The sequence below is a fragment of the Argopecten irradians genome, chromosome 2 (genome assembly GCF_041381155.1).
Source record: "Argopecten irradians isolate NY chromosome 2, Ai_NY, whole genome shotgun sequence".
Lineage (NCBI taxonomy): Eukaryota > Metazoa > Mollusca > Bivalvia > Pectinida > Pectinidae > Argopecten > Argopecten irradians.
In genome coordinates, this window is record NC_091135.1 from 24794207 (window position 1) to 24861812 (window position 67606).

Below are 67606 nucleotides of genomic sequence, written 5' to 3' on the forward strand. Positions count from 1 at the left end.
TAAGATATGTTAGCGCATTCACCCCTGAAATATCATAATAAACTGGTCTAGTATGTTGTTTAGAAGAGTCTAGACGTGTCTGCAAGGGGAATGAGGTAAGTTATATGTAACAATTTGTTTTAAATATTATACATGTATCTTTAAAATTACCTCAGTATTATATTGACTAGAGATTAACCTTGATGCTTTTAATAACACTAGGATATAAATGTATCATCTAATGTTATGCTTAAATAATGTATACGTCTCTTTTACATACGATTCCATTGCTCAATGCAAATCTTAAATAAATAAAAATCAAATCCACTTTAAATGTTTCGTTCATGACAAGTAATCAATTAAATTTATGTACCGACAAATGCGGTGTCGGCTTGACAGAACAGTGTAAGGGAAATTACATGCTAATAAATTCTCGTAATGAATTCGGTGGTGGATAGCTTACATAGACAATACATGTGGGAACCACGTTACATGTCATCTGCGTTATTAGTAGTACATACATGAGTTCCTCTGGTCTAAGTTACGGTCAATATTTCTCCGTGAAATTCGTCTGTAGTAAGGGATAGCAGCCTTTATCACGCTCCGTGTGCATTTAGTTAAAAACACGTGTTTCCAAATCATGATTAAAGTAGTGCTTTACCGGGGAGATACCATCAGTAAGCCGTCCAATCATTTTATTCTTGCCGGCGTTCATAGCGCCCACGTGTACCTGCGCTGTTCATGCACGAACTATCGTATTGTTAAGTGTAGTGCAATATATGAGGATTTATGTTCTGTTTTCCGGAAGTTGATGGGAAACCACTATTAAGTGTTAACACAGCCAGTGTTACTTATGATACAACATTTTGTGAAAACTTTGTCATTTACACTATCGAGTCAGTGTAACAAACACGCGGCCATTACAGGATAGTTGTATGCTGATATTGTGTGCACCTTGAAGACGTATCACGGATCAGTGGATTCAAACTTGTTTATTTTCCATGTATCATTTCACATATAAAGTATGATATCTTATATGGAATCCTCAAACTATTCGTACGTGCAGGAACATTTTGTTTCAAAACATTTGGATTGTTACAACATATCTGAGGAAGATCGAGTGCGTTACTTCAGTTTGACAACCAGAGTGTTTTTCGGAGCATGGCTTGTGCTCATTGCGATAGGAGCAGTAGTGGGGAATCTACTGGTAATAGTAGTTATATTAGTCAATCGTTATAGATTGGGGATCCGAAAGGGGACAGGGACAAATTATTTTCTTATGAGTCTCGCTATAGCCGATATGATGGTTGGACTATTCGTGGTGCCTCAGGCTTTACACACCTTTTTACGTGAGTGTTGGGGTTTCGGATCATTTATGTGTTTAATAACAACGTCATGTATTTCTATCATTGTGTCATCGTCCATCCATACGCTTATGTATCTGGCAATATTTAAATACATTAATATCAAAAGATGTGCAAAGACTATAAACTACAAGCCCATTTCACGATGTGTTCGAAATATGATGATAATTCTACCTTATATTTGGGGTTTTATTCTTGCCGTGTTGGCTACAAAGTTCCTTTCAAGTGTAAAACTCAAGCCAAAGACAATCCAATGTGGGCCGGAATATCCAAGTTTGGGAGAAACGAAACTTTATATTTTACACGTTGCAAATCAGTTTTTGAACATTGTTCTTCCTACAACAATAATCATTTTCACCTACCTTAAAATTTATAGCATAATCAAAAGAGACTCTTGGTTAAGAGATAATTCTATGCGAGCACCCGAATCAGAGATATTGAAGACTTTTTTCATTGTTCTCGTGTGTTTCCTTCTGTGTTGGACTCCGTATTTTGTTTACACCAATTATGTGACCATAATCCCCAACAAACACGACATTCCAGTGCATTTCAACCTCGTGGTAAGTATAGAATTAAACATAATGTTGTGATTTTATGATCATTTTATTTTATGATTTGTGTTAAACCATCCCCATATATGTTCATTGTTGACAGACATTTAGGTTATATTATTCAGCTTTAGTCAATACATATATGTTCATTGTTGACAGACATTTAGGTTATATTATTCAGCTTTAGTCAATACATCAAAACAGACCAAAATTGTTTTCATGTCATTCACAAAGGTAATTGATGTTGATTTTCAAACATTTTAGCAATGATTACAAACAATTTAACATATCTAAAAACCACATTGAATAACTCGATGATAAATCGACATACAAAAGGATAACGAGTATTTTATACCTCATAAATGTTTCGTCAATCAATAAGGATATTGAGGTAAAACACTTACGTAATTCTCATCCTAGTACAGGCAACAGTAATGAATAAAATACACTAGTAAAAATAATTAATGTACTTCCGTCGGACAGGTACGGTCATAATGCATGATAGAATAAAAAGTAGTTTTATAATTATCTGTCATGCTTTACCGATCCTATCATAAATAAAACATTCATGCTTTACCGATCCTATCATAAATAAAACATATAAGCAGACCTACTAAGTAATTGACAAAATTGATTGTCAGAAATCTAACGAAGATCACTGTTATATGAAATCATAAAACAGCTATAATATCAGGGCATCTATTGGCCAATGTGTAGCCTTTTACATAATTACAGTTGTATTGATTCTCTCATCAATAATTAATTATCTTTTACATATATGTATTATCAGTCTGAGTAAAATGACAATTCTCTCTCGTCAATTGACAATATTAATCCATGTAGCATTAGTGAAAATGCAGTCGTTATAAATAAGTATCAGATATAACGGTCCACTGAGGTTTCATATGTAATAAAACAGTAAATATCAGTAATTCAAATAACGCTATTAAATGTTTCAAATACGATAAATATATTACAATGCAATTCTTCTGTCGTGTACAATGGACTAAATAATGTTGTTAGATTTTTTGTTTAATTAATTAACGTCCTATTAACAGCTATGGTCATGTAAGGACGGCCTCCCATGTATGCGATGTGTTGCGTGAATATTGTGTGAGGTGCGTGTTTTGAGAGACTGCGGTATATTAATGTTGTTAGAAAATGTTATGGAATATCCTAATAAATCAAAATACTGAATATAACCGATAAAGAAAAAAATTAACATTGTATGCTTGTAAAATAGCTAAAATGTCATAAAGGTTGACGTCATTGTAGTGATTTATGTATTAAATGGGGTGCACACAAACCCTTCAAAATTGTCATTCATCAGAAAGTAATATGCAGTAATCAGATAGAATTTAGATGAACAATTTAATTTAAGCTTAATAAATATGTTTGAAATACATATTTCTCATCATGGTGTTCTGCGTCTGCGAAGCGCTAAGCATAAAAGGAATGAGGGCCTAGTTTGTCATTTGTCCTGTCCGTATAATGTAACCGGGTAGAATGTAATTGTTGCTGTGAAAAGAGTTGCTATTATAACAAGACGACACAACACGAATAAACTTAAGAATCCTAAAATGAACAGATAATCAAACACTGCAGCAAGTTGCACACATGGGAGGAAACTCTTAAACGGCCCCGGATGTTAAAAGGGCAGGATAGGATTCTATGGTGCTCTTCACTATAACTTCTTTGTGAATTTGTTCATTTTCCTGTTATACTTTGTTAAGGAATATTCCTCTAGCGAAATTTCAACATTGATCAATGATTTTTTTCTAAAACAGCTAGATGCAAAACATGATCTAGCAGAAAGAATGAAGGTTATTGTTTTACTACCTTGCATTTCAAACATATTGACAGGGTTGTGGTATGTGGTGTGGTGGTGGGTTTCTACAATATTACCTATTGGAATTGCTATTTTGTATATTTGAATTGACATACAGGAGATTAAGTCAAATAGTTACAAGGTTCACAATGACCCTGTCTGTTAATAGAGACCAACCAAATCAGAATTTCAGAGAATTATTATGCCTTTTTCATCTTATTCTATAGGCATTGTCTCGAAGCATATATAAGAATACGATATAACGGTAGAATAGTCAATACATCAATATGATAGAATGGAAGAATAGCCATTACCTATATAAAAGACGATAGAACGGCAGTATCAAAAACTTATATTAAAAAGACAATAAAATGACAGAATAGCCAATACCTAATATAAAAGACGATAGAACGGCAGAATAGCAAAAACCTTATATAACGGCAGAATAGCAAAAACCTTATATAAAAAGACAATTGAACGGCAGAATAGCAAATACCTATACAAAAAGACGATTGAAAGGCAGACTAGCAAACACCTAATATAAAAGACAATAGAACAGCAGAATAGCCAAGACCTAGATAAAAATACGATAATACAACAAAATAGCAAAGACCTAGATAAAAATACGATCATACAGCAGAATAGCCAAGACCTAGATAAAATACGATCGAACGGCAAAATTTAGCCAATACTTCTATAATAATACGATAGGGCAGCAGAATAGCTAATACATGTATAAAAATACGATAGAACAGCAGAATAGCCAATACTAAAAATAATGATAGAACGGCAGAATAGCCAATACCTATATTGGTATTTATAAAACAATAAAATAATTGGGTCTAGCAGTTAGACTTCTGAATAGTTGTCAATTTTGTTGGTTTTGTGTTACATATATTTCGCACTATGTATGAAATCGACAATGTCATATCAATACTTGACTAAGGGTTGGGGGTTGACTGATATAATTGTAACCATCATGTAACCATTCGATCACCATAGCTATGTTTTCTTCTCCTAAAACCACACAACATTTTGGGTGAATAGACTTTCATCCTGCATCCTGCTGTGTTGAACATATACAATGCTAATTAGAAGCGACCACACCTCGTAATATACACGTGAACGTGTATGTATTCAATTAATTTACAAATCCATTAACTTCAGTAACGACGTCACTTTATGTCGTAAGCTAGCTTGTCCCGACATAAGAAATATCTCCAGTAGCGGATATTATAGGTTTTTTATATTGTATCTAAACAAGAGCTCTATAAACTAATTAATATATGAATACACATATCTAAGCGCATTTAGCAAGCAGAACAATAAGTTTTGTTTGTTTGTTTGTTTGGTTAATTAATGTCCTATTAACAGCCATGGTCATGTAAGGACGGCCTCCCATGTATGCGGTGTGTTGCGTGTATGTTGTGCGAGGTGCGTGTTTTGGGAGACTGCGGTATATTCATGTAGTGTCTTCTTGTATAGTGGAACTGTTGCCCTTTTTATAGTGCTATATCACTGAAGCATGCCGCCGAAGACACCAAGCAACACATCCCACCCGGTCACATTATACTGACAACGGGCGAACCAGTCGTCCCACTCCCTGTATGCTGAGCGCTAAGCAGGAGTAGAAACTACCACTTTTAAAGACTTTGTGGCCGAGTGGTTAAGATGTCCCGACATATTACCACAAGCCCTCCACCTCTGGGATGCGAGTTCGAATCCCATGTGGGGCAGATGCCAGGTACTGACCGCTGGTCGGTGGTTTTTCTCCGGGTACTCCGGCTTTCCTCCACCAACAAACCTGGCACGTCCTTACATGACCCTGGCTGTTAATAGGACGTAAAACTAAACAAACAAACTTTGGTGTGTCTCGGCTAGAGGCAGAACCCAGAGCCTTCCTCACAGGGGCGAACGCTCAACTCAAGGCCAAAAGTGAGGCGGTGCCAAGGGAGGCATTAGGAAAGATAAAGTCAGCTAGGAAGAAGAGAAAAGATAAGATCCTAAATTTAGTCGCCTTTTACGATCATGCAATAGGGGCAGCAGGTACAATTCTAATGCCCTACCTGCAGGGCAAGGAATAGATAATACTAATTTAGACAAATTCATGCGCTTTACAATGCACGACGTGGTCTTTCTTCATTAGAATATTAATCCAGTTTAAGCGATGCATTACCCAAAAAACATACATTACGTAAGGTATCAGAGGATAATTTACACCTGTTCAACCGATTTCTGATTGCAGTTTTAACATGGAAGTTGTCATTTGATAATCAAACTTGTGTGAAATATGAAAGCGGAAAAAATCACGTTTTGCATCAATTCACAGGCAATACGCGATACTGTACCATGTAACAATATAATAACATGGTAACGTTTATATAGATTGTGGTAACTATCAATACTGTATCAGAAAGGTGTATACCTCAAACGTGCTCAGGTATATCCGTATCATCATTGTACTGAAACTGGTCCTGCAACTAAGATATACAAATAGTGAGAATGATTAATAGGCAAGCTTCATCTGAGGGAGGAAGAATTAAACATGGTCGTCTGAATATGCCTATGTTGGCTACATCAAATGAATTATTGCTATGCCAATTACATACCACTGTAATCATTTCAATGCGTTTCCACGATGGACATGTTTATTATGGCCGATTAGAATAGTGTCAATGAGTTAAACAGGCAACAGGTATTACGGATTAGGCTACAATGGAACAATATTGTTTATTTTCATGTACGAGATGTTTATACCTGAACAATATTTAAGCAGGCGGCAGTGACCGAGTGTTGCGGCCCCATGATAACGAGTTTAAAGTCCATGTGGGTTAGATTTCAGATTCATTATGTTCTGATCAGAGGATGGTGATTTTCTCTCCCGTTACTATGGATTCCTGCAGAGCCTTGAACATCTAGATATAATTATAATAAGTGCATTGAATAAAATGTTTACGACCTTAAGTTTATGTAATACATCGGGGACCAAATTGCAATAAGTCCGTTCTTCCCAGTAAACCAGACATTTGATGACACATACTAAGGTATATTTACCAATCTGTCTGTGAAGAATTAATCAGCTTTGCACGTTGGAATACACATACATTACTTCCGCGATTTTCTCATTTGTTGGTGGTAAATGGGTCGTTTACACAAACCTCTCAGTCATAATTGATTATCCTCTTCATCGCCGTCAGCATCAGCAGCTGTCGAATACCAAAACCTCATACCTATATATAATTTGATTACAACCAAAATGTCTGCGGAATTCTCCACGCTGCAATGCAGGAATACTTAAAGGTGAATGGCTGATTCGTCGTCTGTCATCCAGTGACTATACTGTATAATGGGCATATCGAATACGTTGGTGTACTTCTGGTGTTGAGAACAAATGTTCTTTATATTCCTTGAAATTAAAATTTTTCCATCACATTTGTGTGTTGATGCGGATGTGTACTCAATAATATTGCCATCGGACGATTGAGAGACGACAGAAGAACATATGCCACCGTGCGTATCCTCAAGAGTACTGTTAATAAAGACTGCCTGATGTATGCGATAGCCTAGACTAAACCTGCTGCAGCATGGAATAGTTATAAAACAATGCCATGTGTTAAACGTTTGAATAATGTACAGTGTCGAAAGAGAATTTTACACTTCAGCGCATAGTATCATTATGTTTACGGAACATATTGACAGGTATCTTTTAAGCCATTAGGTAACCAAACCGCAACCATATTAAATACTAGCATAGCGATGCACTTGACCAATGTTCATCAATTTGAAAATAATGTGGATTTTGTATATTGACAAAAACTGAAAACGCTAATAGGAGGTGAGTTTTGTTTTTAACCTGGTGGGTTTTTTGGCACAACTTTCATGAGATAAATCGCCGCCAAATTGCTACATGCAATGTGATGTTCGTATATTAGATTCGTGTGTTTTAAATTGAATCAAGTTCTTAAAGTCTTGTTCGATATAAGCTGTTTATATGTAATTATCAGAAACTCTTTAATACCCTGATTTTATCAAACAATGTAGAACAAAGGTCTACATTTGTGTTACAGAATAACGTCCTATGCTATCCCACGACCTCTAATAAGTAATAGGTCAAGAAACAATAATAAATTTTGATAAGTTTTATTTTCTTATTTAGTAAATTTCAAATGACGTTATGAAAAGGTTTTAATTTTGAAATTTAAGTCTGAAATTCTCTTTCATAGTCGAAGTGCCTTGTACGACAGTTTTTTTTCTCTCTCCACAAACCCTTACTGCCAAAAGATGTTAAGCGTTACATTAATCCTTCCCAGAACAACACCATCCGTAACCTGACATACCATTATCAAATTACAAGAAAGTGTTTAGGAGATAAAAATGAAAGAACCTTTTCAAAATGAATTGGTCCGATGCTTACCTAGGTCAGGCTTAAAGTAGGCCATTACTTGATATAGAGTATAATGGGTACCGTACGCTAATTATAAAATGAGTGTTTTAGATGGGTTAAGGGTTATATGCCGTTATCCCGAAATTCATTGGTGAGTCTGCGTCCCATGACGAACTGTGCGATATAGGTCTTAAGAGGCTTCTATTTTGTTTGCGTTAACTCAACCTGATATCACAGGTGCGTTTGTAAGGGAAGACAAGGTAAGAAAGACAGCTTGCCAAAAGTATTTGTAGGTTTCATACATACACGAGAATGTAGTGTTAAGGTGCATAATTCCGGGGACTCTTATAATGCACATACTTTTGTGCGGATGGTTGTTGGGATGAAAAAACGTTTTGTTAGAATTTATTGGCTACGAAAGCAAATGGCGGGGCTGGGAGTAAGAACCAGATATAACAAATAGTCGTGGTATTATAGAGCGGTGAATGACTACACCAACGCTGATTTATGTGCAATTAGTTTCATATTTATTATGCAGCATTGACATTAAAATATCGATAGAAATAGTAATAAAGACATATTAAATATCAAGCAAACGATGTTTGAAATATGCATCCAACTATCTCAAGCTGCCAGTTCATCACTACTTCTTCACTCTTGGTCATTTTATCCAGAATCCTATACTTTTGAAGCCTTTCTAAACAAATAATCAAGCACAACATGCAAAAATGCATATATCGATTACAGTGTTCCATTTCGAAATGTTGTAATTATTTTCAAGCATACCATATAATATATATATATTTATAAATCTTTCCTTTATTTATTTTGTTCAAGATATAAAATACAGTATATGACATATATCCGACACAAAAACATGTAACTTCCAAAAGGATCCGTTCTTAAATTTGTGTTTTTCATTTAATCCTACCCATATATCGTGATTCAAACCATGTTTATTACCAGTATATTTATTTTTCAAATACATGGAAAACAACATTAAATCCTCCTGACGGGTGTTTCCTGTCTTTTGTTTTATTTTTCTCGGATATAATGTTTTAGCGATTTCGCCGGACATTGATATGACTGCATTGCTTATAATATAATATATTCATCGAACTACCAACTAGATTTGAATTCCATCGGCTGTAAATATGACCCTATAGTTTGTATGTCTAATAAATATTAGCTTCGGCGTATTTGTTACCTCAAAACTGCTAATTATAAAATTCAGAATATGAGAATTTTTTATCAAAGTTCTATGCATCACACTAATTTTATCTAAGTGAGGAAGCGGGAATCATGTATCTAATCAGACCCGTGGTTTTATTTCCTACGATATCCTGAAAACAAGTTATTAGGTCATCTTTGAAGAAACATTATTATCAGCGGTTTTACCTCCTTTAGATGTTTTGCTACGAGTATCAGTTGATCACTAGGAATAAGATGGTAGAGTTTATTGGATAATTATTTCGATATAAATATAAGTATATGATATAAATATAAGTATATGATATTGTAACATTATAGATTGGTTTGCTACCAATATTGATGTTTCCTGCGATTTTCATAGTTAAATGACGAATGATCTTGCCTCTTTTTGTCATTTTAAAGCTGGTGTTATGTATTGACTTTCTTGATATTGCTTACACAATGAATCGAAATAAGGCAATTTGAGATAAAACGATGCGGGAAAGATACCCTCTACTGTCACTTCACATGTTGTTTAATTAACCAGCGTGTTGAAATGTTGGGTTTCGTATATTAATGATGAAGTTATCGCGAAAAGCTCATAGCTATGACTGTAACCATTTTTCATGATTAGGTTTGGGCTCTTCGCGATCAAAGCTACCTGCCGCGAAAACAAATCGTTGTTACTATGTTGGTAACTTAGAGGACACGATAATCTACTCTGAGGTCATATGTATAGCTGTTTTAGACTTACAAACGTGTCGGTAAGGAGATAGTAAGATTAGAGTTGATAGCATGCTTACATTCCGACTAAAGACTACTGTAGAGCAGTAATACAGTCCGTCTCACTGGGAAACATCATTTAAATCATCTGTTGATCACTGACTGAAATTGTCCAAAATACATTACATTTTGTATTTTAAGACATGTGCTTTTATCGTATAAATATAATTTTAAAAGCTGGAATGTTTTTATTCATTAAAGTTATTCATGTCTTAAATCATACGTATCAAAACATAAGGATTAAATAATCCTTCATAAAAAGTGATGACTCAGATTATTTTTAAAAGCATACACAAAAAACACACCAAAACACCCAACAAATCAGGCGTTTGACCTATTAAATATATATAATCGCCTTTGCTATTGCCTGATGTTTGACCTTTCAAAGAGTATATTTCACTATAAAGCAATTTTAAACTGATGCATAGCATTAAATAATCGTTAAGTAGAACTGATTTTTTTTTCGAACACGAATTAAAAAACACCGAAATTTGTTTGCACATTATTGGAATAACCACGAATAACCGCGAATAAGTAAACGTACATTTTGTAAGTCCTTTACCAGCTCCAAACCAAGTAGGAAAGAATCTATTAATCTTAATTTGTTTGTTTGTTTGTTTGTTTGTTTGTTTGCGTTTTACGGCCCATCGATCACTAAGGTCATTTAGGGCCAAACTACAAGTCAGGCATTAATATCAGGATAAAAGATCAGGGTAAGAAAAGGCAAGTAAGGACTAAAACACAGATTGTAAACGTTTATTTGATAAACAATAAACGTTTACAATCTGTGTTTTAGTCTTTTCTTACCCTACTTAATCTTAAGCAGTATTCTTCAATTGAAAAGAATACACATATAGATAAAGCATACGGACCCAGGTGTATATAAAGCAATCTGATTAAAACACAGATCCTTATAACCACTCCGTTCAATAGAGGATCTGACAATATCCCATAAGGGGTCACGTCCAGATGACCTTTAAACCACGTGTACTGCAGAGCAGTTTCTACACCTTACAAGATCAATTGAAAACGTCTTTTCGTCCCAGTATACATATACAATTAGCTTTGTTGTGCACTTCGGGCGAGATGACTACATACACGAAAGTGAATTTGACAGCCTTTTCAAACTTTTTCGTCCCAAGTCAAGATTCTGGCAGTGCCAATTCGATTGGCCATTTCAAAAGGTCATCTTGACGTGACCCCTTATGCGATGTTCTCATATCCTCTTATCCAGCGTAGTGATGATAAGGATCTGTATTTTAATCAGATTGTATATAATGGGCCATTGGCTAGAATTAACTTGTAATCTTTTGCAAACGCAAAAAGGAGGCATTCAAGGTCTTTGATAGGGAGGAATCCTTGGAGGAGACTTATCTTTCTAACTGTCTAAAGTCTAACTGGATTATATTCATATTGATGTATGCAAATATCTCATTGCGAAGGCAAATACGCCTATCACATTTTCAGCATTTCAAAATTGATTCCATGGCGGTAGACACAACGCCTCCATACAGCGTCCGTACCCTCATTTTATATTACAAGGAAACACGCATAGCTGTAATACTGATACCATTAATCAACCCCCGTAGCAATTTACTTGGAGTTACCTAACAGCAACATTGCGTGTTATGCCGATATAATACCAGGTAATTCTAAACACTCATTTCTTAATTTGCATTTCGCAGAACATTCACATATTCATTTTCGCAGAACATTCTACATATTCATAGACTATAGATAAGAAGGATGACAGGCTCCGCTAGTCGGTGTACCATTCCCAAAAGGTTTGCGGTTGGCGTATATGCTCACATGCAGTTATTTGCATCGTTGCAGTTAGGTTAATTGTTAACGACGAGCGTAAGGTTTTGGCAGCAAAAAATTATCACCAATTATTCTGATATTACGTGATGGCTTTGTCAATCTATATTTAAGATATCAAATGACAATATCCTGCCAGATGTAAAAATTGTGGTGTTGTGTTTGGTTTAAATTTGCAACAGTGTGAATTTTGGTAATTTAGTCATTGCCAATGGTTTTTGTGAACACTTCAAGCATAGACAGAGTCTTACCATGTTCAAATCCCTTTTAGGTGATAAACAACGTATATTACACCTGATACGCGTTTATGTTCAGTGTCATATATCCTTGAAGGTAATATGTGTTTTTGTAATTTAATTATTTTCATTCGATTTCAACCTTTTCTTTTCAGGCATTCTGTTTCGGCTATACCAACAGTGCCTGTAACCCCATCATTTATGCGTGGCGCTTTTCGGAGTTCCGGGTCGGTTATCAACACATTCTTCACAGACACAGGCGGAGGAGTTCCGCGGCCATCAGTTTAGCACAGTCGGGTAAGTGACGAACGTCACAAGATCGGTATAATTGAAATTAGTTTTCTGAAATACTCCATGGGGTAGTGAAGTGGTTTCAGTACTAAGATAAAGGGGAACACGCACCACCCACTTCATACACGCAACATACATGGGAGGCCGTCCTTACATAACCCTGGCTGTTAATATGACATTAATTGAATCAATCAAACAGACAAACAAGCTTTATTTCCCTACAATACCGAAATGACAACCTTATAATGTACTTCGTAATCATATCGTTAATGATAACGTCATCAATATTGGCGCTAAAATTGATGTAAGAGAAAAACACAACTTAGGTAAGAACTCATAAACCGAGATGTCTTAACCCTTATGTAATATTTTGGTAAGGCTCGTGCTTTCAACCAAAACAAATTCACTCAGATCAGATATAATAGTGCAAAACACCGACAAATTTTTGTCGTATGGCGGTGTCGTCTTTGGTTTTTGTAAATTAATTTTTTGATGGGTAATTATTGTTTTTTAATATTTTCATATTGTTTCAGTGATATTACACACTGAATAGAATTACTGGTACTGTTTGCGAATGCTTTTATATATTTCCCATGGTAGTAAAAAGGAGAACACTCTCATTCGGTTTATTGAATGAATCTTTTCCTCCGCATCAAAGAAGCGACTCGATTTGAGCGAAACCAAAACAAAAAGGCAATTTGCTTTCGTTTTGAATGCCATAATGATTGCAGGATAAACAGAATACACGGTTAGTATATTACAATACAAATTCTATTTTGGTGCACGACACGGAAAGCCGAAATGATATAAATCTATATATAAATAACAGAACAAGCCATGTCAAATATTGGAGATCAACTGTCTGATGATATGACGGATACAATAAATAGGTGTGCATAAGGCAGCAAAATGGTGTTTATGGTTATTAACGGAAAATAAATGTTGAAATTAAAACGTAATTTTTATACATGTCTAACATTTACAAGTAGAATTAACTCTTAAACATTCTATTTATATGAATATGATAATAAAATGACATTGACACCGTGTTTTACTTTCAAAAGAAAATATCAATTTTATCAGTACCTATCTCTAAACTGAGAGTAACACACATGTGCTTATATGCCTTATCATCAACTGTTGAATTTAACAGAGGCTGTGTATTTAATGATGCTGATAGTTTAACGCTTCACTGCAGCTCAGGAAGCGTCACTGGAATCAGTTTCCCAGACATTTCCCAACAATATTTATTTAATTGGTGCATATTTATCACACAAGTACTTTTGTTATACTAGATATGTTGATATGAACACAATATAGAATGTCTGTATCAGTTAATGTCGAATTACTCGTTTATTTACTTGTAGTAGCTAGACAAGATTTACTTTAGTTTGCGGTTATCACCATATACATATACACAATATATAGCTTGATGTAAATGTCTGGAAATCGTCAATTACATGATATAAGCGATAACATATCTTGTCACATTGCATGATCGTTGGTATAAAATGTCTATTTTGCAGCAATAATATAGGGGTATTAATCAGCCAATTTCATATTGGCCCTGTTATTAGGCCAAGGTCTGTCATATTGGCCCGAGGCCGTAGGCCGAGGTTGAACAACAATATTAATGATGCTGATGATTTAACGCTTCACTGCAGCTCAGGAAGCGTCACTGGAATCAGTTTCCCAGACATTTCCCAACAATATTAATTTAATTGGTGCATATTTATCACACAAGTACTTTTTGTTATACTAGATATGTTGATATGAAACACAATATAGAATGTCTGTATCAGTTAATGTCGAATTACTCGTTTTATTTACGTGTAGTAGCTAGACAAGATTTACTTTAGTTTGCGGTTATCACCGTATACATATACACAATATATAGCTTGATGTCTGGAAATCGTCAATTACATGATATAAGCGATAACATATCTTGTCACATTGCATGAATCGGTACCGTTTTTTCATATTTTTACCAATACGCAAGTAGTTAAATAATAATAACTAGTACAGTAACTTGTCATCTTCTTCGAATGATAATTTTTTCTTCCTAATAAGGGTACCCAAAACACGTGATACATGAGGTTTCCAAGCGACCGAGCATTGCTTTTAAAGGTATTAATGTGGCTCACCGAGAAGATAAAAAAGAGGGGAATTTTAGCGAATAAACTATTTATAAGATAATTGTGATTACATACTGATTTTAACTGAATTCTATTTCGTAAGACATTAAAGAATAGCTTTGTACCACGACTTCATGAAATAATAAAGGGAGTGGGACGACTAGTTCGGCCATTGTCAGTATGTATTTGCTTGTTCCGTCTCTGCCAGAACGCTGCAGTGAGATAACTCTGTAAAAATGACAGAATTCAACTATTATAAACATAACACGACCATCCTGCAATCTCCCAAAAACGCACTTCACACCCGCAACACACCGCATACACAGGGGGCCGTCCTTTAATGGGCACAGTTGTTAATACGACACTAAGCTAATCATCCCACCAACCAACCTTAAATAAACATTTAACACGATTTGTTTCTTGACAAATACATTACAGAAATTGCAGACTTAACGAAATCTCGAACACTTTAACTTGGTTTAATTAAGTTAGCATAACGTCCCAATAAGAGCCATTACCATTTTAAGCCATGTTGCTCCCGTTATGCCACCTTGATTTAATAAATTATCTGCTGTCTTTTTATAATGCTATCTCACTGAAACACGACGTCGAAGACACCGATTAGTGCCATCAGATTACATGTTGTTGTATATAAAAAAACTCATGTGTAAAATACTTTCAAATAAGCGGATTTCGGATCCATTGTTATGACTTTGATTCTGTTTTATGTTTCAGTGAATCGACCAAGTTGAGCAAACAAATGGGTCATCATTTTGCTGTTTCACCACGGAATAGAGGCTGACGCATTTTCCACTGCTTCCGATATATATATTATTTTTATAATGAACAAGTTATTAGTTGGGATTTTATGTATATGTGCTTTTGTATGATAGAACGAAACAAGAGGCTCAGAGGGCCTGTATCGCTCACCTGTTTTTTTCAGTAATTATCACAAAGACTTTGACAATTAGAAAGAATAGTAAAATTGACTCCCAAAGTTTAATTTTGAATCACAACCATTCGATGATGCTATTGATACCATACAAATATGCTATCCTATATATAGGTTCAGAGACAAAGTAATTTATATGAAAATAGTAGCCTAATTGACCCTGGATCTATTGCCGTGTAAGGCCCCGGGGGTCAGACCTATCATTTGAACAATTTCAAATCCCAACCCTATAAGGATGCTACCATTGCATTATGAGTGCTCTTCCATGCTTAGTTGCAGGGAAGAAGTCGTTTATATGGAAATAGCTAAATTGACCCCTTTGGACCCCACCCTTCAGGCACCCGGTGGGTCAGCCCCATCATTTGCAAAATTTTGAATCCAAACACTATAAGGATGTAAACATTGCATTATGAGCGTAATCCCATGTTAAATTGCAGAGAGAAGAAGTCATTTATATGGAAATTGACCACTTTTGACCCCGCCCCTCAGGCCCCCAGGGGGTCAGCCCTATCATATGTACAATTTTGAATCCCCATCCTATAACGATGCTACCACTGCATTAGGATTGCTGTGCATGCTTGGTTTCAGAGAAGAAGTCTTATATACGGAAATAGCCGAATTGACCCCTTTTGACCCCGCCCCTCAGCACCCCCCCCTGGGGTCAGCCCTATCATTTGTATAATTTTTAATCCCCACCCTATAACGATACTACCATTGCATTATGTGTGCTATCTCATGCTTAGTTTCAGAGAAGAAGTCATTTATATGGAAATAGCCAAATTGATCCCTTTTGACCCCGCCCCTCAGGCTCCCGGGGGATCAGCCCCATCATTTGTACAATTTTGAATCCCAAACCTATAACCATGCTACCATTGCAATATAGTGCTATCCCATGCTTGACCCCCTTTTCAGAGAAGAAGTACATTTTTTATACGGAAATAGCCAAATTGACCCCTTTTGATAGCCCCCGCCCCTCAGCCCCTCCCCCCGGGGGTCAGCCCAATCATTTGTACAATTTTGAATCCCCACCCTATAAGGATGCTACCATTGCATTATGTGTGCTATCCCATGCTTGGTTTCAAAGAAGAATTCGTTTATATGGAAATAGCCAAATTTTGTTGAAATCCGACCAGCGGTTATGGAGAAGAAATCGATTGTTGACGGACGACGGACGCTGTGGTATCCCATAAGCTCACCTCGGTCCCGGACCAGGTGGTGAGCTAATAAAGGTGTTTCGAGTCTATAGTTTTGAATGTAAGCACAAAGTCCATTGGTTTAAAGAGTTATACCTCAAAATCGTTTTGTTTGACTTAATTATTTTATATTTATGTATCTTATTTTGGTTAAATAATATTCTTCTGAGTTTGGCTATGAAACATTTTTGAAAGTATAATAGTGTAACAAAGGAAATAAGAATGCATCATACTTACTGGCATGTCAGTCGCAAAGATATCAATCTAGTTCTACGTATAATGCAGATCCGTTAATATATTGACAAAAATAATAAAATCATTATTTATTGTTTGGGATGGATAAAAGTGAGAATAATATAGCTTTACTATTTGTTCTTTATGTTTTGATTAACAAATACTTGCTTGCGTGATAAGACCAGCTGCCCCTATTGCATGATCGTAAAAGGCGACTAAATTTAGGTAACTGACTTTAATCTTTATGCCTCCCTTGGCATCACTTTTGGCCTTGGGTTGACGTTCGTTGAGGAAGATCTGGGTCCTGTCCCTGGCCGAGACATACCAAAGTCTATAAAAGTGGTATCTGCTCCTTTAGCGCTCAGCATACAGGGAGTGGGACGACTGGTTCGCCCGTTGTCAGTATGTGACCGGTGGGGTGTGTTGCTTGGTGTCTTCGGCGGCATGCTTCATGATATAGCACTATAAAAAGGGCAAAAGTTCCACTATACAAGAAGACATAACAAATATACCGCAGTCCTCTCAAAACATGCACCTCGCACAACATTCACGCAACACACCGCATACATGGGGCCGCGTGATAAGACCATCGTTTCCTTGTACATATTTACTGTCATCACACATCGTTAAGATTGTATTGTTCAAATATTGATTTATTGTATAATGTAATTCAATATCTTTTAAGAATGAACTATCATGAAAATGTTCAATTGTCCATAACTTTCTAGTTTTCTATAGGAGATCAAGAGAGCTGATAGTGTCCGCGTGGTAATGTCAATTTCCTACTAATCGCCGTAAAGCGACAGCAGTGTGCGAGGTGTTAATGTGTTTTAGCATATCACCACTGCCCTACACATTTAGGTGGCGAGTTGGAAACCCACGGATATAGTTGCTCGGTGCTCTTATACACCTGATATGTCATCCAATAATTCTGTTCGTATATATATTTTAAAACGTTATATCATATCAAACGGTTTCGCTAACGCACAACTTTGCAAATATCTTTGTTAAAGTAACGGAGTAATGATGTACATACTAACGTGGGCACAAGTTTTTCTGAATAAAGTTTTTCCGGTTGTTTCTCAATTTCAATTTCATAACCACACGACAAAAGTACAAATAATAATGTAATTGTTCTTTTTTAACGCAGTCAAATCTCGCAATGAAAAAACTGCAACTTAAGATTTATTAGCGGGCTATGAATTAGCACAATTTGGTTGTTCTATACCGGAAACACTCTTTCACAAAATTTAGCGTTGTACATACAGTATCGCTTCAAAGACAACGCGAAAAATGCTAAAAAAACTACATCTAAAATAAGTACGGTTACAATATAAGAGACTTACAGTATATTCGTGATAGACGATCGTTGAGAAAAGCGCGTAGAAATGGCTTCATAGTGTGTAAAGCATTTGGCAATGAACCAGTAATTAACTGTGTTGTCTCCCCTGCTGTTAATGGATAATTATATTGTGTGATGATGTCTGTTACCCCTAATCACATTAGCACTATACACAAATTAGTTATGACTCAGAACAAGTTAGGTTTCTCGGTTCATGATACCATAGCTCTCTTCAAAATTGTTTCTCGGTTCATGATACCATAGCTCTCTTCAAATTGTACTTCTATTGCAGACCATGAAATACATGATACTACAGCTCTACCACAATCCTACAATATACAGTCTTATTAAAACTATATTCGTACTACCTTTTGATAGTATGTAGCTAACAAAATCCATATCATGTTGATGTCGCTCATCGAGCAGGAGATAGCAAACAAATATATATGGGAAAAGGTAGAACAAAGATTAAAATATAAAAGGAATTAGCAAACAAATTTATACTGGAGTAGGTAGAACTAAGGTTAGAATAAAGGGAATTAGCAAACAAATATACACGGGAGAAGGTAGAACTAAGCTTTAAATATAAAAGGAATTAGCAAACAAATATACATGGGGAAGGTAGATCTAAGATTGAAAAATAAAGGTAATTAGCAAACAAATATACACGGGAGAAGGTAGAACTAAGCTTTAAATATAAAAGGAATTAGCAAACAAATATACATGGGAGAAGCTAGATCTAAGATTGAAAAATAAAGGTAATTAGCAAACAAATATACACGGGAGTAGGTAGAACTAAGCGTTAAATATAAAAGGAATTAGCAAACAAATATACACGGGAGTAGGTAGATCTAAGATTTAAAGATAAAGGTAAATAGCAAACAAATTTATACTGGAGTAGGTAGATCTAAGGTTTACAAATAAAAGGAATTAGCAAACAAATATACACGGGAGTAGGTACAACTAAGGTTTAAAAATAGAAGGAATTAAATATATGCCAATTTAGTTTGTAATGTGTATATAATGTCGTCGTCAATCAATACATTGTAAGAGATTGTTTGGGGTTGTATGAAGAAAATTAGGGATGCATTTATGTATAAGTGATACACGAATTCCAGTAGATGCATATTTTCATAATATATTATTGAAATTTTGTGAAACTTCTCTATTTATTGCAAATTATATCATAATTGTATATCAATGTACGTCGTATTATGCAAAGATGTGTGTGAGATCTATATGTAAATTGCTACCATTTATTCAGTACTTTGTTTTGATCCCAAAAAGGTGAATGAAACAACATTTTTCTTTTAAGATTGATATATAACAATTGCCACATTTCTGGATGCTACCATGAACGTCATAGATATCTATATTCTATTTTCAACATTTGAATATATTAAAATTTTTATGATAAATATGTCATTGAAACTCTAAAGGCTTTTCTTTAATACAAAAAAAAAATAAAGTCTGCTATTTTTTAATACAAACTCTGTTCACGCAATGTCAGTTCTACAGATTCTATGTGGTCACGACAAGAGAATGCGAATCGACAATATATCTTAATTGAGATGAACAAGCAATACATCTCACACTCAACATTTATGATTCGAAATTGTATTAAAACATTGGTGTCGTTATATAAAAAATGGAATGTGTCAAAAAACTGAAAGTGTGTGACTTTATCTAGCGAATTCCACAGATGCCTGGAAACATGTTTCCAAACATAAAAGTTACAAAAAAAAAAAAAAAAAAAAAAAAAACGTTGTTGTTTCGATGTAAGGTAACATTAATGTATCAAGATATTTCATTTAACTACAAATATAAACAAATATGCAACGTCAATATATCTATTATGCCATCACAATAGCAAGCATAAAATAGGTAAAATAATTAAACATAAAAAGAAAAAACGTAAAAAAAAACAACCAGAAATTCTTTGCGATTTTAAAGTCGACATCGGCCTGTTTACATGCATATAATTTAGTTCTGTCTAATACGTCAGAATGAACATTTCTTTAGCTTTAAATGCTTATAAATTACATGCTGTCATTTTCGTCTGATTCTGTTATAATTATCTGCTGTTCATTTAATGCGCTTAATACGTGTATAACCAAACCCTGATGTATTCCTGAACATCATTAACATGTGTTAATTGGCGTTCTGTGATGTTTAGCGTATTCTGATTATTAAAATCAAAAGTGTATTACGAGAAAAACATCATAACCGTTATCCGATTTTCTTTCATGAGCACTATAATTTACCATTTCTTCTTCAAAACAAGTGGCCTGAGGGCCTTAACGATCATCTGACTACCTTGGCAATAGCCATATAGGAAATTAATTAGATATGGTGTCACAGTAGCCATCTTTTGATATCAACTAGAGATGTAACAAAAAATGTCAAGATTATATCAGAAACATTTCTCGCAAGTTTCAGCCAAATCGCATCGGTAGAAATTGAGGAATTCAAAATGTGATTTCAAAATGGCGGCTGTTGTAGCCATCTTGAATTTCGAATAGACCCGAAAAAATACAACACTTGGTCATGACCATTTCAGGGTCATATCAAGTAAGTTTCAGCTGATTCGCACCGGTAGAAATTTCATGCAAGTTTCAGCTAAATAGCACCGGTAGAAGAAGTTCAAAATGTGGTTACGCACATGGTATGGAGCACGACGACGGAAGAAGCATGATGACCTTCAGGTCAGATGACCTCAAAAGCAACAACATTTTAGAATGGTGGATACTACGCGATACTCTTTCACGAATTTCCAGTTATAGTGATCGTGACTTTTGAATGTATCACATGCCTTTATAGATTGCTGCTAATCTTTTCTCAGAGAGAAAGCTATAAAAAGTTATACAAAGTTACCGAGAAAGCTATAAAAAGTTATACAAAGTTATAATATAATTTAAGGCATTTTTTCTGAGAGCGCAGCAGTAAATTTAGTAACGCTTGGAAAAATACCACATAAAAACATTAGTGAAAGACAAACCTTCCATTTTATTCTTACCTGAATCAAACAATTACATTTTGTCCTGAATTTTAACTTAAAAGCTGTTTTACGTGAGCAGATCGTTTGTTTGTTTTTTAAAACTGTTACTAAATAGAAATATGCCAGGTAAATAAAAAGGATTTCTAACGGCGAAAGAGTTATCTCCCCTGACCCATTAGTCTTATCGATATTGACATGTGTTTTGTTCTAATATGACCGATCGCCAGGTGTAATATAGCCACGCCTCATGCTCACAAACGCACGTGTTTCTATTCAATGTCGGAGCAAACATCGTAGCACACACAATACAAAATTCAGAGTCACGTGCGGTTTGATTGACAGCTGGCGATCCGTCAATTGTGTGCGCTGACTAACTGTAATGATAGAAACCATTTATATAATTATTAATCATTCGAATCATAGCTTTGCTGAATTACTGGAATTGAGTTTATAACAAGAAAAAATAATATTTAACACAGAAAATACGTGACTGCGGCTACAAATTATATCTCAGCGCCATTCTCCGTTGCAAGGCGGAAAATTCCGAAGCAACTGCTCACGTTAAACAGCTTTTAAGCTAAAATTCAGGACAAAATGTAATTAATTTATTCAGGTAAGAATAAATTGGAAGATTGTCTTTCACCAATGTTTTAATTTTGAATTTGTCCAAGCGTTACTTGTTTGTTATCACGCGAGTGTGTGATTTTGTAATCACGCGAGAGTGTGACTTTGGATACTGTCTTGTGTTCTTGTGTTGACTTCCTGTTTTTGAGAAAGTTTTCCAACTCTACATATATTGGATGATTTACATAGAATAACGTTACCGAGACACCTCTATCACATGAGTTCGCTGCGCTCTCTATAAAAAAATCCGAGTATCTTTTGTTTAACACATATAAGGAACAAAACAAAAGCTGCAACTATTGCTAGTATGATTCGGTTTGAACAATATTTTACATGTCCTAAAAGGTTAGATTCAGAAACATGTACAATGTATTCATATTACTTCATCTCCATATATGTATATGTATTTTTATCATCCTATTTGCCTTGGCATTTGGAATAAAATTGTGCAACGAAGCGAAGCTAACACACGCTTACAAATTGGAGTTTGCCGAAGTTGTCAAAACACCTGTGTTCAAGTAGTTCAATGTGTTTGAGATTGTCGTCTGACTTGACGATATTACACGGGGAGAAACTACGTCACATACACGGAGAAACAGAGATTTAAAAAAAAACACTTGCTACAGTTACATGGAAATGTCCGGGATGCGATGTACTCAGTGTCATGTTGAGATTGACGATATTGGTGAAACAGCATACCGTCTTCTACTTTGAAGCGAAATTTTTTTCCGTAATTTAAATTGCAACGGCAACAACGTACGTGACGAAGTTTCTTCCCCGTGTTTTATATCGGGAAGATCAACAACTCTTCAAATCCTTACAGTTCTAGACCAATGGACCAGAGCACTAGATAATGGAAACTCTATTAATTGTTCAGAATGCGTTTGATACCGTAACACACAAAAGATTACTTAAAGGGACATGAACCCAAATAAATTATGTAAATTTGAGTAAAATACATATTGAATATGTGTCAGATACCTTACTAAGTAATATATATCAGTAATACCATTGTTACCATTTCAGCGAACAGTTCAACCATCTATTCCCCTGCTTTTTGAATTTTTTTTCAGAAATAGAAAAGGCTCAAAAGATTTTTACAAATGTCTTATTACACCAGCCACTGTACCAACTGGAATAACGAAGTGGGGACAGCAATTTAACTATGACACAGATAATTGGAAAAAAAAATATACAGAATTCCTTTGTTAGTCTCCCACAGTACAAAGCTACAGTGGTTCCAACTTAGAATAATCCACCATATATTAGTCACAAATAATTTCCTATTCAAAGCCAAGCTAGCTACAAGCCCTTTATGTACATTTTGTAACAACGCAACAGAAACGAGAGTCCATTGTCTATGGGAATGTATAGAGGTTCAGAGCTTATTACAGGAACTTGAAACTCTAATGGACATTTTATTTATTCCTTTTTCTACAAACAAAGAATCTCACCTATTCGGAATTCTATCACCAAATACTAATCCAATTGATAACGAAATAATCATTATAATAAAACACTACATTTATAAGACTAGATGCTTAAATAAATCTTTAAACCTAAATGACCTTATTAATACTATAAAGGAGCACTTATCAGCTCTGAAATTTTTAAACAATAACAACAATCAAGGGAAAAAACAATTGTTTGAAATTAATTTAAGGAATTGGAAACCATTATTAGAACTTTAAATACATTTATTTTCCTTATGTACACACATTTTTCAATTTGATTTTATTAATTAATTTATTATATATACCAGGTATATATATACATATTTACATACACATTACATGCATGTACATGTATACGTACTTATACATATATCTATATCAACACAATAACCATATTACTATTAACAGAAGTTTTTCATTGACCCTTTCAGTGCCGAATTAAGATATAAATTTCCAGTCAAAATATCTAAATACAATTTCCTTCCTCTAGAGGTTAAAAACTACAATGATTGAATCTCCCTAGCTCCTCTCCTCTCTAAACTTCTCTTGCTTTGTATCTCCATATACAGTATTCCATTTCTTTTTGTAAATTTTTTTCTTGTTTCTCCATGTGTATGCTCGTCTGTTTCTGAGTGTGACTTGTGTATGAATGAAGGTGAGAGACTGTGTGTATGTGTGAGTGAAAGTGTGTTAAGGTGTGTATAAGAGTGTGAATAACGGTGTATGTGTACGTTTATGAAAGGCAATAATGATGATGATGGTTGATGATATGACGATAAGGATGATGTTGATTTTGATGGGAATACTTCTGATTATTAATGATAATGATGTTCATGAGGATAATGATAAGATGCTGATAATGATGATGATGATGATAATGATAAGATATTACTATTGATAATGATAATGATGATGATAATGATAATATATTAATATTGACAATGATAATGATAATGATAAAGATAATATATTAATATTGACAATGATAATGATGAAGATAAGATGCTGATAATGATGATGATGATGATAATGATGATAATAATGATGATTGATGACAAATGATTGCTTTTTGTTTTTATACTACATGTATATATAAATGCCTTGAAAAATAAACAATTACAAAAATATATATCAGTTATTGTGCAAATGTGTCAAATAAAATAATAATAATGGAAATTCCATCTTTCTGTAATTTGAACCGGCCCGGTCGAATTTTGTTACGATAGTAGAGTAGTATTGAACTTTAGTGCCTCCCACAATCTCTGCACAAATGTAAACAAAATGGTGGGTCAAAAACATAGGTGAAGCGAACACAAACGAATTCTGATAGGAAACAGTGTACGTCAAGAGTCAGTTACGTGCGCGATTTGGAAAGTATAGGTAAATATAAATGGATCTCTGAAATGCAAGAGACGGGAGCAACTCCCCACTTTATACTTGTGTGATATACATATGTGCAATAAGTCAGGAACCTCCCTTCGCGGTGCCCTGTCGAATGAAAAGTCTCGTTTGACTTTTGACTTATAATTCTTACGCTAAATACAAATTGTTTTATAACTAATATGGCTTAAACTTCATTTGTCAACCATCGTAAATTGGTTTTCCTGTCGTTTTAGATAACCAATCATTGTAATAAAATATTCAATAAACATCTGAAAACCATATCTAAGCATACAGAACAACTTATTTAAGGTTCATGCCCCTTTAAAAAACTAAAAGCATATTGAATACATCACACTGTCGTTAAATGGATAGAGGACTTCTTAAACGATAGGAAGCAGCGAGTTGTAATTCATGGAAATAATTTGGCTTGGAGACCCGTCACATCTGGAGTTCCACAAGGGGCTGTAATAGGTCCGATATTGTTTGTTGTATACATAAATGACCTTCCGGATACTCTGCACTCTGAGACATACCTGTTCGCGGATGACACGAACATTTTCAGAGTTATCACTGAAGAAAATGATCAAACAATTCTACAAGAAGATCTCCATAATATGGTAGCATGGTGTGATACATGGCTCTTGAAATTGCATCCTAGGAAATGTGTACACATGCACTTAGGAAGGACAAGTGTTAACGATTACACTTACTACCTTGCTGAAGTGGAAAAAGACTTAGGAGTAATGATCGATAGCAGTCTCGAATTCGAAAACCATATATTTGAAAAAATCAACAGAGCAAATATGATGATGCTACTAATAAGAAGACCATTTATAAATTTGGACAAAGAAACCTTTCTATTATCATATAAAACATTAGTGAGAAATCATCTTGATTTCGCATGTGCTATCTGGTTTCCGTACAATGCGAAATGCATCGAAAAAATCGAAGGAGTACAAAGAAGGGAAACAAAGCTGGTCGCTGAAATTAAAAACATTTCATACATAGACAGACTAAAATATCTACAGTTACCAACATTAGCGTTTAGGAGACAGCGAGGAGATATGATAGAAATTTACAAAAAAACCAACGGAATGTACGATCGTGAAGCTACAAGATTTTTGAAGATGTGGAAAGATGTTTCGTCGCGGTCCAGAAATAGAGGAAATTCTTTAAAAGTATTCCCTCAACAATGGAACACTGTAACGAGAAAAAACAGTTTTTCACTACGTACTGCAGCGGTGTGGAACAACTTACCAGAGAGTTTTGTTTGTGTTAAGAACTTAAATGTTTTAAAAACGAACTGGATAGACATTGGAAAAATATCGATGATTTCAAGGCTAATTGACAACCTCAGGTGATATTACAATCAATAACTGTATTCATAAAGTATGTACATAATTTGAGTCTGGTGTAGAGGATATATTTTCCTGTACCAGAAATCTGTCATTAAATGTCATTAAATTACACCGTTGGGAGCCATGTAATTATATAATCGACGGTAGATCCATCGATAGATTGATCAACTTCACTTGTGTTCGATGGATACAATGTATTTGTGGTGACGCGTAATTGTCAACACGTGGATTACTAGCGGTGCATCTTTTATAATACACATTATTAAAGTCTCAAAGAAAAAAGACAAGAGGATATGTTTATAACTGACCTCTCTCAGAGGGTCTCACGCCCGTCCACCCCAAAGACTCGTAGGACGATGACAGACACAGAGGTAATGTTTACATTTGACATACATCATTTTGAACAAAAATGAAAGCACTGCACGTCGGGATATTTTTTTAAAACAATGGTTAATCTAAAAAAAAGTTTCTATTATATATAAATACATGTATATAATAGATAAGCAATTGGACGGTACTGCTTATTTCTACTAAGAGTATGGTTTACTCATGTGAATGATCTTGGCAGTATTGCTTATGTACAAATTCAAATATCCAATATGAGGGTCAAATCTTTACGACGTTCTATTCAATATGTATATCAATATTGAATGCAGGCTAACATACGGTATAAGGGAGATAACTTAAAAAAAACAATATCAAACTAGTAACGTGTATATCTTCGTATTGTATGTTTGATATGTGGATATAGAGTATATTACTTTCCCTCGAAATACTCTTCGAACATACTTATGAAATGAAATTGAAGTAGATCACAACCTACACGTCATACACAATTGTATATTTACATTCAATTATATCGGTTCTATAAAGTCATATTAGTGTTTGAATTTATATTCGCCCTATGTCACCTCCTTGGGGAGACTCATCTATTTCCGACAGCGATAAGAAATCGGCAAATGAGGTCTTAGTTTATTTTTTCAAGAGATGTGAAAAAACTACCGAAAATATTTCTATTAAATTCTAAATTATGTTCTACTTAAAGGTTAATATAACAACAAATTACATATAAATAAAAAGTTGTAGTTCCTTGGATACAATTTAGTCTGAATCGATGTATAACCACGCCAGTGAAAAAAACCACATGCTTTTAACATGTTCGTCATAAATATATTATCATTAATTCATTATGTTACCTTTTCTATATTGATTAATTGCATAAAATATTTTGAAGTGTTTTTTTACATTTCAGCATTATTAAGAGTATAACCTGATAATAATATAATCAACACCATAAGGCTTCATATATACAATCAATTTCCTGAAATCGATTAGAGGTCTGGACACCGTTATTTCAGCGAAAAGTATCAACATGGGTTCAGTATTCTATTACACGTACTTTTCCTCTGCTACTTATTCAGTTTATGGCATCTGCTCTTAACATGAGATTCGACAGAAGCTGAAATAACAGTTTTCACAGCATTTAAGTAATGAAAGGCATGTGAATTAAAATATTTATTCGATCACTGGATATCATATCACTTTTGATCAATTTTGAAAAGTATCATTGAGTGAATTAGTTACATGGCTAAATATCTCCAATCCGCTTTCTAATACATATTCATTTATCGGATATCATTATATACCAATACAGTAAGTCATACACTACTCTATTGATGTATACATTTGTATATATATATATTATTCACATCTATAATGTATAAGGATCAATGTCATCAAATTTCGTTGAAATCCATCCGGTAGTTTTGGAGCATTAGTCGGTCGATCGGTGTGCCGGGATGGACAATCGAAATCCAGTATACCCCCAAAGTATAACATAGTGGGGGAGTATAAATACATGTACAGAGCTAAGTATAACCAAAATGACAACATCAATACATTCATGGTTTTTATCAATTTGTTATAAAAATATGCGTTATTTTCTATGTTGGCTATTATAGCTTGAATCTATTCATCTCAGATGATCATATTGTCGGTCGATGTAGTTTCTATATCCGATGTATATGTAACTTTCAAGATTCTTCGCAAACAAAGAAATGATATTCCGTGGTAGATACTTTAATGAACTTTCCATTCACGAATATTATATTGCCCTGTAATGGTAAAATCTATTAACATTCCAGGTTACTAATGTTTGTTCAAGAGGTTTGGGAGGAGAATCCCCACCCAACCTGGCTTCCACCCCATCATGTATGTATTGTCTTGAACCTAGTCGAACTAGGTCTGTAAACAAAAAAAAAGTATCTAATACAGTAAACTAATACTAAAAGAGAAAAAGAAGACAAATATCAAATAATACCATGTACTAAATTGAACACAATAAATGGTTAAAATGTCAATACATTATTTACGTTATTTTCTGGAAACCCTTTCAATATCGCAAACAATTTAATCATGTTTATTGATTTCAAAAGTGGGTAAACAATTTTTACGACGGCCCTCGCATCTCGAAGTGTTTTCGACAGCATGACGAATATATTCGTAGTGAATTTATCTTCGCCCAGGTTTGTTTAAATCAGGAGTAGCGGTCCAGATATCTGGGGAATTCTAGATTAAAACGGTGGTAAGCGAAGCTACAGAAAAACATGGCCGCACTGTTGGCGAGGCTAAGTTCATGGACAGAAAAGGCCGCCGTATGCCGTGAGGGCAGTGACGAATACGTTCCAAGTAATTGTCGGAAAGAAAAGGTTGACGAACGGCCCCGACATTTGGAAAGAACATTAAAATTAATGAGTATATAGCCTGATAATATTAAAGCTATTGTAATACCCTATTTTTAGTGATACCTTTAGACCTCTGTGAGTGGATGCCATACTGTTTAAAAAAAGTGAAAGTGATTTTCAAAAGCTGAGAAAATTAGATTTATTGATGAGTAGACAGCCAGGACTTGGATTTCATGGTAATGAGGAGAGATGGTCAGATGCAGACGATGACGATTCCTTGAGGCTCATTAGTTGGGAAGACCCGCTGGGTCTTTCAGAATATGTTCCCAGCTTCCATTAGCATTTTTAAAAATTCTCTGAAACATCTTTGCCATATCTATCCTCCTCCTTTCTTTGGCATCGGCGACCGCAAAATCACTACTATTCATACTAAGCTCAGGCACCCGTGTTGTTCCTTAAATTATGGTTTAGTTCGAGTGAACCTTGCAGAAACTTAATACATTATTAGTATTTCCCATGGCTAGAAAATGTTGGAAGTTTCTAAAATTTATATGAGTTCGTGGTCTCGCTATTTGATCTAACGAATGCACCAAGGGTTACTAAACTCCTTATGCCAATTTTGCAAACATTTCTAGTAGTGGTGTTTATGGGTTTTATAATATTGATGATTCGCAAGTATAAGCGGCAAAGAAGGATCAATGTGAAAGAAATTGTTTGGTGCTACATGTAGCAGAGAAATTAATAATGGCAGAATTTAAGAGTAATGAGGAGAAATCATCTTCAAAGCAGATACAATTTTTGTACATTTGGGTTGCCCTGCAAGTAGGACGTTAGAATTGTACCTGCTGCCTCTATTGATGACTGAATTTGTTCTTCCTAACCTCTCGCTTGACACCGCCTTTTTTGGCCTTTTGTTTAGCGGTCGCCCGCTTCTGTGAGGTAGGCTTTGGGTTCTGTCCCCTGGTCGAGACACATCAAGGTCTATAAAAGTGTTAATGTCTGCTCCTGAACGACTGGATGGCCCGTTGTCAGAATAATGTGACCGAGTTGTCAGAATAATGTGACCGAGTGAAGTGTGTTGCTTAGTGTGTCTCTGGCAAGTGACAGACATAGAACCTTCATCACAGGAGCGAGCGCTCAACAGAAGGCCAAAAGTGAGGCTGTGTCAAAGCACATGTTTGGAAGAATGAAATTCAGTTACGAAGAAAAGATAAGATCCTTAATTTAGTCGCCTTTTATGATCAAGCGATAGGGCAGCAGGCATAATTTTAATACCCTACCTGCAGGGCGAATTACAAGAAAAGGAATTGACAACAGGACGACACCTTGATGAACTCAACGTTAGGTCCCTTAAGCCCACAGACAGAAATTGTGTGTTGGTGTGTTTGTGTGTGTGTATGGGTGGAGGGTTTCCTATATATTTATAATACATTTTATGTATATAACATTCTACATGTATATACATGGAAGGACATCACAGTGCGTTTAATTTTCATGAATGTCGCTATAGAATTACAACCTGATAATGTATTATGTACATTTTTGTATACAGAAATTCAAATATACTTACTCAACATAAATGTGCCTTGGAATCATTGGTGCAGCAGTTACAGTACTGTATAATGCAGAGCTGTCAATGTATGTTATATAACAACTGTTATACAGGCTTGTATCATCATTAACTTTGATATCACTTCAAGGTTTGTTGAATATCATTGTTGTGTATAATTATCTGAAACGGACTAAAAGTGATCCAAAAGTACATATAGTGAAACGGACTATAACGCATGTTAAAATTGCATTGCTTACAAACGCTCGAGTGATCACTATATAATCGTTGTCCTCTTCATGCTTGGTTACATAAATGGACGGTTTGTAAACACTTGAGCTCCTGTGTATTTTGTTCCTTAAAAGCCCAAGAAACATAACAATCATGATCAGAAGGTGGGTCATGTTGTTTTGGTAACGATTTCAATAAAATGTCCACAAACATCTGCACATGGCCCGTGTTTTACATGTAAATCGAAAGTGGCTGTCCCGGTCAGAAAATACAGTACTCTAGAAATAGATATCGCTGTCGTCAGCATCATACATTTTTTGTTCTAAGTCACAAACATCCAATAATGTTTGAAAATTCATTATTCTAATGATAAGTTGAATACATTTTTTATGTGAGTTTTTTTACATTTATATCGTTTGAGAAAATAAACTCAGAATCGATGTCCATCTTCATCGATTTTTTTGTATCGATGACGTCAACATTAGAAATTGTACCGGATCGTGATTTCCGTCGAAGTTATTAGCTGATTTGTAGAGGAAATAGAAAACTTATTTCGGCATGTTATGAATTACAAATTTGTTTATATTGACCAGTGGTTTCTCGGCTTTCTTGGTATGTATGATAAATAGATATTTATTTTGTATTAGGATTTCGTCGAAGTTTACTGTGTAGTACACATGGTACTGTATTACATGTATTTATGCTACGAAAAAAATAATGCTAGAACGGATTTCTTTAAATATAATTAGTCACACATAAAATTGTCATAATCAACTACAAAATCTGTGAAATACAAGTATTATTTCTCTCTCTACTTGTTGCATAATTCGAGATACAATGTCGAATCTCCGCTCCGGCGATTACGCCGTCTGACACATGCCGTCAACAATTTAAAAATGTTCGGAATTAAGTTTGCATTATTTTTCAATACTCTGAAAGAGAGAAAAAAAACCGTTGCCAAATTAATTTTTCTTAGGACAAAAGTTTTCGGCTATTATCTGTAGTTTTACAGGATGTTAACGGTATCCCTATAGTTCAACAAAAAAGGGAGATATTGCGATTTTCAGTCTACTAAAACACGCTCCTCGCACAACATACACGCATACCACATACACGGGAGGCCGTCCTTGCATGACCATAGCTGTTAATAGGACGTTAATCAATCAAACAAACAAACAAACCGACATGAGAATGCGTAGAAATGTGTAGTTGGGAGTTAAGGGGTTAAAGTAATTACAACAGAAACTATGCAAGTTAAAAGTACTAAATATGACACCATAAAGCACACACACCCTCAAAATTGACAAAAATCGACATGGGGAAAATATTGAGAATTTTGGTTTGAAATATGTTAATTTACGCATATGGATAATAAAGGGAACAAACAACGATAAATTTGTATAAAGACAAGTACAGAATACGACATCTATACTTACATGTACTACAGAAATGTACAAGAACATGTAAGTGTTATAAAAAACGCTTTAAAGGCAAATAATTGAACAAGGAGGTGGTCGGCAATATAAATTCATTAAGTTTCAAAAATAATGTCATGTTTATCATATTAATAAACTTTACTACCTTCAATCAATCACACATCTGCGATAACTACTTACTACCATAAAACAAGCATAAATGAAGAATATAGTCTACTTAAATAAAAATATCTATACCTATTTTTATTGAATTAGTTACTTAATTAAGATTTCTCATAACAAATAAAAATCTAGCTGACGTCTATTCAAATATAATTGAAACGTTTTAAAACCCGGAAATAAGTCTAGAATTGAGGGTTTTAGTGAGTCTCTCTTAGAGAGCCGACACCGACATACGACAAGGAAATACTGGTTTCATTTACATCTTTTTATTGCCAGGTTTTCGGATCTAGTCAATCCCTATTAAATATACAAATAACACTTATTAATACACAATCGAACGCACTCAAAGTGATTACACTCACACTTACAAAACTCCTATTTAGATTTGGAAAATATTATTGAACAATTTCACATATCTCCACAACAAATACAAATATCAAGTTACGGTGAGTAAGTAAAACTAAAGGATGTTTGATATTATTATCAAACACAACAACTGATACATTCCATATAACACGACCAAATAATACAAAGTTTTAATACCAACAATGACCGATCGAGGGAAATATATGAAAAATAGATAATTTACTGTTTTACAAAGATTTAATTAAATATTCCAATAATTAAATTATCCTCATTCACTTACCCCGTATATGGCACAAGGAACGTTCATAAAAATATGCTTAGAAATGACGACAGGGCAAAGATGATCGTCTTGTCTATTGAAAATCCAAATTAGAAGGGAAGAAAGGAATTGAAGTAAGCGGTATAGGAAAGAAAGTGTTAACGCGTATGTCCAGGTCAAGTGGTCAATGTCCGTAACATGTACATATATACTGTATACATATTATGTCTAATATACCTAATCGGGGCCTACTATTCTACATACAACACACGTACATGTACACGCGACGAAACCTAAAGTAGACGCAGAATTACGGATCAATACAAAGAAATACAAAAACACAGACAAATACATTTAATATAATAAATTAATAACATTAAATAATAAATACATATTCTTATTTAACAGGCTGCCACACGTCTATCAAAAACCGATTTTTTTACCCGAAAAAAATCATCGATTTTTATTATTTTCAAAGCTGTTATTTAAGCACTTAATGATAAAATTCCCTAAATTATATTTGTTGACCGTATATTAAACAAATTGATTTTCATTGATTTTCACTTTTGACGTACAAGTTTTGACCTTATTAATCCACATTTCCCTTTATCTTATAACAGCCGATGTCATATAATAGTTACTAAAACAAAAACACTTGAATTGTTTCTGTTGCAGTTACTTTAAAATTCTTTATATTTAATGTATCATAATTCATTTTTTCTGTGCATTTAAACGATTCTCATAGCTTAATGAATCCAATCTTTTAGCTTTCAACAGATTACTTAAGAAAATATTACATGTAAAAAAAATGTGTTCAGTTATGGCACATAACGTTAATTTTAGAATTCCGTTTGGTTATGTAAACAAATTGGAAAATGATAGCACACTAAAATAAATGTTTTATGTATATACCTGTCAGGCTGTATACTGTTATCAGTCTTCCTAGCAGCATAGTCGACGTCGTGGTCTCTTACAGTGTGTTAGAAAAGTGGGTATCGTGTTTAAAAAAGTCCAATCAGGGAGTCGAAAGATATCAGCCACATTTCGTGCTGTGCTCTGGGGCATTTGATTGACAGGAATTGAAGTGTGTGCACCAGCTAAGGAGATTATGTAGTAACCTGAATGTTGTCATCGCAGCGTCAGCCTGAATAAGCAAACGTAATCATCATAGCACACACATTGTGGTGTACTAAACGCGTAAATGTTTATAATGTCCCTAGTTGATATTTCAGAGTACCGTGGTTTTATCAGTAATAAGAAACCCTATTGTTTTAAAAGTCCGGCGTTGACTTACTTCGTAGCTGTGCTTGAGGCTGAGGTGTTATTTACAGCAGGCTATTGTTATATTAAAAGCTTTCAAAATGGTGCTACTCAATATCATTGATTTACAAACAACTGATAACACTAGTGTCATTATTTATAATATTCAATAATAAAAGCATCTGTAATTGCGTTCCGTATGATACAAACAAATGTAATATCAAAATATTTCATATCTATACAATTTTGTATTTCACTTTTGCCGAGTTATGTATTAAAGATAATATCATTAAAAATTTAATTTCTTAACAATGCCACTTTTTTACAATGTATATCTTACTCATTGTTATATTTGATAAAATATTAAATACATAAAATTTTTGTTCCTTATACCTTAAAAGGCTTTTCGCACGCCTAGAATTGCTTTCCGGTTAAAGGAGAGCAACATGTTTTTGTATTTCATGCGATTTGGCATACTTGGTAAAAACAACACTTATTTATTCCCCAGAAATGATTACATACGTTGAAGGCTGCCAAGGTTGGGGCCTTAGGGTCTACCTTCAGATATCAATAATGTCCCCTCACATGCAAGTGCAGTGTTCAAAATTCATGAAAAATTCATTGAAGCAGCACATTGAATCCATCGTGAGATTGACTTCCTCCCTTATGTCCATCAGTCACCACAATCACTTCAATAAGGATGTTTGAATTCAAAACACTAAGACAAATACTTAAAACGTTAAAATGCCCTACTCTTTTTGTAAGTCATATCATGATGTCCCAACCCTCGGGTACCTATAAACAAAAATTAATCTGCATCGGTGGTGGATGTTAGAGGGCGAAATTGACATCCTCCTTTGGTAAAGGTTTCTGATGTGTTTCATTTACAAAACGTTCTACTGACTGCAATATAATGAAAATTAGACTTTCAATACCGCTCCTCTACGATGCTCTATAATACGTTCCAATACAAGATTTGCCAAGACCCCGTTTGTATAACTTGTACGACAGATGAACTTAAAAGTTTAAACTAACATGTTTATGTGTGTAGGCCGAAAAAAATGTCTAATATATTCTGTATGTGGTATATTGCTCTGTCTGGGGCGCGTCAGCATCCACACACATGAAAGAGTCTTATAATTCCGCATTGCGTTATAACGACGTCAGGAAACGTGTTCTACATATCGCAACACCAACGAGAGTTATAAGAGAATTATGATATCTTAAATTCATTCCCATTTTGTTTGGTAAGAGTATATAGTGTAAGTCCCGAACAAATGGAAACATTGTAAGTTAAACGAAATTGAGAGCGCACGTAGTAATTATTTTAGGTACGACATTTTACAATGTAATTACATCTGAGACGTGGTTAATAAAAGTATAACGAAATTGAAGATCCAATTGTCAAATGGGAAAATGTTTAAACTAAACATGTACAGGAATTATAGAAATAGACAGTTTGAAGTGTACTAATATATGTATTCGCTACTTTATTCAATATAAATGTCAGCCAGACCTAGAATATAAAAATATATATAAAACATAAAAAGTACTGGATTAACTAATTGAGAGGAAATATATGTTATCAAGTACAATGTATCGTCCTCCAAACCAAGCTGTCCGCACTAAGAATGGATTCCTTACATACTTTACTGATACAATCCAAAACATGCAGGCCACAAATCTATTGAATATTATAATCACTGGAGATGTTAATGATAGATGCACTTTATGTAATTACTAGCATGTCACAATACGTCGTCTACTTGATACTGCTCTTCAAAATAACTTGCCACAGTTAATCTGTTTTTGTTTGATTAATTAACATCCTATTAACAGCTATGGTCATGTAAGGACGGCCTCCCATGTATGCGGTGTGTTGCGTGTATGTTGTGCGAGGTGCGTGTTTCAGGAGACTGCGGTATATTCATGTAACATGAAACTAGTCATGTTACTTAAACTTCATCATGCATCCTTGATCTAAGTGTTGTCGACCCATTTTGTTGCAGATGTTGATGTTAAATCGGTGCTCTGTAATATTGATCTTAACATTTTTTTTAATTTTAGTCATTTATCATAAAGGTAGAACAACATCGTAGCTAGTAGATTTTTTGCATTTATTTAGTAACAAATAGTACTTACCACGGATTCATACCACATCAGGCTCATACGAGAAAAATGAAATCATGACGCTTTGAACAGGAACCATCTGCATGGGCAGTTGTCATTATTCACCAAATTATATATCAAGGTAAAATATATATCAGAGCTTGATGTCAATCATTTGATAAATGTCATATCTACGTAAACAGTTCATCAAACATAGTTACATTCCTTTTTACTACATACAACATCTGTGGTGATAATTGAAAGACATGAGAAAGAGTGAGAGTTTAATATAGAAAAAAATGTAAGTGTTAGTATACCGATTATAATTCACCTGATATTTCCCGTGGTTATGACATCATGATAAGACATATTCGTTTGGGTATTTTTTGCTCTTATTAAAGTTGTCTACTTTAGTTCACTTTGTCACTACAATTGTAGGAAGGGAAATAACTCTTTATGGATCTTTAATGAGTAGCCAATATGTGTGTGTATTATGTTATGTATATAAGATACTTATCAGTACGTTAAAATATGTGATTTAGAATAGTTCTTCCAATATAACATCTTTTGAATTTGTCTTTCATGTATTTTCTGTACATGTTGTGTCGTGTATATTACTTTTAAAAAATGACTAAAAATCAATTAAAAAACATATCCGTATGAGTCAGGTCGGGCCAAATTCTGTTTGACAAGTTGTTTTTGGAAACAAATGACATTATTGAATGACTTTCATGAATTATTATGCAATGATATTTCGAAAATAAACAAAATGCAAAATATGACTTACTGTCGAAAATAGGTTAACTGTGTGACAAGCAAGCATAAAGTCCATTTGACAGTTAACGTTTACATAATGCATTTTTATCATACATGTATACCATCCAACTGTAGTATCCTGGAAGTGAACAGTCGCCATGTCATGGTGAAGTACGCAAGTGGACGTTGCATTTCTGTATGTGATGAAACAACACTCGGCTGTTGATAAACATTGTATCATACAGTTTTTTACCCTGGGCCTGAAGTCAACTGCACATAGCATATCGCAAAATGAAGTGCTGCTGAATTTCTTAAATAAAATAAAACCGTATTAAAAGGCAGCTTAATGTTTAGTTGAATCTATGCTTCTTATGCACACATCAAGAATACTAGTAGTTTTCGTATTTTAGTACATGAGGGTTTAAGAGCTATCTTCCTTTATTGGCAAGATTAGTGTTTTTTAGAGTTATTCCCCTTAGTAAATCGGGCGTACCCTTTTCGTATAACTCGCACGCTGATTGGTCAATTATATTGTGGGATGCTGAAGTCCCTCTTATCAGTCAGCCATGTTGCATTTTGAAGACAAGAGCTAACTTTTTTTATTCAGATTTTTTAACAAAAGTTGCCAATCCCCTTCGGTAGGCGATTCCCGAAATATCCGAAAACCGACCCGTGCTGTCCGAGCTCTAGACTCTTACTTACTCATCACAAAGCATAACACATATAATTTTACTGCATACTTCCAACCTCTCACAAAGGAAAAGTATGGCCAATAAATGTCTTGTTACCACAGTTGACTCCACAATAACCCCCTTTCATGGCTAATCAGGATTACTTGACCATGAAAGGGGCTGAACCCCCCATTCATGGCCAATCAGGATTATTACATGACCATGAAAGTGGCTGGGCATGTGTGCAGTCAACCATGGTAACAAATGCTGGAAGAGAGGGAGGATAATCATTACTCACCTTGTTCTAATGATTAGATTAATCAATAGACAAATTAACCAATGCTGACAAAATCTTTAAAAATACAATGCAAAAGGAAAATTACATTAATTTTCATTTAAATGCACATCAAAAAGCTTCATTAATTATTATTTAAATTAATTATCATATGATAGCAACTTCGTATCGTAAGGAAAAGTTTTTACTCCTCATGAACCTTTTTTATCAACAAATGATGCCTTAATATTAACATATATGCATTTTATCAATTGAAAGCACAGATATGGAATTAGTTTTTTTTAAAGTTACTTACATTTAAAGTTTCCGACAATTTCTTTTTTCATGAACTGATTTTTCTTGCAATCGCTGAACAAAACTTGATAATAATCCAATTGTTTCATACTGTATATATCTCCTAAAACATTTTGATGCAGTATTTTGCAGAATCAAAGGTTTTTTTATCTCTACACATTGCAAAACTCCTTGTGCTCCTTACGATGGACAATGACAAACTGATATATTAATATTGAGCAAAGAACCTCTAATACTGAAAAGTGCTCACAAGCATAACAGGTACAGGTAAATCAAAACAGAAAACAATGGAAGAGTTGGGGTATAGAGGTGGAAAGGTGTGTATTTTTTTTAATCAACCTGTCTTTTTGTTCGAGGTTAAGAAGCATGCAGTTTCGAGGTAAAGAAGCATGCAGTAAGTCAGTTATTGCATGATTTCTCGTCACTCGGCTTCGCTCGGGAGTAATAAATCCCATATTACTCGAAGCCATGCAATAACCTTTACATATAACAATAACAATAATACGGAAGATTAACAGATGGCATTTTGAACAAGTGTCAGTGGTACGTCCTGCAGGTAAAATAATTGTTCATTGTCCTGGGGATAAGCGTCACACCTGGTTGGACCAGTGTCTTTTATACTGTTCAGATAACTCCACACAATAAATAGATATAATTACTACTCAGAGTTAAGCCAACAACAATAAATCAGAGAATTACCAATAACAATATCAAAAGTAAATGAATTGATAATAGAATTTCAGTACAATGTTATTACACAATATTAAAACGATTTAGCAAAATTTTGTAATAACAAGTCTCGAATGATATAATAGATCAAATGTAAATAAATGTTCTAATAAGCACTTTTCCCTTATGAAAGTATTAAGGGAATATACAATAATGAATTTTATTTTTTACAATTGTACCTGTTGTCTCTATTCCATAAAAGTCGACTAGATTTAGGATACTATATTTTATCTTCTTCCTTACTTTTTTTTTTACTTCTTACTAAAATCTCCGTTTTAGCGCTTGTTGCTCCTACTCAGCGCCCAGCATAAAGGGAGAGACAGTGGCTAGCCGGTGTTCAGTATAACGTGACCGGATATGGTGTGCTTGTGATCGGTGTCTTTGGCATCATGACTGTGAGATAGCTGAAGTTTGTTTCTGGTATTTCTTACAAGGTAATGAATGTATTTGTCTTCAATTTTATATCTAGTCTCCCCATTGAACCAAATTGTACATATTACTTGCTTTTCCAATTACCACTGTCTGGAAATTTTCTATTGCAAAAAGGTAGACATGCTGGTACTTCATACTTCGTATTCAATATTATCATACAGAAAATTGCTATTACGAAATATATGCATACAATACGAATTATGCTGATGAAGCTTTCTCTACAGCCAATTGACGCAACACAACAACAAGTTTTTATGTCCCCAGACCATAGATTATGGTGACCTATTGCGATAGTCTTTTGTCCGTCGTCGTTCGTTGTACGTCGTCCGTCATTCGTTAACATGTTCTTGTGAACGCGATAACTTGAGCAAATATAAACCGAGCTGAATGAAACTTTGTATGTACATATGTAGACTAACATTGGAAAAATCTCAGACGTGCTCGAAAATCAGTTTGATTCAACTGTAATTTACGGAGTTTTTGCCCTTTGCACTAGTTAGTATTATTGGACCTTGTGAACACTTAAACCCAGTGTTTTCATGACCTCTTGAACTCTGATTATGGTATTAGTACGCCAGAGCCAAATTGCCAATGTTGATATTGGAAAAAAGCATACATTGGGATTAATAGTAACATATAGGTACATTTTTTGTAGTGTGTAGTGGCAATGTAAATATTGCTCTATAGTAAATGTATATACTGATAAAGATGGGGATATTTGTACTGTATACCTGCATTTATACAGTTGTGTAATACCTTCATTCCCTGGGGCTATTCCCCACCACACTTCAAAGGTGATGTCTTATCAGCGATGATATTATGTCAAGCATCACAACATGTGCGTTGTAAGTATACCTCATCTACGTATATTATCCCAGGGATCCTTTTATAGCAATCAATTAAATCGATACGTATCATGCATGCTGTGACGGCCTCTTTACCTGTAAAATCTAGCCTAGTCTACCAGACTCCATGAGGTTGTGTTTCAAACAAAGTAATTAAAATAATAATTGTATACTTACATATTTTATGAAAAAACACGTATTTCCTTTTATAAAATTGATTTACATTTTGTTTATGCAAGTATTTATTCAAAATGAAGATTCTCTATGCGTATTGTTTTGTATTCTTTTTTGTTTTCATTACCATACATGTGCATTATGTATCTATCAAGACAATGCTCTTCCCACTCGATACCCCCTCCCAAACTGAAACGTATTCTTCCCTCTGACCATGGATAGTTTTAACTGTAACTAACATCCTAGCCTGGCTCAGGCGAGTTCAGGTCCTAGTCCAACAGGTCTAGTATAGTAAAGAATGTAATTACCCGAATGAACGAACGATGTGTGAAGATATAACCCAGAATATGGAATTGCAGTTATCATTTGTATCCATCAACAGATTTCGTGTATAGTTAAAATATCAAGTAATTGTTTAAGTTAAACTAGTACAATTTGTATATCTGCAGGTAGGTCGTTAGAATTGTACCTGCTGCACCTATTGCATGATCGTAAGAGGCGACTAAATTGAGGATCTTTTCTTTCTTACTAAATTACTTTATTCTTCCTAACGTCTCCCTTGACACCACCTCATTTTTGGCCTTTAGTTGAGCGCTCGCCTCTTTGAGGAAGGCTCTTGGTTCCCTGGTCAAGACACACCAAAATCTATAAAAGTGGTGGTTTCTGCTTCTGCTTAGCGCTCAGCATACAGGAAGTGGGACGACTGGTTTGCCCGTTGTCAGTATGATGTGACCGGGTGGGGTGTGTTGCTTGCTGTCTTCTGCGGTATGGTTCAGTGATATAGCACTATAAAAGGGCAACAGTTCCACTATACAAGAAGAAACAGCATGAATATACCGCAGTCTCCCAAAACATGCACCTCGCACAACATACACGTAACACATCGCATACATGGGAGGCCGTCCTTACATGACAATAGCTGTTACAATGTAATAGGACGTTAATTAATCAAACAAACAAATTGTACATGAACTTGAACATAATTTAGTTGCTAAAACGTGTCTCTGCATCGGGCATAGCTTGAAATATAACTGCTGATTTTATCGTAGATTCGTGTGTTGATTGTTAAGTGTGACATCATATACAAAAAAAATGGTACAATGACAAGGATGGTACAATGACAAGGTAAAAAAGGTCTCAATGTGTATCCTTTTGTAAAGTCAAATCCGGTCAAACAAACAATCCTTGCAAGTATTATACTCATTTGTAAACATAATGGCATGGTCATTTGGTGACAGAAACTGGCTATTTGGTAACAAATATCATGTACTTAACGCTGTGTACACTGGCATGTACAATATTTTGCATATTGTGCCAAAATTTAAAAACAACACAATCTACAAGTCAACAGTAATATGTTATGCCTCATACAAACACCCTCGTAACAACTTCGATATGTCCAAGTATACATAAGAAGTGATATATAGTCATACACATATCACTAGGACTCATAGCCTTCTCACAGGGGCGAACACTCAAATGAAGGCCAAAAGTAAGGCGGTCACGTTACATCCTTGTTTCTGCCATGACGTCACCATGAACTTATTGTAAATGAAACTACCTTATATGACATTAATACAAATGCAAAACTTTAAATCAAGAGAAGTAACCTGATATCGCGGTAGATAATATGATAAACATGTTCACACTGTATATAGTAAACGTTCGATCTATCGAACACACCTTCAGGATTGGCAATACCAAAAACAAAATATTAAAAATTCCCTTATCCTTCTTCATACATGTTTGAACATAAAAAAGATCTCAACTTTGATTTCGAAGTCGTACAAAGTAGCGGACGCTTTAGAAATAAATGGATATGCTCATGGCTTTCCATGAAGAGACCTGAATTAAGTTGCATATTAATCTTCAAGCAATTACCGTGAATCAAGTAACTACAATGTATGTTCTGCTGAACAAATTTTTCATTGAAGTTATGGATGTCGATTTGTTTATTCCGTAATCCTCGTGGCTTATAAGATACAAGTACAAGTTAATACATATTGAATACGTTAAACATGTACAGCAGACTATACACTTAAACACAAACCTAAGCACACATTTATTATACATCAGATACTATATGATCACAGAATATTATAGACTGAGAACGTTTCTTGAATGCAAGTTTGAACATATTTCTGAGATTATTTAATTCTTTAACATTATTGACACTGAGTAATTGGACAGGTTTGAATACACTTGGATGATAGAAATAATATTTCAGATATCTAGCTCGTATTTGGGTATAAAAAAGGACAATTAAGTATGAAATGAAATTCATCGTCTATATCATCGGTATTACACACTGTACATATTCTATTAGGTCATACTAAATTTTGATACCTACCACTTTCAATATTTAACTTATGAGTACTTAATCGTATACTTGTAATACTGTTTTTATGCTTTTGATAAACCGGATAAACCTAATTGTGTTGTTTTATGTTGAGTATTAATGTTAACTATGGTTACTTTTAATTTAAGACACAGATGTTGATATCTTGGTTATTTTATTATGAGAAAACATGCATTAACAAAATAAAAAAAGATAATAATACTGTTTGATTTATGATAAATTAAGGTAGTTATGGTTCTGAAAATACTACATCTTAATAATATAGTTCGATTTTCTTGAATTCTTACGGTATAAAAGGAAACATGTCATTCTTGTACAAACATAGATATATATATAACATCTGTTAAGGGGATATATAATTGAATATTTTTCTCAGACGAATATTGGTTTTTTTCATACACAGAAAAGAATAAAAAAAAACAAATTTAGATATCGATATGGAAAATGTTTCTTGTAATCTGAACCAAAAAATACATTACAAAATGGATACTTTATAAAACAAGTATAAAGAATATTGACCTATTTAAGAAAAGAATTGAGAATGTGAGACTTCCAACTTGAATCACGTTTGGACTACGGTTAAACTTATCAGATGTAAAGTAGATCCTAGTACAATTTATTATATAATGTATATACTTATAATTAAATATAAATCTTGATGTCCTTTAGTCAACAGGATATAAACAAAACCTGTGCCAAAATGGTTGCACGTGCTACTTGAATTCTTATAGTTCGGAAACGCATATCTTTCATGTCATTCGTGAATTAAGTATCGAGCATTTAAATTATTGTACACATAAAAATGTTGATAATCAAAATGTTGATGTGTCATTCGTTTCTAGCGATGTTAACTCTCCATTTTGAGTGAATTTGATGTTTCTGTAGAACTGGACTGGTCACTCTCTTCCATCTCTGTAACAATAACGAAATGATATTCTGTAAACCACTTTATCGTCGAGTATACAATAGTTTACGTCTTCCTTAATTCAGCGTGTTTGCGATCAAATTCATTGTAATTTGAACTCTCGTTCGTGCTCTCAAGCCAAATACGTCCATATTCCATTTTGTAGACTTTATACAATTAATTTTATATATTAATATCGTATGCCCTTATTCGTAAGGACCTTCATCATCATTGAACAGAGAAAAAATAACTTAATTTCATTTTCTATCCATCTTGTAAGATTACTGTTATTGTCTGGTTGTAGGAATAGAAATGCAAGAGGCGCTAATACGTAACTTGAAGTGGATAGAATACAACGCACGAATGAAACATAATACTATATAGTTGTATTATTCGCCTGGCATAATATTTACGATGGCCCGTTTGAGCCTGTCAAATTACAACTACCTGATTAAATAAGTTGTACATTTATAAATTGACAAAGTGTACATGACCATTTACTCTTAAGTAGTTGTACATTTATAAATTGACAAAGTGTACATGACCATTAACGGTGGGCAGGGCAAGGTATCGGCGTGAGTTATTGGGACAGGTAGTTGTAATTTGACAGGCTCAAACGGACCATCGTAAATATTCCATTATATTCGTGGCCAAGTTAATTTCCTACATTTCAAATAATACAAACTTCACCTACAAAACCAACCCGATTTTATCCGAAGATACATTGTACAAATGTTTACTTTTTCACGAATTGCCAGTGCCCAAAGGACATTCTACAATTATTAAATTAAACTAATCTGTCTACACCTCTATAACTCTACCTATGTTCACAGTAGAAAGGAGAAATCATGTAAACTGTACCTGAGAAAGTGAACCGTTTGCGGTAGACATCTTAAAAATGGCATACACAGGAATACACACCATGGAAGAAATGGATAGCATTAGGCCGAATCCTTGTGCCCAATCGGGATACTCATACGTTCTGTTATACTTCAGAGGTTGGAACGAAATTATTTTTGCTAACAGCAAGCCCTGGTAAAGAAAATTACGAAGGTGTCAATGCATTTAAACGAAAGAGTGCCAAAGATTCATTTGAGTTATTTAATTACTAATTTTAATAGGATAAATGTTAAGTGATGATTTCTAACATGTTAATAAAATCGCTTGCACGTGATAGTATTTTTATGGTGGCATATTTCTGCCATCGTGTTATTTAAAGATGCTCCACCGCTGACAAATGGTATTTTTTCACTATAAAAAACAGGAGCAGACGATTTAGTATTTTTCTTCAGTTACAAAAGTTACTTACTTTACACCATTGAAAAGTTTGAGCTTCTAATTTTACTTCAAGTTAAAAATATGAAAAATAATTAATTGCATCCCGAAAAATTCCGTGACACTATATCCTATATGGAATGAAGTACTGATTGCGCATGCACCAAAGGCGAAATAAATTATTTTATATTATTTTTTGTGTTAAATAGGCATATATATACACGATGAAACACCAATTATTGTTCAAATGATTTATATCATTTATGCTCTCTCGGCGGTGGAGCATATTTAAGGTCGAGTTATGTAAAGTAACTTTGCCGAAATAATATTGTCGAGCAGTCAAGTTATACCATAACTTGTTGAAATATTGATGTCGGCAAGTCGACTTACATCATGGAAAACCGACTTTCTAATATGAATATGAGGATTTGTCGTGTTAAAATTCATCTTAAAGATATAACTATGTCAACAAGTCATGTTATAACTCGACTGGTCGACATAACTATCTCAAGAAGTCATGTTATAACTTGCCGACATAACTATATGTTAAAAGTCGAGTTATCGTAATTCGACCTAAGCTAACTCGATGGCAGAAATATGCCACCATATATTTTACATATCCCAAATAATATTGTTCAACTAATCTTATGTTGAGACAGACACAACTAAAACTGTCGTCCAGAAAGACAACTCACTTGTATAACACCACCTTATAGTTCGCCTGAATGTCGGTGAGCTTATGTCATGGAGCAGCGTCAAATGTCTCGTCAAACATTTTATCGTTAATTATCATAGTGTTTTGCATGGATTGTGACCAGAAACATTTCCAAGAAGTGATGGGAATATATTTAGTATAAATCCTGACCCTGACTCCCCTGGGGTAGGATGGGGACTTATATGGGTAAGCAGTTTTCAATGATTTAAAACGTTATTAGTGTTGGAGTTCTGCACATATGTTAACCAAATGTGTTCATAAACATCCAAGAGGGAATGGGAGTTTATATAAATCGTGCATCTGAACGAAGTATGTGAGAATATACACATTTATACTGTATGAGGATTATTACCAACAAGTATCATTACAAAGTCGCCAGCAATTGAGGAAGAAAAGCAGTTATTTTTTTTGTAATTAAAAGGCATTACTCTACAAAATTTATGCTGTTCCGATAAGTTTCGTTGAGAGTCCTAAAAGTAGTCGATCGACCGTTTTGTGACAAAAGGACATTACTCTTAATACATAAATGTAGGTGGTGGCTTTGCCTTGCAGCTAGGGCGTTAGGATTGTACCTGCTGCCCATATTGAAGGATCGTAAAAGGCGACTAAATTCAGAATCTAATATTTTCTCTTTTTCCTAACTGACTATGTTTCCTAATGCCTTTCTTGGCACCGCCTCACTTTTGGCCCTGCAGGCAGGGCTTAAGAATTTTACCTGCTGCCCCTATTGCATGATCGTAAAAGGCGACTAAATTTAGGATCTTATCTTTTCTTTCTCCCTAAATTACTTTGTTCTTCCTAGACTCTCCCTTGACACCACCTCACTTTTGACCTTTGGTTGAGCGCTCGCCCCTGTGAGGAAGGCTCTGGGTTCTGTCCCCTGGCCGAGACACCAAAGTCTATAAAAGTGGTAGTTTTTGCTCCTGCTTAGCGCTCAGCATAACGGGAGTGGGACGACTGGTTTGCCCGTTGTCAGTATAATGTGACTGGGTGGGGTGTGGTGCCTGGTGTCATCGGCGGCATGCTTCAGTAATATAGCACTATAAAAAGGGCAACAGTTCCACTATACAAGAAGACACAACACGAATATACCGTAGTCTCCCAAAAAACGCACCTCGCACAACATACACGCAACACATTGCATACATGGGAGGCCGTCCTTACATGACCATAGCTGTTAAAAGGACGTTAATTAATCAAACAAAAAAACTTTTGACCTCGTGTTGAGCGTTCGCCCGTGTGAGGAAGGCTCTGGGTTCTGTCCCCTGGCCGTGACACACCAAAGTCTATAATAGTGGTAGTTTCTGTTCCTGGTTAACGCTCAGCAAACAGGGAGTGGGACGACTGGTTCGCCCGTTTCAGTATAATTTGTCCGGGTGGGATGTGTTTCTTGGTGTCTTCGGTGGCATGCTTCAGTGATATAGCACTATAAAAGGGCAACAATTCCACTATACAAGAAGACAACACACGAACATACCGCCAAAACACGCACTTCACACACGCTACACACTGCATACATGGGAGGCAGTCCTTACATGACCCTGGCTGTTAATAGGACGTTAAAATAATCAAACAAACAAACAAACAAAGGTGGTGGTATCGTGTTCCGATATACAATGTAGATGTTTACATGCATTGTATAAGGGTAACTGCTACCATGTTTTGTTGAATTCACTCCAGTACGTTAGAAAGAGTTATCGGTCGATCTTTGTGTGTTAAAACGGACAGACGGACAATCTGAATTAAGTACATGCCCCTTATCTCGTTAAGGTGATTAGGTATCCGAATATAAGATTAGTGTGTTACTTACCATACATAGTAACGGTGATAGGTATTTCCAACAGATATATAGGTAGGGGTTTATCCTTGATCCAATCATCAACTCAATTGCGTCGTAGAACCGGTCAGCACCTGCAAGTTATACAGGAGCCAAATTACCATCAATTTAAACCAATGCAGAACGACTACTAGGGAATACTTGTAGCGACGGTTTTGTCCTTGTGACGCGTTCTTGAGGTTTAAATACAACAAATAGATGCACGCATTCTTCTAGGCCTATTGTTTTGTGTGATAATGTCAGCGATTGTCATTTTAGGACATGATGACGTGAAGGAGAATGGATGCAACTGATTTATTATCGTCGGCGCCTTTTACCAGCATGGAAAATTGACAGATGATTGCAACATGTCAATTTGTTATTAACGATTTATTTGTAGTCGCATACTTAGGCAACAAAATATCAGCAGAATAATTAATCATCAATGCTTTACTTATGCATCATAAAAAAACCACAAAAATAATGCTATCTTCTCAATGGTATTTGGTAAACACGAATGACATTTTTTCTTTAATAATTAAACGACATTTGAACCTGAATCTTCCGTAAAATCGCAGAAATATTATTTTCAAGAAAATAGCTATGCGACTATATGGTGTTACATGCAATATATACCGAAGCCCCAACCAATAGCCACCAGTTCAAAGAATACTATCCACAGCATAACCATTCCACTGCAGGAGTAGTAGTCAAACAATTGGAAAATATACATTCCGCCCTGAGGAGTAAAATTTGAAGACCGATTTAAAAACTGATATCTGGTTGTGATATCCTTGTCGGTAAGGCTTCTGAAAATCGCATATAAATAGCATTGGTAAACAAGTTTGTGCCAGTGAAGTGCTTACGAAATAGGCATTTTTAGTCCTGAAATGAGTTTTAGAAATTAAAAATAAGATTGTTTTTTTGCTCATCAATACGCGTTTTTCATTTTAAATATTAAGAAATAGACGATATCTTTTTTTTTAATTTAGAAAAAAAACACAGTACAAGCACAATGTTATTCTACATCACATGGAACGTAGGTGTATATACTGTGACGTCATAAGTCAGTGTGTGAAAATAACGTAATTGTCACTGAAAGGTAACGTGACAATCATTGCTTACTTACAAGGACAAATAACTGTGCAATGTTTACATACAAAAGGAGTAATTCTATATCAAATTATGAACAAAGGCCTACAGCCACGGATAGCCCAATCAGGTACGAAAAATACAATAAATTAGACTATGACCATACAAAGACCAACCCTTAAAGTCATAGATAGCCCAATCAGGTATGAAATCATATAAAAAATTATACTAGGACCATACAAAGACCTACCCTTGAAGCCATGGATAGCCCAATCAGGTACGAAATAAAACAATAGACAGCCACGAAGACCATTCTGCGCTTCTTGTTTCTCATTAGTCTAGGGAAACAGTCGATAATAGATGAAATTATGGCTTCAACTGCAACAAACTATAAAATAAAAACATAAAGTGCCTTACTACTTTCAAGTTTTAGTACTCAATTAATCTAGATTTGTCCTTCCAAATTGTGCCTTTATCTCTATTTCATGTCTAGTTTTTTTTAATGTTGACATTAATATATTGTTCCACACCGTGGTTACCTCCCGTGCGGCTGTTGTACGGAGGAACTACTACAAGTAATGATAATATCACAACTTACAGTTATTCATAGATGCTTAATATAGTATAAAAATGACTTGATGATTTGGAAATAATTCCATGAATTATTCTTATCTTACCGTAGTATTTGAACATTTTAGTATATGATGATCATTGTACCTACCTGACTGTCAAGTCCTAGGAAAACTATCATCAAGAAGAATAGCGACGCCCATAGGGGTGACAATGCCATCTGTGTTACGGCATTGGGATAAGTAATGAATGCCAAACCGGGACCTGGAATCAAATATAGAAGTAGACGACTAGGAAGACTCCGTCAAGGGTTAAAACAGTTTTGACCATCGGATATATGATCTGTTTTGTTTATTATATACCTTGTTTAATCGACCCAAGTCGTTTGTGTTGAATACGATTTCTGGTATTGCGTCCATTTGGAAGACAACCATAACATAAAAATGTCAAATGCGGTTTATATTTGACTGGTAATACAAACGACACAACTAGGTTTTACCAAAGCAAGTTATTACGTCATAACGTAACTGTTGTTACAATATTAGACATAACAGTCCTGAGTATGAATGACTAGGGTAGCAGTATTATGCTTCATTTACAGCTAATACTTAAACGAATAATGATCAAGAAATGCTGTGTGTTAGTAGCGAGATGCATACATGGGGGTATTTTATCGTACATGTATAACCATGACAACTACATGTAAATCACTTGAATTACGTTCGGTATCAGTTTTCTTTTCTCCAGCTGAAAATTTGCCCTCATATAGCTTATATTCTTATACACAGAAGATCCATACATACACAAATACGATATATATGATATTATAAAATGCAATTGCAATGAAATCATGATATGCAGCTGTACTTCTCTGTTCTTCGATCTTCCGTGCAAACTACCAGATATTTACTGATATTTACAGATATTTACGTGTTCGATTTCTATGTAAACACTATACAAACACGTGTTCGATTTCTATGTACATTTTCAATAAAGCGTGAAGTCGATCTGGTTTGGAGTCGAGAGCAAATATAAGTGCTTACCAGAGATCGAGCAACTTTTTTAAATTGATCGCTAATTCGTCGTAGTTATCAGAGTTTGACTCGTTCTTAACCCTGTTCCAACGAGCCCATTTGTGGTATTTTACTAGAAGTCGATATGTTTACATTTTGTACCCCTGTTTATGCTCTGTGGCAAGAAGTCGGAAACCTCCCTCTTTTACGAAGGGTATTTCGTTGTTTTTGAAAAACACCGAAACGTTGGGCATTTTATTAGAGGATATTTTCTACAATGCTCTATAATTCAGCAAAGTTTTGTACTTAATGACGATTACCCCCCCCCCCCCCCCCCCCCCCCCCAAAAAAAAAAAAAAAAAAAAAAAAAAAAAAAAAACATAATGGGACTTCAACGATACATTAAGGAATTCTTCACATGTTCACCACATTCTAGGAGGCGGGTGTACGGAAACAATTCAGCATTTCAATAAGATGATCCCACATAAATTATCATAAGCATATCATACTATATTATAACTTGTATTATTGAAGTTTGTAATGACATTTTAAGTCAATAAAAATATACTGGACTTCCCAGATGACAGATAAGCTTAGTCATTTCTAGTACGACAAGCTTCGATTGGTTCCTTTTATAATGCTAAGCCGGCTACTCTGACAAGAGACATTCTGATAAGACGATCCGACAGAGTGTTCGCATAAAGGAAATTACATTTAAGCTATATAAAAATATCAGTTGTCAATACCAACCAATGGCCCCTTGAATGTCATAGAAATTATTTAATTGAAATGACCTTTTGATAATTTGGTAAACACCTTAGTAAGAACTTGCAACTAAGCTTATAAATCAAAACACATCAAATTAATTGTAACCTTTGTAATTCCAAACATAATATTTGAACTGCAATATATGAAATTTGAAGGCTGCAACATTTGCTATAAGATATCTACCTGCATTTGCCACGTCATCTATGGGAATGTTATGTTGCTTGGCCATGAATCCTAACACGGAAAATACGGCGAATCCTCCAATCAGACTGGTACCACTGTTCAAACACGACACCAAAATGGCCTGTCTGTATGATTGATGGAAAACTTTTAGCTTTACTCCATACTTTATCAAAACATCAACATAATGAAAGAAATGTTATGGTGCATAAATCATCTTCAAAATTGTACTAAATTGTTACTACTGATTTTCATTATTGACCCTGTCTTAAGTAACCACCTGTTTTATGCGACCTTATTTTGAAATTTACTTACAAAATCACTAAAGATAGGTTTGACTGTATTTGTATGTGTTATAATTACCTGTAAAAGTTGTTTGTAAATTTGTTGTAACTTCCAAGAGTAATATGTGCATTAACTGCAACAGCGTACGAGAAAAATACCTGGGTGCCGCCATCCATCCAAACCTTTATAACATAAAATACCTCAGTTAGATGTTAGATATAGATTCACTTTTAAAACAAAATCCACTGTTCAATTAATATAATTCAATAATGATATTTTGAATTTCATAGCCACTAATTTAGTTTTGTTTTTACTAACTTGAATTATCAAATAATTTACGTTCTGTATATTTATACATTAAATGAATTCTTATTATCGCATTTTCGGTTTTTTTCCCTTTTACTATTTTTCTTTGTTTTATTTTATTTTACCTTGGTTTCTTTGTACATGTTTTCGGTATGAATGATGTATTTGGGTTTAGTACATTATATCTCAAAGTCGAAGCATTGAAAAACCATAAAAAATCATTTTTTGTATCTCGAAATCGACGGACTGGAATTTCACATGATTGTTTTCAACATAATTAACATACCTGTATATCAGCCAGCCGTGACCAGTCCGGTTTTAAATAGTAGATGATACCGTCAGGAGCTCCATCTAGTGTCAGTCCTCGTACCAGCAGAATAGCGAGGATGACGTATGGAAATAACGCAGTGAAGTATACAACCTTAAACAGAGCCACCCAAAACGTCTCATATAGAGATTGAACAGTGTTTTGATACCGTTAAAAGTGGTATGAACGCAATCAACAAACTGTTCAATCAATATATTTACATATATAAGTCTACTTTTACATGTTCGTCGACAAATTAAAAACGATCTTGGTTGCTTAGTTGGATAACAACGGTAGGCAGGATGACCGAAAATGTCCGATTGTTGAACGTTATAGCTGTAGTGTGATTTGAAATATATATCAATGATATCTTTCAACTATTTTTGAAACATGTTTTTTTTTCCCAATTTGATCATATAACAGAAATATCTAGTTCGGAAAAAATGGTGAGTAGTAATGCCGTCCGAAGTGGAGCGACCCGCCATATTGGATTTTCAAACGAGGAAAGTAACTGCTATATCCTGTTAATGGTACGGCCGTTGAGCTCCTAAATGTTTGTCATGTGTGAATGGACTATAAACGCGATACAGTCTAAATTCTTCATAGTCATAACTTTCATTTTATTGTACGGGGATAGACAATTATTTGCAAGGTGTGAGTGTGTGTAGGCTTATTTTCTATGCAAAGACTGAGGATAACGCTAGCGCTGATGATACTGTTTCGGATACCTTTAAAGTGTACACGGAACGGAAAACAATATTAAGATATGTTATTCAGTTCGATCTTCTGACAAAAATGTTGAAAACCGCATCAAAATCGGCCACTTCAGTACCGAGATACCGCCCTTCAAAGTGCTCGATTTTTACCTGTATATCGGCCGCACACGCTGATTTTGGGAATAACCGAATGTGACGTCACGAGGACAACGGTAGTGAGGTGTTTGGTAGTAGGGTTATAGCACAAAGGTGGACATATATGTATTCCTGAAATGGGTTTACGAACATTTTACAAATATATATACAGTATTCAGTTATGATTACGATTTAATTATATATAAAATAGGAGATATTGCAACTGAAATCAGGCTAAATACATAATTATGTAGATTAGCGGAAACATATATAAGTTATATATATTTCTGGTTTAAGCCAGGTGTACCTTGTGTAAAAACTTTTATCTAGAGATCTTATCTCCGTTTTAACAGCTTACTAAATTATCAAACCTCGGGAATATTCCATTTCCATAATATGATCTAAAAAGAGACGAATTCGAAAAATGATGGTCATGTAACAATCGATTTGAATATGTTTCTGTATAAATAAAAATTCACTAGGCTTGTGGATTTCAAGAACCAGCATAAGGAATAGCAAATGTCTTAAATGTATTTCATAGTTCAATACACGTAGATATCATAGACATAAATTCGGAGAGGGAGTGAAAAAAAAATAAAAAAAAACCCACTTGAGATATTGAATTTAAAATGTATAATTCATTTATAGCTGTAACGAGTCCCTCTTCCTTTTAAAGCTACATGCGTATGACAACATGTGCTATTTTAACAATCTTCAACAGTACATTTATTGGTCAGATAGATTATCATTATTGGTATTATATAATGATCGATATTGACCGAAATTCACAACGTATTGGATATCCGAAATCTTGCAACTATCAGAAATATATATTTGCATTGTTCTTTCTCGACATGTCATTTGTAGATAATTTTGTAGTTTCTGTTATAAAAATACATTTACATGTAACCAGAAACATATATACAAGACAAATGTCTTTCTGAAATTTATACATCTAGTGATTGATACATTTGTTATGTGTTATGTTCGAACGGTATATTTTATTGTAAACCAAGGATTTATAAGTGTAAACAAATATGACAACAATTGCATGATGGTCCATCGCTAACTTACCTGTGATCTTACTTTTGACACTAGACGCGAGCTAATCAACTAAGCGTGACAGGTCACTAAACACCTTTCTTACGTAATCTGGTTAGCCCCCTCATTAGTCTCGGTTGACTAAGCGTTATAGTTACTGCAGTATATATACAGGTATAGAGATTAACGCAGCACGACATTGGCTATTCGGAAATACAATTCTGATTTTGTTCTGTACTTGATATCTGTTACTTGGATTAGACATAGACATGTTCAGTCTCATTTTTTCGTCTGAACCATGCCTGATTTATTTTTCAATTAAAGACACTAATGACTGAACTTGAGCGAAATATCAACAAGTCTTCGAATGTAATGTATATGAAAGCTGAATGTATTTCGTCAAAAAACAAATGGATCGATTTCAGATATAACGCAATAAGTGAATGTATTTACATATATGCAAAAATATCTGTTCAGAATCATAACTTAATCGTATGGGTAGTTTTATGCAAAAGTCAGAAATTTGTAAAGCTGGTTTGACCAGTAGACATTCAACGACCAGAGTCGGGTTTTGGATAACATAATAAAAAATCCTTGATATAATATTCATGTATATGTGGATCCAAACACCGCAGATTTACAACGTACGTGGGTTATTATGCAGAAATCGCGAGATGTTCATTTATCTACGACAGGTACATCGATATATGCATGGTATAAATCCCTATTTTCAAGCGTATTCTAAACTCATATCTGTGATTAAGGATAATATTAAATAGGTATCGGACATGAACACAGGTATTTGTGTCTTCAAAATCGATATTTGCAAACAGATACTTTATACTAGATGGCAGACACCGAAAATTGCCAATCTATGGAGTACGTAGAGTACGTCCCGTTGTCCTCGTGACGTCACAGATCAGGGGTCCCGAATCGGGGTCAATGGCTTTGGGCTTCAGGTGTGTTCTAGAGAAAAGTCGCATTTTCTCTTATACCGTAATCGCTATGAACTCGTACTTTCTCCATTCTAAATTTTATCCAATGACGCATTTATCAAGCCTTATATACCAAACCATTCCGTGTACACTTTAATGGTTTTTTTAAACATGTACATCTATTAATCTTTTAATCTATTGTTCGTTTAGAATTTCCAAGAAATGTTCTCCAGTCAGATGTTCTGTATATTAAGGTGAGGGGAGTGACCGTACATTCCTGAGGAAAGCGCCCCTCCCCCTCAGAATTTCATCACTCCTATAATAACTCGAGAATACGACAAAAATATTCAAAAGCTTCCAAAACGATCATCACCAACAGTGAAGTGTTTAAAAACAGTTGTTCTCCCTCACAATTAGAGAATGGAACAAATTAAGTAATATCTGTGTGCAATCTGCAGGTGTGGAGGACTTTCGCTTACACCTTCAAAATGTTGACTAAATCCAGCAACTACTACTCTTGAGCACTATCTTCAGTGTTTGAAGGCAGCTCAGTTTAATACAGATACAGAGACAGATACATTTCCTACAGTACTGTCAACAAAGGACTGACGAGCAAAATATTGTCTATGTCACGTAGGGATCAGCCTTGAGACCAGTATAAGTCCGAAATTGTCTTTTAGTTTATTATTAATTCAAAGAAAATATGTCATCTCTGTAAAGATAAAATGTAAATTAAGTAATTAAAGTTTATTAAGATTATCACATAACGTAAAATCTTACCGAACCGTGAACTATATGTACTATATGTAGAAGTAGTCCGATCCTGTACTGGGTTTGTATTCATACTTATGCTAATTATACTAATTTGAACGCAACTCCCCTCCCATTAACTATGTAGGGGATTATGTGAATATAATATTGTCTATATGTTAATAGAAAGTGGAAATTTTATCATAAAATCGTAACATAAGATGTCAAGGAAATCTGGCGACGATACGGACCGGTAAAATTTGTTTCATGTAACTAAGTTTTGGTTATTACTAGTAAGAGAGAGCTATAAAACATTTTAAATATGTGTCAATGTCATGAACATTAAGTGACTGTTTTTGTATTCAAATTCCATGGTGTCATATACCATAAATTAAATATGATACACTAAAAAGGTTTAATTACATGACCTTAAATGATTGTTCGTTTTATATTAGATTTAGAGTGTATTATTTATTAGAGTATATCAAGTTTCTATTTATTTTCTGAGCTCTTGCTCAACTTAAACAAATTAAAATAAGCGCTCGAATTAGATTTACCTTCAGACCATTTTATATGGTGGTTTGGGAGAATGCGGTATATTCGTGTTGTGTTTTCTTGCAAAGTTGAACTCTTACCCTTTTTAAAGTGTTAAATGAGGTAGAATTAGCAACTGAAGCATACAACCGAAGACACCATGCAACACAGCCCATCCGGTTACATTATACTTACAACGGGCGAACCAGTCGTCCCACTTCCGGTTTGATGAAAAGCAGAGAAGAATTAGAAACTACCACTTATATAGACTATTGTGTATCTTGGCCAGGGGACAGACCCCAGAGCCTAACTCAAAAGTGGCAGAGCAACTCAAACAGAAAGAAAAATGAGGTGTTATGGGAGACATAAGGGAAGAAGAAAGTTAGAAAGATTTTACGATCTTGTAATCGGGGCAGCAGCACGTTCAATTGCAACGATTCCCTGCAGCGCATGTTTATATTAGGTGTTTTATTTCGGTTGGGTGTCAATGAAAAAAAATTTTACCATAAGATTTCGTATATATGTTACGAAATTACGTCCCTTCTTTGAATATCCTCGATATTACACGGTCGCTATAGCCACGGTCAACCCCATAACTATGTCATAAAGAGACTAAGTGCTCTGTGTGCTGATGCACATACAAAACAAAGTAATACCGATACACGGAGATTGGTCGACTGTATAACATTAAAGGAAAACATTGAAGGCCATGTGATTGTCAGGTGTTTTTTATGAAATACTTTCAGTTTTGCTATAACAAAATCCAGGGGTGAATATAGAATATAGGAGTGCTTAAGTATCGTATCATACGAAGTTTATTTTGGTACGAGACTTAGGAAGGCCGTCATCTCGGTTGCCATGTCGAGCACCAAAATAAACCTTGTATGGTAGGTTAATAACCGTCTGTTCATCCTGCAAACATTTTCTTATAGATCGCATTCAAAACGACATTTTCAAACCCAAATTGCCGGTTATTTTACTTGAATGGTTTCATCCAAATCGAGACGCTTTCAATGAACCAAATAAGAGTACTTTTTCTCACTTCCGTGGGAAATATATAAGCGCCTTCGTAAACAGTTTCAGTAATCCTGTTTAGAGTGTAATATCACTGAACCAATATTCAAATATTAAAAAAACTGGACATTACCAATCATTAACGGGGGTGTTGATATCGTAAAAATGGTGAATGTGACATAATGTTTTAAGGGCTAAATGACGTTATATCCACCGGACGGTTATAGAAGTAACGTTAAATATCGAAAAAAATCAACCCCTGGTATATCGATGGTGGTGTCGGATATGAACCTACGTAATGACATATCACGTTGAAACCTTACAATTTAAATTAACATCTGAGTAATTTAAATTTGTTTTAAATTTACCCAGGTCCAGAATAAAATTGAATTTAGTATAGGTCATAGTTTCATATGCATTTACTTGTTAACATGACGGTAATGGTAAACATATGGTGATGTTAAAACTGAAACAACGTTTGGACTATATTTGTTTACCTTCCTGTCCATTGGACGCCTCTCCAGACACTGAAGGTAAACGCGACGAACCCACACCACCAATAGGGACAGGGCTAACTGCCAGACGATACCACCCACCATCTGTGATGTCAGAGGTCAGCTTGTAGAACTTCTCGTCTCTTTATAACAATCAAATTGTTAATTAGCCGAATCGTTTTACGACTACGAGGAACGTTTTAGTTATTTGATATTAACGAAATTAATTTTATGAGCTGTTTTAAAGGCCTATACATTTCCATCTCCCACTTAATGACATTTTGATAAATTCATTGCAAATTTAGACACACTGACAGGTGAGACGTATTTAACATGACAACTCACTGGAAAAAAGAAAACTAAAACATTCAGTTATATACTCATTGAACACCAGTTATGCAAGCCAGTTTAAAACGTTAGATGGCTGCGGCTAAGGAAAACGAGCGAGAACAACGATAGAGAATAAAAAGTAATTTACACATACTCTGAGTATAGTTGATAACATACAAGCAAGAGTTTTGTTTCCAATCCTCAACTATTAAAAAACACTAAGCTTTCCTCGTAAACAAAAATCTAGATATAGACTTAACACGCGACAAATGTTCTATTTTCTAGAGTAAATGAACTCTATCATATAAATATCACAAATGTTACCATATTTAACTTTATTTTTTAAACCTTTTTATCTGACTATATTCATACACTGTTCTTTTAGGACATTCTCTCTCTTTGGGACTATATTTTTACAAGTCGTACTGATCAGTAAATATAGAAACAAACAAACCTATAAATAACTAAGGTAGTTCTTGTCCAAGCGCCGGATAGAACACAAAACAAAATTTTGTCGTAGCTTATTCTTCGTGGATACTCACTCCCAATAGATCTACTACTGCCCGGATCACACCACTTGGCTTTTATGTGATACTATTGTTTACCCAGTGATGTATATGGTTAAATACAAGAATTGTGTGACAACGGCATTAAAAGGCGAAGCATCTGTAAACAAAAAGATGTGTAAGTCTCGAGTTATGATTTACAATCCATATTATCTATACTATCCACTTATAAATTTCCATTAGTCACTGGCTATAGCTTTACACCAAAATATTACTATAAATATAATAAATTATGCGAATAAAACATCTGGCATAAGAATTAGTTTTCACTATCCTCAAAAATACAATATTTAGGGGAAATTAAAGAAGCAGTATACCACTTTAAAAGCACTGAATATTATCTCAAAAATAAATGGTTAGGTTTTCGTTATGGCGTCAACTAAATAATAGTTTTGGCGCGTCTTCTTTATGGAACCTGACGTTGACATGAAAAGCATGAACCAGAATACAAGAGGCCCATAGCCCTTAGACGGTTTTACCCGATGTTCAGTTATTGAATGAAACAAAGAGACGTATAAGGTACACCAATAAGACCTCAGCTACTATCTGGCCCTACTATCAAGATCGGATCACATTTAACATTTTATCAGATTCAGACCTCTTTTGATATCTTTCAGATCATATTTGAACCACTAGTATGTGGCACCCACACCTCAGGTCCACCTCAGGGGGTCCAAGCGCGAGTACTGCCTATGGATGTTTAACAATACTCTACTCTTCAGAGCTTTAATAATTTAAATACAATATTTATGAAACTAATTTCCCGGTGCAAAATCTGAGCAAAATAATGTTCATAAATGTATGGTTTTTCTATTGTATCAAATTAAAGTAAACTTGACCCCCGTCTAAGGGGAAAACGTGAGACCCAAGGGGCATATAATTACAAAATTTCATTAAACACTTTAGCTTATTCGATCCCTTAAGGCCCCTGGGGGTCAGTCATGGAAAATATGTTAAAATGATTCAATGGCCATCTCATACTGATAATTATGACAATACTTGACTCATTTTCTAATACAAATACCCAAATAATGCTCAAAAATTGTGTTCTGATATAATTCTTATATAAATTGTAGTAAACTTAACCCCCTCCCCAGGGGGAAACTAGAGACCCCAGGGTCATATAATTCTCAGTTTTTGTAGAGGGCCTTGAGCCTTTCTATCTATGAAAAGTATTCAATTTCACCCACAATATGTGAGTGGACGATGCATGAATATTGAAATTTTACAACTCAATTCCTAGTCTACCCTTTTTTTGTTTTTTAGCCATTCACCCAATACAAGCCTCCTGGGGGCTAGGAGACGCAGTAATACATTTTGTCTTGAGATGGTTTGGTGCAAAAATTCCATTGAAACATGATTTCATCAACACTTTCATAGGCTATTAGAATCATATGTCACATCTATTAGGACCTTCGGCGTCAAGAAATCTACCATTAATAAAAGTATAGATCCTCGATAATACTGTCCATTGATTTGTGTCTATACCTCGGCGTTGTTCCAATCGTCGTTGTTACATGACTCAGACCATACAGGCAGAACTGCGATCGTTAAACTTCAATGACAGATGAGTTGTACGGCAAGCAGCCCCACAGGCCAGTACCATGATATAGTAAAGGATTTGGCAAGTAAACCTCGTGACGTAGCATTTGAAGAGAGCACACCCCTGCAAACGTTACTAACTAAAAAAACAAGAAAACAATTCGCTCTATTCAGCTGTCCCATCCTTAAATTCAAAATTAATAAAATACTCTACAACACTACCATTTCATTCTTGTTTCTTGCTTTTATTCAGGGTAAAATACAATTTGGAATAAAATATCTAGGCGGGTAAAACATGGATACCTTGGGCGCGTACAGGACGCATTACTGCCCCTGCCTTAAATCCGGAAAAGCACCAAGTTACTGTCTCCAAGTCACCAGCTCAGTATAGAGAATAAACTTCGGTTCACAGACCACCGCAGTAATGATACAAAGAGTCTCAGGAAACGGGAATGAGCAATGCGCTGAATATGCAAGTCAAAAGCACAATTAACTTATAGTGTTTCTTTTTCTTATTTTTGTCCGTCCGTATTATTTGTGAAGCTCATAGGGCCTTTATCATCTCAAGTAGAGTGTTGATTTTTTGTAAATGTAGCTTTAGCCTATTGTCTGTACAGGTTTTTTAATTTCAAAGACATGAATTATGAAAATGGCGGAAATATAGACCTCCTAATATGGCGTTTCGTTCATTTTTTAACGTAAGTTTTAGCGTAATTCATGAAAATTCATCCAAAGAGAAATTGCTTTTTGAATTGGATGTGAAAGAGCATGCTTTCAGGACACATAAAATGACCAAGTTTCAAGGTCATAAGATTCAAGGTTATATGATAGCGGAGATATAGGACATCGAAAATCGAGTGTTGAAAAATTTTAGTTTATATTTGTCCTTGCCCGAGACGTTTCAGCGCCTCTGTAAACCTGTATTTTACAGTGTTGATTTTTCATACCTTTAATACTATGTTGTATGAACTTTTGTCTTCAAAATGTTATTTATTTTTAAGGGGTTATATAGAAAAATGGCGAATATATAGCTCTCCAAATATGGCAATTTGTTTCATTTTCTTATTTTTGTCCGTTATTTGTGAGCTCGTAGGGCCTTTATCGTCTCATATAGGGTGTTGATTTTTTGTAAATGTAAGCTTTAGCCTATTGTCTGTACAGGTTTTTAATTTCAAAGACATGAATTTGAAAATGGCGGAAATATAGACCTCCGAATATGGCGTTTCGTTCATTTTTTAACGTAATTTTAGGGTAATTCATGAAAATTCAAAGGTGAAATGTTTTGATTGAATTGGATGTGAAAGATCATGCTTTCAGACACATAAAAATGACCAATTTCAATGTCATATGATTCAAAATGGCGGAGGTATAGAACTTTCAGCGATTTTGAGTTGTGATTACATGATGTGGCATGTGGCCAAAGGGAGATAATCGGTATCTAATACTAAAACTCTAATCGTACGTGTTATTCCGCATTGGTCCAAGATCTTCATAAGATAAGGAGAATTTTTGCACTTTTAAAAAACCTGAAATTCTAATGTTTTTACTATTCATTATCAAAATTGATATTTTGAACCTAAATCTCAATCTGAATTTCCAAATCGGATTTTTCATATCATGGTTATCAAGGAATAATTTACCTGTCAGAAAACATTTTTAATTTTGAAATTCATAATTAGCCAGCCAATCAGCGGTGGGTTTAAAAATTCTGTCCCGGGCTCAATCTTCGGTACACAAGGGCCGTTTCGAATGTATTTTTACATCTAGTTTTCAATACTTTTCGGGATGTTTTAAGTGCTACTGTAATAGGGAGGGTTTTCCACAAGAGACCTGGAGGGGCGATCCGACTGTATCTCCCGTTATATGTATAAGTCCCAAATCGTGATCGTATAGTATTTTTAGTATACAACAGAGTCCACAGTCGTCACAAATCCTCTACGGATCCTGTTTCCTCCACAGGTTACAGGCCTGTATCTCAACAGGTTCGATCTCTAGGATGTAGCGGAAGCACTGACACTAATCCAATAACTCAACTAGGTAAATACAGGTACAAATAACTATTTATTATATAAAAGACAAGTAGATTAAGTATTACATAGAAGATTCACAATAGTGCCCGTTAAGACAGATAACAATAAGAGATATAAGTGCCGAAGCAGTACAACAATGTATCCAAGATTAACTATAGCCAAACTTTAGGCCTAATTAGCTCAGTCCTGTGTGATTACCACGTTCCCTAAACAAAGCCTAACACCCTACGGAGCCAACTAGAGGTATATAAAACAACACTCTGCTCCCCTACCTATTCCCTAAGTGTCAAAGCTTCCTTAGTAGAATCAGCCCCTTTTATAACAACTCATCAACCCAGTACCCCAAAGTGACACTCTGATTGGTCAATGTCCGGATGTCCGGACAGAGCACCATATTTAGGTGAAACCGCTCTGCTACAACAACCCACCTACACACTAAATATATCTTCCGCTTAAAACAGACAAGGCTCAACTGACTGATAAAAACCTCCCACGTGTACCACACGTGTACTCCGGCCAGCGGTCATCATCGGGGTGATCATGAGGACAACTAGGTTGATGAATGTGACTGCTAAACAGCAAACACACCCTAGATAAGACCTGTTCTCACGGTGTTCCCCTGAATTTGGGTCAAATATACATAAACAGATCACTGAAGTGAAGACTTAGAAGAGTGCAATAACAAATATACATACTGTAGAAATAAATGCAACAATGATAGAAAACCCGTTCTATCACACTACACTTTCACGTATATATGAAACTATGTACACGTGTTTGCCTAAATACACGTACATGTGTAACTACACCGCATACATGGGAGGCCGTCCTTAGTGACCCTAGCTGTTAATAGGACGTTACATTTGAACAAACAAAACAATAAAAAGTAAATGCACAAACATAATAACTGACAGGTTTGAAAAAACCTTTTTATGTGTGTGGCTGAGCCCGTCACCTGTGACACGGATATTCAAACACAACCGGTGCTATTTTGAGAAACTACCCCGGCCGTTTTGAGATCACAGAACAAATAAATTCCCATAGAGGACCGTTGTTAACGTTTGCTTACTATTCAGGTTAAATGAAGTTATCAAAAGTCGTTACAATTTGTACATCTACATGTATGTGTCCGACCACAACTTAATCCATTAAAACTGGTGGTACCCTGAATATATCCAATCAGCAGGCTCTATATATGTTCTCCTCTCTATGAAATCTTCTGCCCCAAGAGGGATTCCCTTATCTGTTTTTCAGTTGGACCTAAGACTTACTTTCGTAAGAACGCACTTTGATGAGTAATGATTGACGTCCGTTCACGTTCAACACAATCGTCATGTTCCTGACTAACATAGACCTTTATATCATTAGTACATATAGCGTGGAAATCCCGTGTTTTGAATCGCCGATCAAATCGTCTAGTTCTTATGTATTCTTATTGTCTTTTTTGTTTCTTATTTCCACAAATCTGTGATTCGCATGGGATATCTCAGGAACAAACTAAGGTACGGACCGCGTCAAACTTGTTGGACACGTTATGAATTGTACATTAAGATCCTTGAAATGTCACGTTCTCGATTGTTTTGACAAAAATGTTTCAAGGTCAAGGTCACAGACGTAAAAAACATTTTTTCTGGAACGAAGTTTAATCGCTCATAAGTTCAATACCGTACGCCCTGTACATCGGTTCATCGATTTTGTTTATTCAGACAGTTCTTAACATTGCGCGTGGCTTTTCCACATGCCAGCCTATGGGGTTACATGTTATCAGATTAGTATGTCAAAGGTCAAGAGTTTCGCTACGGGGTCATAACAACGCGTCAATAAAACGGAAATTTCACCACACAGAGAAAAAATTGTGAAAGTTGTAAGTTATGACAAGAGGCTATGCCGTCAAGTAGTTATATTAATGACAAGTCTTTGTAGGTCATGAAATCCAAAAATGGGCGGAGATATTAAGGCCTTTGAAAAAAGGGCTATTTTGGCTCGTGTCCCGCCGAAATATTTTAAAGGTTTTCAGCGCCTTTAAATACTTTAACATTCATCGCTTGAATTTTTTGTCTTACTAGTATTATAGCGATGGACAAAATGTCTACGCAGAACTTAATTGCTTTTCTACTTGACCTTGACATTCAATTCAAGGTCACAGGCGTTCAAAAAGCTTTAAAGTCATGTAATAAAACTGAGCATTCTTCGTAGTATAAAATAAGAAGGTTGTAGAGACGTTCTGATGAATTTGGAGACTGTTATGTATAGTAACATGAGTGCTCTGTAAAATGTAGTCGCTTCCCGATTTTGGGAGGTTTTCGCCCGCCCCATTCATAGGTCAAGGTCACATAGACGTATAAACAACCTGCTTTTTTTCGATCCGAACTTTTGCTAAACGTCTACATAAGTCTCATAAATACGTTCGTACGTCTACATCAACATGTGACGTTTCATTCTCTAATAGTAGATCACGTGAGTTAATTCACGTTTTGTTTGTCTCATTACATGTTCAGTCAGAAGATTACGGTCCGAGGTACCACGACTGTTCACTAGGGGGTTCGCTAAATGAAGTGTCAGTAACATAAGGTAATCCAAAAATGAAAACTTTACGTAATAGATAAATGTTTCGGAATGGCGTCATATGAAAGAAAGAGCATGTTCTCGGGCAGACATAAAATGACTGCCAAATGTCAAGGTTCATATGATCCAAAATGGCGGAGATTATAGGACATCAAAAATCGAAATTTTAGGGTTATATTCTGCCTGCCCCCTGCCTCGAGGAACCGTTTCGGCGCCTTAATAACCTGTATGTTACAGGTTGTTGATTTTTCGATACCCGCTGTTGTATGAAACTTCTTGTACTTCAATCAAGTTTATGCGGTTTTTAAAGGGATATATATAGAAAAAAGGGCGGTAAATATAGGCTACTTCCAAGAAGTAATGGCAATTTTTTTCCATTTCTATTATTTTTCAACGTAATTTGTGTCGCTAGTAGAGCATCCTTTCATATTTTAATGTATGGGTGTTGATTTGTTTTGTAAATGTTAGACTGTTAACATGTATTATCTGTATTGGGTTTCATATTTCAAAGATCAATGCACTGGAAAATCGGCGGAATTGTAGCACTCCTCCGAATATGGCCGTTTTCGTTCATTTTTTATAAGTTATATTTTTACCCAGTTATGTTATTGAATTTTCAAGAATTAAATTGAAGTTTTGAATTAGTTGTGAAAGAGCATGCCTAGAATAAGTTATTATTAAAATGACCAAGTTCGATAGGTCGTATGATTCAAAAATGGCGGAGATATAGGACATCTCGAAATAGTATTTTTTGTTGTCTCTATTTGTGTCACCTTGCCGGATACGTGTTCAGCGCCTTATAAACGACTGTTTGGACATGTGTTGCTTATTCGTCGCTTACCGTATGGGGGTTGTTCGTTTTGTCTTCAAAGTAGTTATTTATTTTTAAAGGGGAGTTTTTATATAGTCAAGACAAAGTGTGGCGAAAAGAGAGCCTGACTCAAATTATGGCAATATTTGTTTCAATTTCATTATCGTTTTGCGTTTCCGTTAATTGTGATGAGATCGTTGAGGGCCTTTATCAATCTCAACTGTAGGGTGTTGAGATTTTTGTAAATGATAGACTTTAGCCTATTGTTACTGTACAGGTTGTTTAATTTCAAGGACTATGAATGTGAAGATGGCGGAAGAATATAGACCTCCGATATATGGCGTTTGCGTTCATGTTTTTTTAACGTAAAATGTTTAGCGTTATTTCAGGAAAAATGCAAGGTTGCAAATGTTTTGAATTGGATGTGAAAGCATCATCTTTCTAGACACATAAAATGACCGAATGTTCAATGGCATTATGACTTTCAAAATGGCGGAGGTATAGAAACTTTCAGCGATTTTGAGTTGTGATTACATGATGTGGCCTGTGGCCAAAGGGAGATAATCCATATCTAATACTAAAACTCTAATCGTACGTGTTATTCGCCTGTGGTCCAATGATCTTCATAAGAAAAGGAGATTTTTTGCACTATTTAAAAACCTGAAATTTAATGTGTTAAAACTATTATTATAAAAATTGATATTTTGAACCATAATCTCAATCGGAATTTCCAAATCCATATCACGGTTATCAAGGACTAATTACCTGTCAGAAAACATTTTTAATTTTGAAATTCATAATTAGCCAGCCAATCAGCGGCCGGGTTAAAATTCTGTCCTGGGCTCAATCTTCGTTACACACGGGCCGTTTCGAAGGTATTTTTACATTTAGTTTTCAATACTTTTCGGGATGTTTTAAGTGCTACTGTAATAGGGAGGGTTTTCCACAAGAGACCCGGAGGGGCGATCCGACTGTAGCTCCGTTATATGTATAAGTCCCAAATCGTGATCGTATAGTATTTTTAGTATACAACAGAGTCCACAGTCGTCACAAATCTTCTCCGGATCCCGTTTCCTCCACAGGTTACAGGCCTGTATCTCAACTGGTTCGATCTCTAGGATGTAGCGGAAGTACTGACACTAATCCAATAACTCAACTAGGTAAATACAGGTACAAATAACTATTTATTATATAAAAGACAAGTAGATTAATTATATTACATAGAAGATTCACACAATAGTGCCCGTTAAGACAGATAAACAATAAGAGATATATAAGTGCCGAAGCAGTAACAATGTATCCAAGATTAACTATAGCCAAACTTTAGGCCTAATTAGCTTAAGTCCTGTGTGATTACCACGTTCCCTAAACAAAGCCTAACACCCTACGGAGCCAACTAACCACCTACAAGTGTTCTTAACTCTAGAGGTATATAAAACCAACGGTGTAAACTAGGACCTACCTTAGGATGCCTAAGCCCTAAGCCCCTGACAACCCCTAATTATACACAAAACCCTACGTTAGCTATAGATACACTCTAAGTAAAGTAGACCCACGTTTGCAGTCTAGCTCAGAAACCCCGCAAGTGTTGCACTGTTGAACAGTGCACGACGTGGCTCTGCTCCCTACCTATTCCCTAAGTCAAGACCAAAGCTTCCTTAGAATCAGCCCCTTTTATAACAAATCATCAACCCAGTACCCCAAAGTGACCACTGATTGGTCAATGTCCGGACAGAGCACCATTATTTAGGTGAAACCGTTGCTACAACAACCCACCTACACACTAAATATATCTTCCGCTTAAAACAGACAAGGCTCAACTGACCTGATAAAAACCTCCCACGTGTACCACACGTGTACTCCGGCCAGCGGTCATCATCGGGGTGATCATGAGGACAACTACTAGGTTGATGAATGTGACTGCCTAAACAGCAAAAAAACACACCCTAGATAAGACCTGTTCTCACGGTGTTCCCCTGAATTTGGGTCCAAGATACATAAAACAGATCACTGAAGTGAAGACTTAGAAGAGTGCAATAACAAATATACATACTGTAGAAATAAATGCAACAATGATAGAAACCCGTTCTATCACACTACATATACACGTATATATGAACAATGTACACGTGTTTGCGTAAATACACGTACATGTGTAACTACACCGCATACATGGAGAGGCCGTCCTTACGTGACCCTAGCT

At 35.0% G+C, this 67606-nt stretch overlaps 2 protein-coding genes across 2 annotated transcripts; one reads left to right on the plus strand and one right to left on the minus strand.

Moving 5' to 3' along the window:
- The first annotated feature begins 655 nt into the window (after window positions 1-655).
- On the plus strand, window positions 656-16405 carry LOC138314901 (beta-2 adrenergic receptor-like). Its single transcript, XM_069255523.1, has 3 exons — window positions 656-1903; window positions 12290-12431; window positions 15296-16405. The coding sequence occupies exons 1-3, from the start codon at window positions 1004-1006 to the stop codon at window positions 15310-15312; spliced, it is 1059 nt and encodes a 352-aa protein (XP_069111624.1). The 5' UTR covers window positions 656-1003; the 3' UTR covers window positions 15313-16405.
- Window positions 16406-41347: 24942 nt separating this feature from the next.
- On the minus strand, window positions 41348-57822 carry LOC138316536 (sodium- and chloride-dependent creatine transporter 1-like). Its single transcript, XM_069258219.1, has 11 exons — window positions 57815-57822; window positions 57564-57592; window positions 51920-52056; window positions 51406-51509; window positions 51046-51170; window positions 49233-49345; window positions 48762-48899; window positions 48056-48158; window positions 47414-47514; window positions 44475-44645; window positions 41348-43621 (listed from the first exon to the last, which is right to left on the minus strand). The coding sequence occupies exons 1-11, from the start codon at window positions 57820-57822 to the stop codon at window positions 43538-43540; spliced, it is 1113 nt and encodes a 370-aa protein (XP_069114320.1). The 3' UTR covers window positions 41348-43537.
- Window positions 57823-67606: the final 9784 nt, after the last annotated feature.

Coding starts and splice junctions, on each gene's coding strand:
- LOC138314901 (XM_069255523.1), top strand. CDS start 1,004: ATGATATCTTATATGGAATCCTCAAACTATTCGTACGTGCAGGAACAT. Junction 1,904..12,289: donor CAGTGCATTTCAACCTCGTG/GTAAGTATAGAA, acceptor TTTTCTTTTCAG/GCATTCTGTTTCGGCTATAC.
- LOC138316536 (XM_069258219.1), bottom strand. Junction 51,510..51,919: donor CACGGCTGGCTGATATACAG/GTATGTTAATTA, acceptor TATGTTATAAAG/GTTTGGATGGATGGCGGCAC. Junction 43,622..44,474: donor CAAACGGTTCACTTTCTCAG/GTACAGTTTACA, acceptor TTATTGTTACAG/AGATGGAAGAGAGTGACCAG.